This window comes from Sorex fumeus, unplaced genomic scaffold (assembly GCF_029834395.1).
Source record: "Sorex fumeus unplaced genomic scaffold, SorFum_2.1 ptg000067l, whole genome shotgun sequence".
NCBI classification, from domain to species: Eukaryota; Metazoa; Chordata; class Mammalia; order Eulipotyphla; family Soricidae; genus Sorex; species Sorex fumeus.
Window position 1 is genome coordinate 2492791 of NW_026606124.1, and position 60948 is coordinate 2553738.

Consider the following 60948-nt stretch of genomic DNA (forward strand, 5'->3'; position numbering starts at 1 on the left):
TGCTGTGTTATCGCTCCAGCCCCAAGTGTAACTGTCTTGACATTGAAATTCTTCCTTCAGTGTGTTTATAAAATAAAATCTAGCAATGACTTGAAATATTTTTTGATCTGCGAAAGGGTGAAATTGAATGGCAAAAGGGCAAATTTGTAAAATCTGTACATGTAAAGCAGCCCTTTACCACTGAGCTACATCCTAGGCCCTTTCAATTTCCTGTTGGGGTGGCCAGAGAGACAGCACTGAGGTTAAGGCACGTCTGCTGCACTTGACCAACCATGATTCAAAGTCCCTGAGCACTATTAGGTGTGATCGGTGAGTACAGAGCAAGAAGTAACCTCTGAGAATCATAGAGTGTAGCCCCAAACACTACCACCCCCCCCACAAATAAAAGAAAATTCCTGTTTTGGGGCCAGAGAAATAGCTCAGAAGACTAATGTCATGCTTTACATGTGGGAGGCCCAGATGGCCCCTGAGAACCACAGGGCCCCTGAGCACTGAGCCAGGAGTAGCCTCTAGGCGTGCGGGAAACGTAAGAACTGGACATCCTCCATTGCATCCTATTACCTCCTTCTCCTGCCTCCTTCCCCCTCCCTCTGCCCTGCTTGCCCCCCCCCCAACCTTTCCTTGCTGTTGTTGTTACTGTGGTGGGGGAGGGGAAGGAGGGAGAAGGAGGCAGGACCCACTCACACCCGGCCATGGTGCTCTCTGAGGATTGCACGCTTGGTTTTATTTTATTTTTGGTTTGGGGCTGCACCCGGTGGTGCTTGTGACTTACTCCTGATTCTGCACTCCTGGAAGGGCTCAGAAACCATATGCCGGGGATGAAACCCAGGTCAGCCATGTGCCAGGCAAACGCCCTCCCCGCCGTCCTATGTTCCAGCCTCGGTTGCACACTTTAGTTGTGCTACACACTGGCTCTCCAGGGCTCTCCATCTCCTGCCTGTGACGCTGGCGCATCTTTGATGTTTGCCTCCTTTCATTGTGGTGCTCCACACATGTGGCTGAGGTGTGGCAGGAAGCCACTCGAGGCACCAGGGATCCCCGGTAGAAGATCGTCAGAAGAGCACTTCCCGGATGTGGCAGCCCTGGGCGGGTGTTGAACTCACGACCCTTAAGGCAGGCATTCTCAGGCATGAGCTCTGGCCAGAGTCCAACCACAGCCTCTTTGACCTTTTGATTTTTAGCACCTTTTTCTGCTTCTTTGTGTTCTCTAGTTTTTCTCCACCCTGCCCATGTTAGAATCGTGACTTGAATTCCCTTCCTTCAAAAGTGCCAGGTTTTCTTCCGATGTGCATTTAAGTGACCAGAGGGTCCCCTAGAGGTGTACTGACGTGGTCAAAGGGTTTGTTAGGGGATGTTATTCCACTTTGGCCCTTGCTCTCGAGCGTAACCTTTACTCCCAGGATACAGTTCTTCTGATAGCAAAGCTCTGAGCTATTGGCTTAGTTCTTCCCCTTTTTTCTGGGATCTGAATTCCAGAAACTCCCAGGATTACTCTGAAGTCAGCCTCGCCCTCCTGCTTCTCAGCGGCTGCTCGGCGGCTCGCTGCTAATCCCTCAATCTTGCTCCAAACATTGTGCAAGGCACTGAAATCATGAAAACTCAAACTGTAATAACCAAACTTAAAAGCTGCCTGTTAAGATGGCAGGCTGGGGCTGGGCTTGGGCTGGGGCTGGGGGTAGGATTGGAAACCTGGGGACATTGGTAGAGAGAAGTTGACCCTGGTGGCAGGATTAGCGATGGAACATTGAGGTCAAAAACCCAACTATAAATAACTCTGTAACTCATGGTACCTTAATGAAATAAAAATTTGGAAGAGGGGGGAATCAAATTAAGTTAAATTTTAAAAATCCATGCATAAGGTTCGGAGTTGACCTAGGAACCCAGGGAAATTTTCACAAAGACTTTTGTGTCCTGCACTTCGATTCCAATGGCAGAGGTCAATTTTCTTGACCCAGTCAGACTGTTCTTCCTCCTTGATTCTGTCCCATGCCCCTAAGTTTGGAATCTGGCCTTGGTGAGAGTCCCAAACCGAGCCAAACGTGGCCTCCCCTGGGTGCACAGCCCGTCAGAGATCACTGCCCTGCCTTGGTCTCCGTCCATGCCTGCAAGCAACGGGATCTATTTTGCTCCGAGTTTCGCGTTGTTGACGTGGAGGTTTCCGTCCAGTGCTTCTGAACCGGCCAGTGCGGAAGTTGCTCCTCTGGGAAGCTGAGAGGTTGGGACTCTGGGGAGAGGGTGCCTGCCGCCAGATCTGAACTCTGGGGTCATTCCCACAATGCCGAGAGATGAAAAGACAGAAGCAGTATGTTTGTGGCGGCCAGGGCTATTATAGCAGGGAGGGAGAGCTTGCCTTGCACACAGCTGACCCAGGTTCAATCCCTGGCACCCCTTATGGTCCCCTGAGCATCACCAGGAGTAGTTGCTGAGTGCTGAGCGAGTAAGTCCCGAGCATCACTGGGCGAGGCCCCAAAACAAAAAGAAAAAGAAGTAATGTGAAGAGGAGGAAAGACTGAACAGAAGGGCCTGAAAGGGGCAGCTCTGAGCCAATGAGACAGAATGGCAGGCAGGGTGCTTGCCTTGCCAGCCTGGGTTTGATCCCTGTCTCCACATATGGTTCCCCAAGCCTGCCAGGGACAATCCCCAATCACTGAGCCAGGAATGAACCCTGAGCACCACCAGGTGTAACCTCACTTTCCCCCCCTATAAAGAAAGGGGCAACTCTTGGAGAGGTCAGGACGTGCCCATAGGATCTGTCCCCCCTGCCCCGCAACCTGCTGGCACAGCGCCCGACACCCAGAGCCACGCTTCTGCTCGCCATGGTCCATGCAGTCAAGCAGAGGCAGGGCCTGGGCTGCCAAGTTTCCAGCTTTCTTGGATCCAGGGACCTCTATGGCTGGGAGAGGAGTGAGGATATGCTGGGATTGGCTCCCTCCCCAGGCATGTCTGTCGCCCATCTCTCCACCAAGTTCACACTGAGACTCAGTCCTTCTTCTCTGGGGCAGGGGCAGAGGAAATGGATCCTCAGTAAAAACTTCCCTGGGGATTTTTTTTTTTTTCAGGGAGGCGTGTTGGTGCTAAGCCAGGACATCAGGAAGAGCCTCTGGACGCTGCCCCGCGAGCAGGAAGCAGAATCAAGGCCCCACTTTCACACTAAGTGGGCAAGCTACAATTTGTGAGTCCGATGACCTGGAGAAGTACAGCATGCTCTCACACAGCCGCCTGGTCATACATTATTTTGGCAGAACAAGGCAGCAGTTTCCCCCTCTCTTACACATCCTTAATCTGGACTGACCTTCAAGTATCAGTGTGAGCCTTCTCTTTGCCCTATGTGTAAGCAACCACAAGAATGTGCGGGACGTAATCTGTAGGGCCTACGTGTCCAGCTCCATGTCTCCCTCTGACGTTTTTAATGATTACAACATAGCTTTGACAACATAGTTTTGACAAGACAATGTATACCCTGATGTTCTTTTGACGGATGCTTATCCTATAACTGTTTGTACTCTCACTAGTGATTCTTACTCTGTGATGAAGTCATTAGGATATAACTGATAAAAAGTAGAATAAAAGGAGGCCTCTGGCAGCCGCTCTTCGCCTCAAGCCAGATCAACGCCTTGGGTCTCCATGCTCTCTACGTTCCTCTCGTATGTCGTCTCTGCGCCTCCAACCGAAAGAATATTCATGCAACAGAGGGGAGGTTAGGGAGGGATTGGCCATAAACTCAGGTTCTGGGCTCAGAGATCAGTCCTGGTGGAGATTGGGCAAGTGTACCCAGTGCTGGGGATCAAACCTGGGTCTGCTGTGTGAAAGACTGTACCATCCGTCATCCTTGTTGTTGGTGGGTGCAGGGGGCAGTGGCACACCCAGCAATGCTCTGGGCCTGCCTACTCCTGACTCTACACTGCACTCAGAAATTTCTTTGGCAGTGCTCGGGGGACCCTATTGGATGCTGGGGAACGAACCTGTGGTCAGTCGTGTGCAAGGTAAGTGCCCTTCCTGATGCAATATCGCCCTGCTCCTGTCATTCCTTTTATTTTCCAAAGAATTTCTGTTGCTGGGATGGCCAGGAGTGAGACCCTTCCGTTGTAGTACTTGCGCACATTTTTGGTTGTGGCAGTCACCCAGTGTCACACACGTTAGACTCATAGTCCCCACTCACTTGGTTGTGGCACCAGGGATCCCAGCAGCAAAACCTCCACAGTGCTCTTCTGTGACATGAAATGGGGGAATTAGGGGGGTGACAGGGATTGCCTAGCTACTACACTGGCAGGCAGAGCCCTTTTGCTGAGCTCTCCTGGGACCTCCACTTTAATTTTTTTGTTTTGTTTTGTTTTTTGGGTCATGCCCGGCAATACTCAGGAGTTACTCCTGGCTCTGCACTCAGGACTTACTCCTGGCAGTGATCGGAGAACCATATGGGATGCTGGGAATTGAACCCAGTTCAGCTGCATGCAAGGCAGACACCCTAGCTGCTTGTACTATCGCTCCAGCCCCCATTTTAATTTTTAACTTTTTTCCTTCCTTCCTTTCTTCTCTCTCTCTCTCTCTCTCTCTCTCTCTCTCTTCCTTTATTTTGCAGTTCTATTTTATTTATTTATTCATTTACTTTGCTTTTTGGGTCACACCCAGCGACGCTCAGCAGTTACTCCTGGCTCTGCACTCAGGAATCGCTCCTGGCAGTGCTCTGGGGACGATAGAGGATGGTGGGGATCGAACCCGGGTCAGCCGCATGCAAGCCAAACACCCTCCCTACCCGTTGTAATATCACTCTGGCCCTGCAGTTCTATTTCAAATGATTTATGTATTTCTTATTTTCTTTTTCACTTTGTTGTTCAGAAACTGAGTCCTACATCTCACACATGGCAAGGCAGGTGCTATACCACGAAGCCACCTCCTCAACCTTTGACTTTTATTTTTTCACAGAGATCTTCCAAAAACCAAAGTGAAATTTCACTGTTTTAGGGTACCACGGAGTTTATTCTATCTTATAAATACTGTATGAAAATGGTAAGTCTAAAATACATGGAGATAGGGGCCAATGACCTTATATTTCCCTAATCTTAAGGTGTTTTGACTTTTCATCTTCCCAGGATCTATTTTATCGTTACTAAAAATAATCAAGCATGATTTCAATTTGGGGGGAAAGTTGTTTTTAGTTTTTGGGCCACGCCCAGTGATACTCTGGACTTGCTTCTGGCTCTGCACTGAAGAGTTGGGGTTGGAGTGATAGTACAGTGGGTAGGGCGTTTGCCTTGCACATAGCCAACCCTGGTTCCATCCCCAGCACCTCATATTGTTCCCCTAGCACACCAGGAGTGATCCCTAAACACAGAGCCAGTAGTAAGCCCTGAGCTCCACTAGGTGTGGCCCAAAACACCAAAACCAAAAAAAGGAATTACTGCTGGCGAGACTCAAGGGACCATGTGGGGTGTCGGGGATTGAACCTAGGTTGCCATCCTGCTATACTATCTCTCCAACCCATCAACCCTGCTTTTTAAAAAGAGACAAAAATAATCAGGAGGATGATGGAATTGCCCGGAATGGTGACTCAGCTGTGACAGGAATCACATTCCTTAAATGCCTTATTGCGTCATCCAAAGCATTAGATCACCTTTCACAGAGATAAAAAGAAGCCAGGAGGCCTGGAGAGAGAGCCCAGTGGTGTGGTACTGGCCTTGCACATGGCCAACCTGGGTTCAACCCCCAGTCTCCATATGATCTCCCAAGCCCAGCAGGTGTGATCCCTGAGTATGGAGCCAGAAGTAATCCCTGAGCACAGTGGATGCATCCAAAAACAGAAGGAAGGCTGGGGGGGAGAGATAGAACACGGGTTGAGGCTCTTGCCTTATGTACAGCCCACCGTGGCTTGATGAGTGATACCAGGGCACAGAGCCAGAATAAGCCCCTGGGCATCACTGGATATGGCCAAATTACCCTCCCGACCCCCCCCCCCCACACACACACACAGATATACATTATCTTTGTGCATTGTCAGCCTTCCTTAAATGCAGATGAGAATTCACTTTCCTGCAAAGAAGAAAAGAAACCCAACAGAGGGTTGGGCCAATACAGCCAGGAGGGCATTTGCCTTGCATGAGGCCGACCTGGGTTTGGTCCTTGGCATCCCCTATGGTCCCCTGAGCACTACTACCAGGAGTAATTCCTGAGTGTAGAACAAGGAGTAACCCTTGAGCATTGTGGGTGGAACCCAAAAAGTAAAAAAAAAAAAATAATAAAAAGTTTAGAAAGAAAGAATGAAAGAGAGAGAGAGAAAGAAAGAATGAGAGAGAAAGAGGAAGGAAGAAAGAAAGAAGAGAGAGAACTAGAATGAAAGAGAGAAAAAGAAAGAAAGAGAGAAAGAAGAGGGAAAGAAAGAAAGAAACCCAACATAGGCCTCTGCCCGGGGCCGGGGAGCCAGGTGACAGAGGTGCTGGGAAGGCAGCACTCAGGGCCAGCACAAGCCAGGAGACAGACCACATGGGAGAGCTGAGGCCATGATCCCTAGATGGAGATTTCCTGGAGGAGCTTTCTCGGACCTAAGAAGAGACAACCAAGAAACAATTAAGTAAACAAAACGACCTGGGAGGATTGGTTCTTTGCCCAGGTCACAGCTCTGCGATGGTGTCTGGGAGCCACCAGAGGTGCTGGTCTGGCCAGCGGGGGACAAGCCTGCCCTGGAGCTGAGATACCATTTGCACTTTCCTTGTGAGCCGTCCTGCACGACCCCCTCCTTTCAACCCTCCTTCGGGCCTTGAGACTCTTGAAGCTGTGTTTTTTCTCGGGTGATGGCCTAAAGCCCTGAGCTCCCCTGCATGAGTTCCCCACCCATGGGCCTCCCAGATCTCCCCGAGCAAGAGCCCATGGTGGTTTCCCACAAGCAGCCACCAGGAACAGCCAAACCACTCACCAGTCCTCCTCCCCGCCCCGCCTCCTGAGCTCTAGCCCCAGTCGGCCTCAGCATCCACTGGAAGAGAACTGGGCAGGCGTCACACTGCGGCTGCATGTGGTGAGGGCGGAAGAGAACCCTCGTGCAACACAGAGGAGTGTGAAGCCAAGTGTTTCCGGAGCTTTCTCAAGGGCCATCCTTCCTTCCTTCCTTCCTTCCTTTCTTCCTTCCTTCCTTCCTTTCTTCCTTCCTTCTTTCCTTCCTTCCACCTGTCAACATCTCCACCAACCCACCCATCCATCAATACCTCCATCCATTCATCCATCCACCCATCCACCCATGTATCCATCAATCCCTCCATCCATCCTCTCATCTATCCATCAATCCTTCTACCCATCTACCCATCCATCCATCCATCCATCCATCCATCCATCCATCCATCTATCCATCCATCCATCCTTCCACCCTTTATCCAACATACATTCTTTTTTTTTTGCTTTTTGGGTCACACCCGGCGATGCTCAGGGGTTACTCCTGGCTTTGCACTCAGGAATCACTCCTGGCGGTGCTCAGGGGACCATACGGGATGCTGGGAATCGAACCCAGGCAAACACCCTACCCACTGTGCTATTGCTCCAGCCCCCCAACATACATTCTTCAGTAGACTGGGGAGATAGCCGATGCAACAGGCAGAGCTGATGCTTTGCGAGCAGGATGTCCAGGTTTGATCCTGACACTACATGGTTCCCCAGGCACATGTTCCTGGATAGGAACAACTCGTGATTCCCATGGCACTCCTCCACCAGGGGGCCATTTGGGGTGCCAGAGAAGAGCCCGGGTCAGCTGCGTGCAAGGCAAGCACCCCGTCTGCTGTCCTATCACTATGACCCTTGGCTCCATCTGAAAGGGGAAACTGCCAGGGGCGAGAGCGTCTCAAAAGGGACTCCTCATTGCAGTCGTGGGTACTCCCCATGAGCCTGAAATTTTATTTCCCAAAATAATACAGCTCAACTATGCTAAAGGGTTATGGAAAAATAACTCACTCTCCCTGTTCTCCAAACAGCCCCTCAACTCATTTGATCATTTCTCCTAGCATTCATCTCTTTTGTGGGGAGGAAGTGGCACAACCCTCAGTGCTCAGGGCATACTCCTGGTTCTGTACTCAAAGACCATTCCTGGTGGGGCTCAGAACCATATAGGGTGCCAAGAACTGCCCCTGAGAATGCCCTGCCGCAGCGGTGGGGTGGGGTGGAGGGGACTGGGCGGGGGTGGTGGGAGGGATGCTGGGACCATTGGTGGTGGAAAATGGGCACTGGTGGAGGGATGGGTACTCGATCGTTGTATGACAGAAACTCAAGCACGAAAGTTTGTAAGTCTGTAACTGTACCTCACGGTGATTCACTAATAAAAAATTTTAAAAAAAGAAAAAGTACCACCTCTGGGTCTGCGGCATGCAGGGCAACTACCCTACCTGTTGTGCTACGTCTCAGGCCCTGCTGTTTATCTGCTCAATAAATCGCTCATTGCCTCACCTCTGGCATTCAGTTTCTGTACTGTTTCTCGGTCTCCCCTTCCGGTAGCTATGGTTCCCTGTGGTTCTCTCCTCTTCCTGCAGAATCTGACACCACATTCGTGGCCAAACACACAGTCACAGTGGAACCTGATTATCTACAATCTCACCAGAGACGCCTTTCCTCTGACGTTTCTTTTGGCCTTATTTATTAAGGCCACATTCAGTGGTGCGTGGGGGAGCTACTCCCAGCTTTGTGCTCAGAGGTGGTGCCTGGAGGTGCTTGGGGGACCACAGGTGCCAGGGACAGAACCTGGTCCTCTTGCATGCAAAGCATGGGCTCAGCCTGTCCGGCTAGCACTCCAGCCCCTCCGACTCATTTTTTTCTATTTGTGTCTTTGCTTTGACCCATAGCTCCCACATCCTGCCTGTAAAATTATTCTCAATATGCATTTTCACTATCAGTTCCAGTTCCTTTTTTTTTGGGGGGGGGGCACATCTAATGACGCTCAGGGTTTACTTCTGACTCCACACTCGGGAATTACTTCTGGCTGGCTTGGAAGTCAATATGGGATGATCAGGAACTTGGGTCAGTCGCATGCAAGGCAAACACTCTCCCCGATCTACTATTTCCAGCTCCATAGTCCTAGTTTCTTTAAAGGAGCTTTTTTCCCCCCTGGTAAACTCCCTCCTAGAGCCCACGCGTTCTCCTGCCTTCATCTGAGCTGACAGTTGCCTAGCTAAGCTGCCTAGTGTGATCTGGGGACTTCCCTTTGTCAACATCCCAAAACTCCTGGTGTTTTTGTTTTGTTTTGTTTTGTTTTTATTTTTATTGAATCACCACGAGATACAGCTGTTCCTGGTCGGGTTACAGTCATAGTATTCCAACACCCATCCCTTCACCAGTGTACATTTCCCACCACCGATGTCCCAAGTTTCTCTCCCACTACCCTCCCCTACCCTGTTTCTATGGCAGGCACTTTTCTTCTCTCTGTCTCTCTCTCTTTTCTCTTCTGTCTCTGTCTCTCCCCCCTCCCCTTTGGACATTACGGTTTTCAATACAGATAGGAGAGGTTATTCTATTTGTCCCTTTAGCACCTTTCAGCATGCGGTTCTTATCCAGAGGGATCATTTCCAACTATCATTGCCACAGTGGTCCCTTCTCTATCCCAACTGCTTTCTTGCCCATCACCTGAGGCAGGCTTCCCACCGTGGACCATCCTCTGGGCCCTTGTTTCTACTGTCTTTGGGTATTAATCTCCTATTATTCATTTCATTTCATCATCCTGTTATTCGTCGATTGCCTCGAGCAGGCCCCAGTAACGTCTCTTTCATCCTAGCCCTGAGATTATATTCAAGGCTCTTTAGGAGAATGAGGCCCATCATTGTTACTGGTATTTGGCATATTGGGTACGCCACGGGGAGTTTGCCAGACTCTGCCCTGTGGGCAGGCTACATTCGATAGCCTGCAAGTTTGTCCAAAGTAGGAATGAGACAATAAGATGTCATAAAAAAGATGTCCTGATAAGATGTCGCAGTTCCGGGATCTGGATTTTATAGTCTCTGAGTCTTGGCCGCTGATGGGATTGCACGGCGCCAGGGGGCCAGGTGGTGGGTGTGACCCCCGCCTACTGGAATTTGGAGGATCTGGGTGGAGGATGCCCGGCCCCAATCCGAGTAGACTTGGAGATCTCGGCCCCGGAACCCGCGTGGCTTTGTCCCTCTGCCAGTACCTTCAGGTGTGCGGAGAGTGGTCTCAGCATGGTGGTGGCTGGTCCTGGAGGTCTTCGGCTGCCGGAGCCCTGGTCGGGGCGGGGAGGAAAGCTCAACCCGCTCCCCTCCAAGGGGCCCCGGGAAGGAACACCCAGGCGCGGGGGCAGAAGACTGCACTGTTCTCGTCCGGGATCTGGCGCGTACCCGCATGCCTCCTATTATATTGCCCCCAAATATCTCTCCTTCTCTTTTCTTTCTCTATCTCTCATGGCTGGGGCTCCTCTGTGGTGGGATACACCCTCCAGCAGCAATTGAAGGATGCTGCATGGGACCTAAGAATGTGAAGATCTCGTGTATATTACTGGTTTGGACCCACGCCCAGCAGCACTCAAAGGTTATTCCTGGCTCTGCACTCAGGGGCCACCCTTGGTGGTGCTCAGGGGACCGTGTGGACGCCAGGGATAAAACCTGGGTGAACTGCATGCAAGGCAAGTGCCCTACCCACTGTACTATCTCACCAGGCCCTAACCTTGCCTACTTTTACAGGTCCTAATCTCCCACTGGAGAGTGGTAGTTCGGCAGAGATGGAATTCCCAGTAGAATATAATTTTCCCTGTGGCATCTTCAAGGCTTTGCCCTGGGAATTCCTAACTTCTCAGGTTGCTATTGAGAGGTCTGATGCTGATCTGATTCTGGATCGTATTATGAAATATGATTTCTCTCACTGGAATCTTTTCTCCAATTAAGAGAGAGAGAGAGAGAGAGGAATGGGGGGTCTGGAGTGATGATAGTACAGTGGGTAGGGTGTTTGCCTACACTTGGCTGACCTGGGTTTGATTCCCAGTATCACATATGGTGCCTCAAACTCACCAGAAGTGATTCCTGAGTGTAGAGCCAGGAGTAACCCCTGAGCACCAGAGGATATGGCCCAAAAACAAAGAGAGAGAGAGGAGGGGCGGTGGACAGGGAGATAGCAGAGGGGGTCTTGCTTGGGGATCACTCCTGCCATAGCTGGGAGACTCTATGGGGTATCAGGGATCAAACCCCGGTTGGCTGCACACACAGCAAGTGCCTTTCCTGTTGTACTATCTCTCCGCTCTCTCAATATGACTTTTATTCAAATAAAAACATTGGAAGGGGAGAGATGGTATAAGGGGTTAAGACTCTTGCCTTGTATGCAGACAACCAGAGTTTGATCCCTGGCACACCATATAGTCCCTCGAGCACTGCCAGGAGTGATCACTGAGCACAGAGCCAGAAGGAAGCCCTGAGCTTCACCGGACATAGCCCAAAATCAAAAACTGAAATGAAATATGATAAAAAAGGCACATTCTTCGTCACCTGCACCACCAGTGACCTGTGACATGTAATCTCTCTGGCTGACGTTTCTCGAAATACTGCTATCTTACCTCACAGAAAGGGAGAGGAGAGAGAGAGAGAGAGAGAGAGAGAGAGAGAGAGAGAGAGAGAGAGAGAGAGAAAGGAGGGAAGCAAGAGAAAAAAAATCAGCCTGGGACCTAGACAGTGGCTCAGTGGCAAGTTTTGTTCTGATTTTTGGAGGGAACCAAACCCAGTGCAGCTCAGGACTCACCCCTGCACTCAGGGATCACTCCTGGTGGTGCTCAGGGAAAGATATGAAGTACCGGGGATTAAACCCAGGTTGTTGTGTGCAGGCAAGCGCCCTTCCACTTACTATTGCTCTGGCCCCTTAGTAGGTTTTCTTGAACTGTTTCTTGGTCATTTTTCAGATGCTCTTTAGGACTCTTTCCTGAGAATTTTAGCGGGTTTTTTTCTGTTGTTGTTGCTGCTGCTGTTGTTGTTGTTGTTAGTTTTAGTTCAGAGTCATCAGCTATGAAGGGTGCACTGTGTGTTCCATCAGTGCTAACCCCTAAGCCCAGACTGTCCACACAGCTGGGCAGGTGCTCTGAGCATCACGGAACCACAGAACCCAGGGTATTTCTCCTCTCTGGGCTAATTTTTGCCTGTGGGGTGCTCCTCAGAGATTCTGGATGCACTCCTGCGCCAAGGCTTCTGCTTTCATACATCCTCCAGCATGTGGGCTCTTCCTTCCCTGCAGAGGCCAAGCTTCAGGAGCCCTGAAAGGATCAAGACAGCCCCGGGATAGTTCAAGTGGAGAAACCTTCACCTCCTTTGATCTACATGTGATGCCGCTATTAATATAGCCTCAGCACCTAGGGGATTGATATGCAGGATGTGGTCTCATTGAGCTCCCGGGAGGGTCAGTTCCACGATCTCTCTTCCTACTTCCCAACAAGTCAACTTCCCTCCAAAAGCGATGCTCTGACCTCAGCTTCACTACTTCAGAACGTTCCGACATTCTAGGTGACAGAGGTTCTTCTCAGCCAGCACCTGGCCACCTGCCCCAGAGAGCAGGAAATGAGCTCTGAGGCTGGAGCAACAGTGGAGGGGGAGGGTGTTTGACCCCTTGCAGGCTGTTGACCCCCGTGTGATCCCTTATAGGGCCCCCCAATCCCTGCCAGGAGTGATCCCTGAATGCAGAGCCAAGAATAAGCCCTGGGCACCGCCGGGTGTGACTCAAATCACACACACACACACACACACACACACACACACACACACACACACGAGCTTCACTCTCACCCCTATGAGCCCCTGTAATATTTTTTTTTCCTTTTTGGGTCACACCCAGCGATGCTCAGGGGTCACTCCTGACTCTGCACTTAGGAATTACTCCTGGTAGTGCTCAGGGGACTAAATGAGATGCCGGGGATAGAACCCGGGTAGGCCACGTGCAAGGCAAACACCCTCCCCAACTGTGCTATCACTCCACCCCTATGACTCCTGTAGGCTCAGGGGGTACCCCAGCCTGCCCTTCCTGTGAGTTCCCCTGGGCTTCTGCCAGCCCAGAGGCCACTAAGTCCATCTATCACTGGATCCCCTGCAGGCTGCCCCGACTGGGCCCATGTCCAGAGGCCCCTCTGGCCTCCCCCGGGCAACAGAGGCCTGGCAGGTAAGGCTGGGCCGCCTGGCAGAAACAGCAGCAGAGCCCACTGGCCCACATCTGCCTCAGCAGCACCAAGCCTCTGCCCTGCTCCTGCCCCCACCCTCGGACTGCCTCGTCCTCAGCAGTGCTGCTGACTGGGGCCTTCCTGCTGTCCGCCCAGGAAGTCGCCGGGAGCTGCAGTGCAGGCTGACCGCCAGGTGAGGGCCAGCCCCTGGGCTCTGGGCCAACTGCCAGTGTCCTCGCATCCACGCCACCCTGGAACCCCAGCTGCTGAGAGTCAAAGGGACCCGCGCAGCTACTCAAGTAAGACTAAGAGGGCCTGAGTTCGGGGGGCGGGGAGGGTGCTCACACGGGCAGAAACAATGTGTTTTTCCTCTGCTCCCATATTTTTTTTAGGTTCTTGGTCTCTTTTCCCTCTGTCAGGGGAACAAGCCTTAAACAAACTTCCCCTTTGTAATTTGCCTTGGGCGATTGCTAGGCAGAACTGTTTATTTATCACTAATCAAATTTATCAGTCTTTGATTTTATATCTCCCAGGCTGTGTATATCTTTTGTATCTCCCAGAAAATAGCAACAGCCCAAGCCCCCGCCCAACCCTTCTTTATAATTCTGTATATGGGATGTCATCAGATTCTGGGAAGAATAAGGCACCTCCTGCCCTCAGAAGAGTCCAATTTTAGAAGGACACAAAGTCAGCCATTACAATTTCACACAAACAGAAATAAGAGGGGCGGGAGAGACTTACAGCAAGCCTTCCTTACACATGACCGACATGAGTTTGATCCCCAGCATCCCATATGGTCCCCCGAACTCCACCAGGAGTAATTCCTGAGTGCAGAGTCAGGAGAAACCCATAAGCATTGCTGGGTGTGACCCAAACACTTTGAGAGAGAGAGAGAGAGAGAGAGAGAGAGAGATCCGAGACCACCTGAGAAACTTCTCAGAGACATTCAGACCCTCAGTGATGACAACTTCGAGGGCTTGCCACCATCATACTTATCACGAGGGGCCTGGGATGAGCAGGTGAGCCCCCTTCCTGCGCCAATCTGCTCAGGGGACAGCAGGACGGGCTCTCCAGCTCACGGCCACTCCTCCAGACCCCACACAAAAGGGCCACAGGCAAAAGGTGAGGGCACAGGATGGGGTTGCAGAAAGGAGTCCAAGAGGAGAGGGGCATCAGGCTGAAGTGGGGTTTGCTAGAGAGAGGGCACTCCCCGCGGGTCTCACAAGCCCCTAGAGAGGCTAAAGAGGATGGAGCTGCCTCTTCATGCCTGTTTATACTGAAGTGAAGGAGGCCTGGAACGGGGATTGGCCGGCTAGCACCAAGCTTAGGTAGGCTGTCTTTCGTTGTGGATTCCAGGAGTTCCAGAGAAATCCCCACAGCAGCGGGTCTTATGAACTGCAAATAATTTCTTTTTGTTTGTTTGTTTGTTTTTGGCATTTTGGGTCACACTAAGTGATGCTCAGGACTTACTCCTGGCTCTGCACTCAGGAATTACTCCTGCAGTGCTCAGGGGCCCATATGGGGTGCCAGGGATTGAACCTGGGTTGGCCAAATGCAAGGCAAACACTCTACCCATTGGACTATTGCACAAGCCGACATATGCAGGTTTCAAAGTGTCCTTCTGCCCTGGGTGAACCCAAAAACAGGGCGGCAGGCTGGCCATGAGGAGCAGCCATCCTAGAGAGGCCCACAGAGGCCAGGCACTGGGCCATGTGTCTTGCAATTCCCAGAGGTCTGCGGGGTGCCCGGGAGAGAAGGCACCCGGAGGAGAGGGAAGTTGGAAACTATTTGCATGGACTTTAGGATCATCTCTGGATTTAGTTACACAGGCTATTCCCAGCCAGACACCAGTAGTTCTAGTTTCTTCAGTGCTTTGAACAAACTCCATCCCCAAAGGGTCACAGAACTAAGCCCAGGGCACAGATGAAGGCCCTCAGGGGCTTCAGGACACTCGGTCCCAGCACGCAGGCTTCCTGGCCACCCCCCTCCACCGTCCCGGCTGGCACGAGCCCTGTCCACGAAAGCCACTACACCACAGCTACCACAGAGGGGGCCAGGAGGGTTTCTGTCTGTTTGCTTCAGCTTTTTTGTTTTTTGGGTAACACCCAGTGATGCTCAGGAGTTCCTCCTGGCCCTGCACTCAGGAATTACTCCTGGTGGTGCTCAGGGGACCATATGGGATGCTGGGGATCAAACCTGGGTACCCTGCCTGTTGTACTATCACTCCAGTGTCCCCCTGAGGATTTCTGGGCTGCACTGGAGTCTCCCAGGAGTCCACTGCCCATTCATGTGTGCTGTGGAGAGGACACGGACACCCAGGCCAGGGGACTGTCACTACAGCGCGGGCTGGGTGACATTTCCCCCTAAACGAGAGTCTGGGCTAGCACCCATGTGGGGAGCCCACTGAGAAGGCAGCTTTGGGGGTTGGAGAGCACCTGCACCGGTCACTGCATTTAATCTTCCCAATGACACCGGGGAGAGGGGGGCAGTGAGACCTGCCAGGAGGCCAGGGAGTCCCGGCCCTGAGCCGACGGGGCCATTTAGGACAGACACAGTCTCCCCAGCGGCTAGCTTCTTTAATCCCCAGCACCCCAACATTCCACAGCCTGTGGGGATTCTGGGGTCCCATCCACTCCTTACTCTGGGTGGCTTCTGGGCACCCCCGCCCCTGCCCCCGAGAAGTGGAAGCTCCACATTCCCAATCAGGGGCCAGCCATGGTGGAGTCTCCAGCTGCAGCTATTTCTAGAAATCTGTCCAGGCACATCGTAGAATCCAAGTTCCAGGTCCCCCGGCCCCTGCCAGGAGGAGGGGAAGAGGCTCCAGGAAGCCGGGGTCTCCTGGCGGAAAGGAGGATCCGGGCAGGGCAGTCCCCGGGAGGCCCCAGATGAAGCCCAGGCCTGGTCTGACGCAGCCGGAGTGGATGTGACTGACTTCTTCCCCGATTTGGCCTGAAAGCAGGGGGCCACCGAGGGACATGAGGGACACGAGGGACAGAATCCCCAGGTCAGCTTTGAGGGAAGCTGCAGCACGTGCCGAGGGTCTCTCTCACTTTATCCACGATGGTGTCCACTTCTGCCATGGCCCCCAGACCTAGAGAACAACGCTGGGCTGTGTCCACGCCGGGGTCACACCACCAGCCCCCCAATGTTCTGCCCAGGCCAGAGCCCTCCCAGCCTCCCAAGACACCCCAGGAGCCCAGAAACTGCAGTGATGCTGTTCACACCACATCGCAGAGACAGCCGGGCACTCAGGTCCACTTTCATCTGGGCAGCTTTGGCCCTGCACCCAGGAGGGAGGAATCGGTCCTGTTCCCCAGGGGAGAGAGTGAGCACAGGGATCAGATCTGTCCCAGGTCACGGCAGCGGGCACTGAACCCGGACCCCACCCCAGCGAGTCCCTTCCCGGTGCCTGATGCCCACCTTGGTCTCCGCACACCAGCTTCTTGGACACGCAGGGGATCTCCGTGTAGCCGAAGGCCTTGAGCTGGCTCACCTGCTGTGCCGTGATGGGGTGCTCCCACATGGCGGTGTTCATGGCCGGGCAGAAGAGCAGGGGCTTGCTGCGGTCCCACGCCCGGATGACGCACGTCTGCCAAGAAGCACCAGGCATGGGGGGTTCCACTCTCGCTGGGCCTGCCACCTCCCACCTCCGGGCTGCATGCCGGGCACAGAGGACCACCAGGGGGCTCCTCCCCGCCAGCCCCCAGCTCAGGGCCCACCCCCTGACAGGCTCCAAAGCGCTCAGTGGCCCAGGCCCTCTACAGACTCCCCCCAGGCTGACAGTCTCCTCCAGCTGCCCTCCTGGAGGGCAGAAGCTACGGGGGCAGTGGGCAGGAGGCAGCCCACCGAGCTGAGGAGCAGCCTCGTACCGGCCTGCCCTGACACTGGCTGGATGCTGAGGTCGCTGAAGTGCACCAGTAAATACCTGCCCCACTGGGGCCGGAGCAACAGCACCGCTTGCCTTGCATGCGACCAACTCAGCTCAGTCCCCAGCACCACATACGGTCCCCTGAGCACTCCCAGGAGTGATTCCTGAGTGTGAAGCCAGGAGTAAACCCTGAGCGCCGCCAGGTGTGGCCCCCCCCAAAACAAACTACATGCTTTCCCCTTCGCAAAGCCGTCACTGGGGCTCTGGGAAGGAGCCACTCCTGGGAAACTGCTTGCAGGACCCAAGGTCACACTCCCACAGTGACGTGGGGAGGCCCTGGAGGAGGGGTGGCACCCTGAAGCAAGGGTCAAGGACTGAGGCCACCACCCCCTGGGTTCTGGCCCTGCCCACAGCACACTGGCCAGCTGGGGTGGATCAGCTGCTTCCTAGCCCGCAGCGCTCTCTGCCCAAGGGCTTCCGAAGCTTAGAAAGCAAAGGCTCCGGGAAGCCATGCCCCCGTGCTCTGCCTGGCGTGGGCACCACTCCCTATAGGCCTCTGGGGAGACAGTGGGCACAGGAAGGCTGAGTGTGGCCAGCAGGCCCGAGCCCAGGCTTGCCGGTGGCTGGCCCAGCCTGGGAAGGAGGGACATGACCTTGGGCCTGTCGCATCTTCCCAGACCCTGGTTCAGTTTCCAGCTGGTCCTCCCAGCAGGGCTCTGAACGGGCAGTTTGTCTCACTTCCTCTTGGCCCAGGGCCACCTGCGGCTTCTGCAGAAGCAGGAGTTCGCCTAGAAGGGCCTTGGACTCTGCGTGGGGTGCTGGGCTGGAGGCTAAGCTGGGTTCTCGCTACGTGCCCCCCAACCAAGGCACAATGGCCAGGCCAGAAGCCCAAGACACCCATGCAAATGTCTCTCCAGCTCTTCCCCTCCAAGTGAGGACATGGGGCCCCCTGGGTCTACCACGATGCCCTCCAACCTTCTGACAGCAAGAGGCCACCATGGCCGGTCACTTTGTGGGCCAATGCGGGTCCCAGATTGGCCCCTGCAGGAGACCCAGAGAAGTCACCTCATGGCTCGGGCCTGCTAGGCCGTTGGGACCCCGAGGAGAGCCCCGCCTCATCTGATCTCACGGCCCCTGGGCTGGGGAAGGGAAAGAGATGATGCAGGGCGCAGAGCAGGGCTTGAAGGGGACCTTTCACGAGAGGTTGGAGCTGTGGGTAGGGCTGGCGGGATCAGGCCCTTCGCCAGATCTGAGCTTCCCTGAAACATCTGTGTCTGCACCTGAAGAAAAACCTCTTTGAGGCAAAGACCTGGGGGGTCTTCCTGGGGCTTTGCCAGGGCTTAGCGGGTCAGGAGGTAGGAACCCCAAAGACCTCAAGACTTGGAAGGACAAGGGAGGTGGAGTTCTAGGGAGGCGGGCTGGCCTTCAAGAGCCGTGGGGGTGGTGTAACTCCTGGAGGATGCTTGTCCCAGAGGTGGTTGCTGGCCAGTCCAGTGAAGATGGGGGCTTGGTGGGACGCAAAGCTGACCCAATGGCCACCAGGGCCAAGCCTCACTTGCTCCCTGCCCTGTTGCACTAATCAGCCTATGGGAAATCAGTGACCACCCCCGACCCCCACCCCCTGCCCGGCCTGGCTCTGGGCCACAGTCTGCTGCTTGGTCTTTCTTCTCTTGGTCCTTGAGCTCTTTGAATGATGCCCAAATCATGAACAGCTTCTCTGAGAAGAACTTCCAGTGTCCTCACCAAGCATGTAAGGGGACCCATCTCCTGCTTGGCCCCCCAAATCCTGACCCTGGTCTAGGAAGAGAGCTCAGAGGGCAGGGCACACACTTTGCCCTGAGTCTTGGCTTACAGGGTCCTCCCGGAACTGCTGGGAGTGTGCCCTGAGGGTGGGGCCCCCTAAATTTTGCTTGTTTTAGGACCACACCCAGCAGTGCTCAGGGGTGACCCTGATGGTATCACCCTTGGGGAACCATACATGGTGCTGGGGATTTGAGCCAGGATTAGTTGCGTGCAAGGCAAGCACCTTGACTTCTGTACTCTCTCTGGGCCTAAAAACAAACAAACGAATATTCACCCCACTTTATCCGCTGCTTCTTCATAGTAGTGGAGCTCCTGGTTATTTGGGAAAATAAAACTGCTAATTGCCTTACCCCCATGACAAGCATTTACTGTGTGTCCACAATGAGCCTGGAGCTGTGCGGGGTGGCAGCTCCGTTCTCAAAGGGCTGACTGCACCCCCCAGCACCAAATGTGCCAGTCTGGGGCACCCAAGGCCTTGCCGTGCAGACAGCGAGCTCCCTGTGTCTATGCCACCAGACCTGCTCGTGGGAGATGCAGGCGTGGACAGAAGGGCAGGGGAGGAGCGTGTGTAAGTCGTTCCAGAACATTCGGAGAAGCGCAGCAGCCTGGGGGAACGGGGGCCCACCGTGTCCGCCCCCCCCACCACCACCACAATCCCCATCACATGTCACTGGGCTCCTCCTGCCCCACCCGCCACTGTCCACCCTGCCCAGCTGAGAAGCTTCTCGGCGGCTCAGCGCCTTCCCTCCTAGACAGGAAAACCACAGTGGGGCCTGTGGCGAGGGTGACGGCAGAGATAGGCGTGCGTGAGAGCGCCTCGAGGAAGTGAACGCGCTTATCAGGCAGGCCTGCGGACGAGCAGATGGCGAGAGGGGGACGGCGGGGAGCCCAGGAAGGCGCCCGCAGGTCACTGGGTCCCCGGGCTTCGGCCCCTCTGCTGGGGCTCTGGGCGGAGGCGGGGGGGCAAGGCAGGGAGGGGAGAGGAGAACGGGGCTGCGGACCATGATCTGAGCAAGGTGGAGCCTGAAACCCTCAGATCCTGGGCGCCTGGAGATCCGCCGAGCCGGAGGGAGGCCGGGGACAGGGAGGGACAATGGGAGTCACTCACGAGGAGGTTGTCACAGATGCCACTGGCCACCTTGCCCAGCGTGTTGGCGTCCAGGGGTGCCACCAGCAGGAGGTCCGCCCACCGCCGCAGCTCGATGTGCAGGACGGGGTCGGTCCGGCACTTCCACATCTGGCAGCGGGGAGGGAACAGGGTCACTGGAGCCCACGGCAGGCCCCCCGGCCGCTCCAGGGGAGCACTGACGGGGGAGCCAACAGCCTGGGAGAACCAGGCCCGAGGGAACAAACGCTCCTTGTCTCTCCCGCCATCCCCTTTCTGGGCGGTTTGCAAGAGAACTGCCATCTGGCAGGGAGCTCTGGCCCGTCTGCTGGAGCGGATGCTGGGGCTGTCCCGGCCAGGGGACGGACGGGTGGGGAAGACGGGCCAGCCAGAAATGTTCTGGGCCGAGAGTGTTTGAAAACGCCTGGCAGCGCAGCTGGGGGAGGCCCACACTCGCCCGCGCTGAGGTGGCGGCGGGGGAGCATGAGGCCCCCACAGCCCGGGGGCGGGCGTGGGAAGGCGGTGAGCCACGGCCCTGACCCCGGAGCCCCGTGCATGGGCTGGTGGGAACAGCTCCTCCGCTCTCGTCAGCCAGATAAGGGCCGGGAAGCTCCAGCCCCAGCAGGGGGCCAGCCGGCAGGAGAACAGGCCTCCCACGGGCCAGAGCCACACAGATGTTTTCCTCATCGCCAGCCCAGACCCCACCACCGCCAGCAGGCTCGAGGCTGGCCTGGCTGCTCTTGTCACTGGGGCCCAGAGTCAGCAGCCGCCTCGGTCCTGTGTGGGGATGGGGGGACACGTGATGGAGCTCTTGGGTACATTGCCCCCTGCCACTGACCTCCCACTCGTCAGCATCACTGTAGAGGGTGACCGGGACATCCTGGGGGCTGTAGAAATGTCTGGCTCTCTCGGTTGTCACCACCGCTACTTCCAGCTGTCACCAAGAATCAAGGGGAGGGAGGGACAGAACGTGTCAGCAGAGCCCAGGCCCAGAGGCCCCGGGAGGGCCGGCGGGGCTGGGGAGGACTCCCTAGAGCCCCACATTTGCATCGCAACTTCCTCCGCTGTCACCCGGAGGTCAGGCCCACCAGGTGTGGTCGGCACTTCCGAGCCCAGGGCCTGGAGGGGTGAGTCACCAACCGCCCAGGGAATATAAAGCTGCAGGTTCCTGCCCCTGTACAGGGAGGCAGAAGGAGGCCAAGAAGGGAGGCCGAGAGGGCCAGGACGAACCTGTGGACAGAGGGTCACCCTGCGACCCCATGGCCGCGGAACGCTGGCCGGGGCACAGCCTGGGCCTGCAGGATGCCGCACGCACACGGTGCCCGGTGACAAAGCAGGCGTGCCTTTGCGTCCTTCTAGGAACGAGGACCCGAGGGCCCCACATGCAGACAGGCACTAGGAAACCAAGCCCGCGTGACCTACCACAGGGCTTCCCAGGGCAGAGGCGGCAGCTCAGGGAAGGAGGAGAGCAAAGGGGAGGAAGAGGACGGAAGAAGGGAGAGGGAGGGAGGGAGGGAGGGAGGGCGGGAGGGCGGGAGGAGGCGGACAGTCTGACCTTCCCGCCATTCTTAGGAGACTGCGGTAATCCTACAGACACAAGACAGGCGGGGTGGGACATGCTGAAGGGGACAAAGGGCGTGGGAAAGAACGCAGGAAGCTCTGGTGGGCCGGGAGCAGAGAGCTGGGAGGGGCGGGAGGGGGGGGTTGAGAAGCTGAGGTCCGGCACAGCCGCTCCACGGGGCAGCTCCCGGCCACTCCACTCTCCCTGTCCCTTGAACTTGCACCAAACCTTTGGACTCTGTGAACTCAATTCCCCCTGGCATTGGACAGCCTGCTAGGACAGTCCTGGACTGGCTATGACTGGTTCCAAACAAGATGGTTCAGAAGCTGGTTGCTGCCTCTCCAGAACCTGCCCCTAGCAATGCCATAGGGACCTGGAGGCACGGCGCAGTGACGAGGGCAGGAGTGGGGGACCCCAGCGAGGGGGCTCGGGGACAGCACCGGTCTCACAGGCATGACATCTGGTACAGTGGCTGGGTGCTGAGCTCAACAAAGTGTGAGAGTGAGTGAGTAAGCGTGTGTGTGTGTGTGTGTGTGTGTGTGTGTGTGTGTGAGAGAGAGAGAGAGAGAGAGAGAGAGAGAGATGGAGGGGGGGACTAAAACATGAGACCCCCAACCTGAGCGTTAACAGACAAGAATAGCAGATGGAAGAAGCGGTGACTGAAGCAACATTTTTTTTTTAAGAAGTCAGGTGCAGAGGCCAGAGAGATAGTACAATGGGTAGGGCGTTTGCCTCACACACAACTGACCCAGGGTTCACTCCCCAGCATCCTTACAGTCCCCTGAGCACCACTAAGAGTAACTACTGAATGCAGATCCTGAGTATTGCCAAATATGCCCCCCACCCACACACTCCGCCCCCAAAAGGTGCAGGTGCTGGAGTGATAGTACCAGGGGGTAGGGTACTTGCCTCGCATGGCCAACCCAGGTTCAATCCCTGGCATCCCATTTGGTCCCCTAAGCACCACTAGGAGTGATTCCTGAATGCAGAGCCAGGAGTAAGCCCTGAGCACTGCAGGTGTGGCCCCCAAACGAAACAAAAATACAAAAATGAAACTTTCTGGTGGGTTAAATGCTTTTCATGCCCACAAAATCTACTTGACTAAAATTTTAAAAAAGGTAAAGGCCCTCCCGTTGATCGTCGATTTGCTCGAGCGGGCCCAGTAACGTCTCCATTGGAGACTTTGTTGTTACTGTGTCTGGCATATCGAATACTCTCGGTAGCTTGCCGGGCTCAAGTCAAGTAATTTTTTTTTTTTTTTTTTTTGCTTTTTGGGTCACACCCGGCGATGCTCAGGGGTTACTCCTGGCTCATGCACTCAGGAATTACTCCTGGCGGTGCTCGGGGGACCATATGGGATGCTGGGAATCGAACCTGTGATGGCCATGTTGGCTGCGTGCCAGGGAAACGCCCTACCGCTGTGCTATCGCTCCAGTCCCAAGTCAAGTAATATTTTAAGGTATAAACAACAACAAAGAGGAGAGGGTATTTAAAAACAAACAAACAAACAAAAAACAGGCAAGTGACAACAGTTAGGAGCAGTCTGCAAGTCTTTCCCAAACAGAACCAATTAGAAGAACGAGCACCAACAGGCTGAACCCTCCAAAAGAAGCTACTGGTAGCCCTGGAGAGACCAGAGGCCAGGCAGGGGCTTCCAGAGCAGGGGTGCCCCCATCACAGCAAGGCTCCCGCCCCTGCCAGAATACTGACCTCCTGCCACACTGGGGCAGCTGACACAGCAGAGGCACATACCCTGCTAGCCACCGGCACCCCACCTTTCCTTTCTTCTTTTTCTTTTTGGACCACACCCGGTAGTGCTGAGCACTTACTCCTGGCTTGGCTCAGGGATCACCCCTGGCAGGGCTCAGGGGACCACAAGGGATAATGGGAACCGAACCCAGGTCGGCCATGTGCAAGGGAAGCGCCCTCCCTGCTGTGCCAGGCCCAGGAGGGGCAGCCACTGGGAGCGTCCAGACTCTAAACCTGGGCCCCTGCTCCGCTCTGACAGCCAGTTTTACTCTGGGCCGCTGAGGCCCACAGACGAGCCAGGGATTATCAGATATTAGAGGAAAGCCCTCTGGCAAGTCAAAGAGATTAACCACATAAACAAACACAAAATAGAAACACCAGGGGAAGCACTTGAAAATACAAAAATCTGCGATTAATTAGCAGCCTGGGAAAGATGAGGGTTGCTCACAAGGACCGGGGACATGTGCTTTTTTTAATAAACGAACATTCAGGGAACAAAGAGCTCTTGGAAATTAAAATTATAAACAGTAAAATACAAAAGGCTGAAGTTAGGCTTACTTTTAAATTTTTTAAAAAATTACTGTTATTTTTTTTTTAATTTTTATTAGTGAAACACCATGAGGTACACTTGTAGACTTACAAATTTTTGTGCTTGGATTTCAATTAGACAATGATCAAATACCCATCCCGGGCTGGAGTGGGCTGGAGCGATAGCACAGCGAGTAGGGCGTTTGCCTTGCACACAGCCAATGTGGCCGACCCGAGTTCGAGTCCTCCGCCCCTCTCGGAGAGCCCGGCAAGCTACCGAGAGGATCTCGCCCGCAAGGCAGAGCCTGGCAAGCTCCCCGTGACGTATTCGATATGCCAAACACAGTTAACAAGTGTCACAATGGAGACGTTACTGGGCCCGCTCGAGAAAATCGATGAACAACGGGAGGACAGTGACAGTGACACTGACAGGGGCTGGAGTGATAGCACTCACTCAGGTAGGGCGTTTGCCCTGCCCAACTGGAGTTCGGTTCCCAGCATCCCATATGGTCCCCTGAGCACAGCCAGGAGTAATTCTTGAGTGCACGAACCAGGAGTAACCCCTGTGCATTGCTGGGTGTAACCCAAAAAGAAAAAAAAATATTGTTATTAGAGGCCAGAGCCATAGTACAAGTCAGTAGGGCATGTGCCTTGCATAAGGCTGACCTGGGTTCAATTCCTGGTATCCCATATGGTCCCCTGAGCAGTGTCAGGAATGATTCCTGAGGCAGAGTCAGGAGTAAACGCTGAGCACCGCCAGGGGTGCTCCCCCAAAATCATTGTTATTATTACTATTTTGGTTTTGGGTCACATGCTCAGGATTTACTCCTGGCTCTGTGCTCAGAGATCACTCCTGGCAGGCTCAGGGGACCGTACTGGGGACTGGAGAGATTAAGTCCAGCATGGAGGGTACTTGCCGTGCAAGCTAAATTTAGAAGGAAACTTCTAGAAAGATAAGGAGATTGTAGTGGAAAGGTGAGAAAGTGGAGAAAGCGCAGCTCGGGGAGATGTAAATCCAAGGCTAAGTTCCAGAGACAGAAAACAAAAAGGCTGCGGGGTGGGGAGACAGTCCCAAATGTTGGGTCCCCGCTAGCCTGGTCGGCCGAAGAGCTGCAGGAGTGGCCCCTGAGCGCTGCCCGGAGTTCCCCACCCACCTGTCCGCCCACCCCAAAACCCAGAGGCAAGAGAGCCAGGGCTGTGGGGCTCATACTTTGCTCCAGCCCAGAGCACCTGTTCTAGGTGCTCGGACACCCTCAGCCCCAGCCCTCCTCGGTCACCACACATCCTGCTACCTACCTACCTACAGTAGGACGAGACGCTTGCCTTGCAAACCAATGCTGACCTCGGTGCCCCAGGACAGACCAATAGGCGCAACTAACTCAACTTGGACTCAGGTCCCTCCTCTGTGTTCAAACTCGGAAGAGAAGACGGACACAAGACAGGCCTCCAGAGTCCTCCTCATTTCTGTGTCCTCCCTGCCGCCCTGCTGGGATGCTCTGTCCACACCAGCCCGGGTTTCCCTGGGCCATCTTCCCCCACCTCAAGCACTGTTTTCCTGGTTCCGTCGACAGTGGGTTTCCCAGACACCTCCCTCCCCACCAGCTTCCCTCACTGCCTTCCTCTCCCCACAGGACACCCCTGTCTCCTCTCAAACCCAATCACCGCACCGTTTGCCATGTGGCCCTGCCCCAGCTCAGGGGCCAGGGGAGACGGCTCCCAGCACCGAGCGGGTCTGGATGAAATTTGGCGAACGGCCTCCAAAGAGACTGACCCCCACTCCCAACTTCCAACTTCCAGCCTTCAGCAACTCAGCACCGCTCCTGATTGCAGTAGGGCCCTCTTTCGGGGCTCTCTTCCTCTCTGTGCTCCCCTTCATTCCCTCTGCACCCCCGTCCCTGTCTCAGATTCCTATTCCTCATGGCCCAAGTGCCAAGCACGGGCCCAGTTCAGCCTCCCACCCCAGCACCAGAAAGGGACTCCCTGGGGGGACGGAGCCATACATCGTACAGCAGGTAGAGATTCTTGCCTTGCACGCAGCTCACCTGGGTTCGATCCCTGGCACCCCATAAGGCTCCCTGAGCAACACCTCCAGGAGTCATCCCTGAGCACAGAGCCAGCAGTAAGCCCTGAGCACCGCCAGGTATTGGCCCAACCACCATCCTCCCCGAAGGAGAGCTTCCTGGAGCCTATGTCCCAGTACAGTGGAGCGTGAGGGGCCATGCTGCCCCCTGCCTCTGCCCTGATCCCATGAAGCAGCCACTGCCAGTCGCCCTGAGCCCAGTGGGGGGTGTGGGGGGGTCGCTAATCCAGTTTTTCTGGTTTTAGAGGGATGTTACTTTACCTGATTCATCAGTTCTTTGGACTTTGTTCTGACATTTTCATTCCTCTATCGAAAGGTCTCCAGAGCCCCAGGGGTGGAACATGGGATGTGACAGACTGGTAGATAGATGGATAGACAGACAAATAGATCTATGTCTACATACATGTGTGTGTGTATCTATATAGATCATGTTTGAGTTACTGTTGTTTATTTCTTAAACAACATCTGGCAACATCTGGCAACGCCTAGGAGTTACTCCTAGCTCTGTGCTCAGGAATTACTCCTGGCGGTGCTCAGAGGACCATAGGGGCTGCTGGGACTTGAACCCAGGTCTCAAGGTCAGCTACCTGCAAGACAAGCACTCTCCCCACCGTCCTATCTCTCTGACCCCTCCCCAAATCTTCTGAACCAGAACCTGGCACCCCACTATCCAAAAGGTACCTGAGCTCTGCTTCTGGACACTGTTCCCGATTTTGTCCTGAAAGAAACTAGGGGTGGTGTTGGGTAGGGCCATACCTGGTGTCGATCAGGGGCTATTCCTGGCTCTGACAGTGACCCCTAGCAGTGCTCAGGGCTCATGCTGGGGCCAGCCATGAGCAAGGCCAGCACTCTCTCTGTCCTGAAATGCACACAGGCAATAAAGCATTTCCTTCACCAGACACCAGAGTTTGCCATGGGCTCAGCCCCAGGTGCTAACCAAGGCCTGTGAACATTTCTGCCTCCCCCAGATCAAAGGTTTCCTGGCGGGGAGGCTGTGGTTGAAAGCCACTGTCAGGGGCTGGAGCCATAGCACAGCGTGTAGGGAGTCTGTCTTGCCCGTGGCCGACCCAGGTTCGACTCCCAGCATCCCATATGGTTCCCTGAGCACCTCCAGGAGTAATGCCTGAGTGCATGAGCCAGGGGTAACCCCTGTGCATTGCCACGTGTGACCCAAAAAGAAAAAAGAAAAGGCCATTGACAGTTGAGTCCAGGTCAGTTTTGGCAAACAGGCAGGAAATTTCTGCAGAGCTGTGGGTGGGATGGGGGGGGGGGGGGGGGGGTTGTAAACCACTACCGTCAAAATTGCCAACTGGTCCCCAGGAAAGCAGGATCTGCCTGGCACCTCCCTCCTTCCCTGGCCCTGGGCAGCCCTCAGGGTCCTGACAGGACTTAGGGAGGGCTGGGGGTGGGGGGAGCAGGTCACAGCTCAGCACTCAGGCACTCAGGGACCCCCGGCTCCCTGTCACCAGCTGAGTGTCTGTCCTTCCTGGGCACACGGCTAGACTTCCACGACCAGGGCTGGGGGGGAGGAGGGCTGTCTGGGAGGCGGTGGTCAGAGTACCCACCCCCACTTACTTACAGGGGACAAGGAAACCAGGCCAGGAAGAAGGGACTTGTGGGCCGGCTCCCCCGTACTTAATGCAACAGCTTTCTGGGAGCTGCGCTGGTGGTGGGTCCCAGGCTGACTGCAGCCCTCTCTGTTGGTCACCCTGGAGCCTCCCCACCCCCCAGGGTTTGGGGGAGCCTTAAACAGGAAGAGCTGAGCAGGAAGGGTGAGCCCCATGGCATAAGGGGGCCCCCAACGCCAACCCAGACTCCTGCATGGGCCGTTCCTGCGCGATGGGAGGGGTGCGGGCTCCTCCCCACGCCCATCTCACCAGGCTCCCTGCTCCTCGTGCCACGTGGCTGGCCGAGGGTGGGCAGCAAGGGGAAGGACAGGGTGAAGGACCCAGGAGCCCTGAGTGCCAGAAGCTGCGCCCAGGACGCAGCAGGGCCCACCCCGGGGTCCCGGGCACCCGGCTGCCCGCCTTCCAGCCTCCCCCCACCCGGCGCAGGGGGAGAGCCAAGCCCTGGCCCGTAGCAGCCTGTGGGCGCTGCCCAGGCCACCCCCAGGCCACCCGGCCGGCCGCGGGGCCTGGGGGAAGGGGCACTGCTTCCAGCCGGCCGAGGCTGCCCATCTGTTTCCTGGGATAGGGCGCTCCGCCCCCACCCGCCCGGCCGGAAATCCACTTGCTCTGGGGCTAAGGGAAAGGCCCCTCCCCGGGGCAGTGCCCCTCACCGCCTGCCCGTGCCAGTGGCCACACCCGCCCAGCGGGCAGGCGGGGCAGGCCCCAGCGCTGCCGGCCTCGGAGGGGCCTTGCGGCTCCCCTCCCCTCCCCTCGCCTCCCCCTGCGGTCCTGGCGGGCATCCCTGGCGGCCAGCCTCAGGGGCGGTGGAGCGAGGCGGGACTTTGTGGCCCAGAAGTTTTGGGGAAGTGAAAGGAAGCCCAGGAGCGGCCCAGGCCATCTGCGAGTGAGCACTGCCACCTGCTGGACATCCAGCCCCATCGGGCAGTCCCACTGCACCCTCACAGACCTGTGCCCAGCACCCTGTAGTTCTGCAACCTCCCCACTAAGTGACCAGACTGCGCTCGCTCAGGGGCCACTGAACCACTTTTGGTGGGGCATAGGGGGGCCACACTCATCTGTGCTCAAGGTTCCTCCTGGCTCTGCACTCAGGAATCACTCCTGCCGGTGCTCTGGGGGCCATATGGGATGCCGGGATCCAACCCTGGGCAGCTGTGTGCAAGGCAAATGCCCTCCCCACTGCACTTTCTTTTTCTTTTTTTTTTTTTTTTTGGTTTTTGGGTCACACCCGGCGATGCACAGGGGTTACTCCTGGCTCTGCACTCAAGAATTACCCCTGGCAGTGCTCAGGGAACCATATGGGATGCTGGGGATCGAACCCAGGTCAGCCGTGTGCAAGGCAAACACTCTTCCCACTTGTGCTATCGCTCCAGCTCCCCCTGTGCACTTTCACTCTGGCCCTGAACCACTTTTTCTACTAGGCCCATTTCTAGACCTTGTCCTCAGAGGGCAAGACTCCTTACAACCACTAAACCAAAGCAGAAGGAAAGGGAAGTAAAGCCACTGGGCCAGAAGCAGCCAGGAAGGCCCAGCTGGGAAGTGCCTGTGTAGGAGACAGCGGGTAGAGGGGCCGGGTGAAGCCTGGCCAGCCCCCAGAACAGAGAGGGGGGACAGAGGATCAACAAGAGACTTGGGGTACCCCACCAAAGGCCGCTTTTACCCTGCTGAAAGTCTTGACGGGGGCTTTCAAAAGAATGTGCTCTGGAACTCTAATCTATAACACCAGTCCAAATCGAGGGGGCGAGCCAGGAAGCTAGCTTGCCCACCTCCCCCCTGCCACCCCCATCGCTGCAGCAGGCACCTCTGAACACCAGGAGGAGCGAAGTGTGAACCCAGAGCAGAGGGTACCCGCGAGTCCCTGGGGTTCCGGTGCTTGAAGAAGGCTCAGAACTGCAACATGCAGATGACTAGGGCAGGGCAGGGGTCAAGAACATGCCACCTTCCCAGGTTGGTGGCTCGTGGACGGGAACCCACTGATACCGGCCACCACACATCTGTGGACAAAGAGCTGTCAGCAACCCCCCGCTGAGCAAAAGAAAACCAGGGCTGGAGCGACAGTACGGCAGGTAAGCAACTGACTTGCATGCAGAGACCCAGGTTTGATCCCTGGCACCTCCTAAGGTGCCCCCAGTCTTGCCAAGAGGATCCCCGAGTGCAGAGTGAGGAATAAGTCCTGAGCACCATTCGGCGTGGCCCAAAAACCAAAGAAAGAGAGGAAGGAAGGAAGGAAGGAAGGAAGGAAGGAAGGAAGGAAGGAAGGGAGGGAAGAAAGGAAGGAAGGAAGGAAGGATGGAAGGAAGGAAGGAAGGAAGGAGGGAGAAAAAGAAACCCCCCACACACCGCACTGCCCCCACTGTGGGTTCTGAGACTGTGGTGGCAAATTGGTCACCAGGATACTCACGTCGGGAATGGCCAAAAGCTGTGACACCAGGAGAGGCAACTTCAGGGCTGCCACGCTCCCGGTGACGCCCACGAGGACATGGATCTTCCTCTCCACTGAGGCTGTGCCCTCTGGACATGAGGCTCTGGGTTCCATAGGACTGTGAGGCCTTTGCGTTCAGGCAGCCTGTCAGGACGGGACTCCATAAAGCTCTGCCAGGGGGCCGGAGAGGCAGCTCAGTGGGCTGAGCTCAGGCTGTAGCCGCAGAGGCCCAGGTTCCATCCCCCAGGCACTGCATGGTCCCCCAGCACTGCTGGGAGCAACCCCAAGCACAGAGCCAGGAGCCCCCACGCACCACCGGGCATCACCTCCCCGCAACAGAAAATAAATAAAAACAAAAGCCAAAAGCCCTTTCGGAACAAGCAGCACTTCTTCATTCCAAAACTCAACAAAAATGTGCTGCGCCCCTTGTTAGACGCTAGCTCAGAGGCCATGATTCCTGAACTGGGAGCATGCAGCTTCTGAAGAGGTCAGACAGGGCCAGAGAAATAGGACAGCGGGAAGGAAGGCCTTACCTTGCACACGGCTGACCCGGGCTTGATCCCTGCATTGCAGATAGGTCCCTAAGCACTGCCAGGAGTGATCCCTGAGCACTGTCCGGTGTGGTCCAAAAACACCCTCACTTGGGCTTAGAGCAGTAATATAGCAGCTAGGGTGCTTGCCTGGATGCAGTTAATGCGGGTCTGAGCCTATGCACACAGGCTGTGCGTCGTGTTTGGATCCACGGCCTGACTTCTACCTGGTGGGCCCAGGACTCCAAAAGGCCTCGGCCCTGCTCAGCAGCAGTTAAACAAGGCAAGTTCCTTTAGTGCAAGACCCAATTTCTGCATGGGGACCCCAGCCAGAGCCATGCTTGCCTGGAGCAGAACCAAGTCCACACCAGGCCAGAAGAATGCAGCCAGCCACGGGGTCTAGAGAGGCAACCCAGCAGCTTCTTCTCCAAACTGACGCTAAGGCTGGTTAGTTCCCATAGCACAGGAGCTGATGGTTGGGGCACTCAAATCACCTGTAAACTCTACCTGTTCCACACCAGCAGATGGGTTCTGGGGCAGGAAGGTTCCTGCCACACCGGAAGCTGAACTGCATCTCTACATCCAGTTGATATCATCTCTTTAGAGCAGGTTATTGGACAGTGGAGAAGGCGCTGGCCTCACATACAGCTGACCCAGATTCAACCCCTGGCACCACTTAGGGTCCCCCGAGCACAGAGCCCAGAGTAAGGCCCAAGCCCCACCAGAGTGGCTTGAAAACAAGCAAAAAGGAACAGGTTACGAAGGAACAGGAACCTCACAGTCAGTTAAAGCCGGGGCAGTGACTACATCTAACAGCTTCCTCAAAGCAGCAGGTGGAAAAATTCAAAACTTGCACTCAGCCTGCTGAGCAAGCTTAGCTAAGGACCACAAGCTTAGCTAAGGACCAGCCTCAGTGCCTGTCTAGACAAGCAGGGCGGGGCAAGTGCATGTACATCCCGTAACCCACATGAAGGCCAATCCGTTCCAGCTGGACTCCCAGGGAAGGCAACAGTGGGCAAGAGTTGAGTCTGTTTGCACCCCCCCAAAAAAAATCAAATCTCAAACCAGCAAGTCATTTGTTTTCTTTTTTTTGTTTTGTTTTTTTTGTTGTTGTTGGGTAAGTGTTGCTCAAGGGGTTACTTCTGGGGCTCTCAGGAATTACTCTTGGTAGTGCGTGGGGGACCATATGGGATGCCAGGGATCGAACCCGGGTCATCCACATGCAAGGCAAACCCCCAATGCATTATGCTATTGCTCCGGCCCCAGGTCATTTTTTTTTCTCTTCAACTCTTATGAATCCATTGATTTGCACACCTAGGTAGACAGCACCTCATCTCCACGAGCCGTGCTCACCTCCCTCCGAGGGTATCTCAGCAGTGGGAAGGATGGCAGGCAGAAAGGCATGGGCTAAAGGCTGTGATTACTGGACCTCCAGCTTCCAGAGTGCCAGTCACCCCGGTAAGCCGCAACCGAAAACACAATACGTCAGAAAGCCAGACAGAGTTGAGATCTCTGGCTCGGGCAGGCTGTTGTGATGGTTCAGTCTCCATCTTCGATGAGTCTAATTAGGGCAGAATTTATGGTTTCAAAAATACCATAGGGGGGAAGGGAGAGGCAGGGCTGAAAAGGGCCAGCAGGATATGACCCAACCCGACACAAGAATGAGGAAGGGCCAGAGGACAGTACTGGGGTTAAAGGTGCTTGCTCAGCACGAAGTTGGCCCTAGTTTGATTCCCAGCACTGATTACGGTCATCAGAGTCGCACCAGGAGTGACACCCATGCAGAGAGCCAGGAGTAAGTCCTGAGCACCACCAGGTGTGACCCCCAAACAAAAACAGAATGATGAGGCTCTGGGGCATAGGCAAAACAAAATAAAACATGGAGGTAAGGGTGAGCATATATCAGGATCTATTCAGGGCTCAAATCCTTCGGTTTGAAGTCAAAATCCTTCACTCCTGGGGCCAGAGCAATAGTACAGCAGGGACAGCTTGCATGAGGCCAACCTGGTTTCAATCTCCGGCATCCCATGTGGTTCCCCAAACCCACCAGGAGTGACCCCTGAGCAGAGTCAGGAGTAAGCCCTGAGCACCGCTGAGTGTGGCCCCAAAATAAATAAAATGAAACCTCTCGCGTCCTTATCCCTGTCCTTATCCCAATATCCTGCTCTACTCTCTGCTCTAGTAATGATGAACAATCGTAGCTCTGTACCACTCCGCCCCTAAACACAGTGACACAAAGAAAAACACTGGCCTCCTTCCCTGGGGAAATGCACTCACTTCCAAAGAGTGCAGACGGGCCTGTGGTTCTGCAAAGACTGCTCTGTTCTCCGGCCAAAAGCAGGCGTGCTAGCCTGCAGCCCCTGAAGGCCAGCTTAGAACCCCGTTAGGTCCCTCTCTTCGAGGCCACACACCGTGGGGACATACTCTAAATGACAGACATCTAGATGACGTGCCATCACACACAGTGCTAGCAAGGCTGTTAGGCACGGGTGTGGAGGGGGTCCAGGGGAGAAGAAGTAGTTCATAGGGCCTTGGCAGCTGGGGAAGACTCCCCACTAGGGTCCCTAACCACCCTCCACCTGACCACAGTTCCTTGAGTGACAACTCCCAGCAAAAAACATCATTCATACCCTGGATGGCTATCGTGGAAGCAAATTCATGGGACAGTTTGGGGTGTGTGTTTTGGTTTCCAGGCCACGCCTGGCTCTGCTTAGGGATCACTCCTGCAACTCATGTCAGCTGCATGCAAGTCAAGGGTCCCTACCCGCAATACGCTCTTCGTTTTGGGGTTTTTTTTTTTCCCCTTAAACTTTATTTTAACGTAAGGAAAACGCAGAGCCGCCTTATGTTATTGTTGTTTTTCGGGGGGGGGGGTGTCTCAGTGAGCAGTGCTCAGGGATGACTCCGAGCGGGGTCGCCGCGTGCAAAGTAACCCCCGGACCCCGCGCTCTCCCCCCAGCCCGAGCCGCCTGCCACCCCCCCACCCCCCACCCCCAGGCCCGGCGGCCGGGGCAGCCCCGGGCGCAGCATCGGCGCCACCGAGGGGTCGACTCGGACGCGGCCCGCTCCCACCGGCCCCAGAGCCCCTCGCGTGGCCCCAGACCCCGACTCGAGCAAGGGCCCCCGGGTCGAGCAGACCCCGGCCGGGCCCGCCGCGGAGCCCACTCTGAACGCTCACCCGCGCCAGGCGCGTCTCGGGCAGCCCCCAAGTCCCGCGAGAGCGCCCCGCCGCTCCCGCCGATTCTATTGGCGCACAGGATCACGTGGGCCGGGTCGGCCCGGTGCCTTCGCACGGCCTTCTGGGAGTTGTAGTCCAGCCCACGCGCCCGGCCGCTGTCCTCGCTGTCGAAGGGGAACCCAGTTCCTCGGGGTCTCTGCTGCTCTTTCTCCTGAGCCTGGCCTCCTGATCAGAATTTATTTTTTCTTTTTTTTTTTTTTGCGGGGGCGGGTCTCACACCCAGCGACGTTCTTAGGTTGTTCTCGAACTCCTGGATCTGCACTCAGGGGACCATAGGCGATGCTGGAGACGAGCCCAGCCGCGTGCAAGGCAAACACACTTCCCTCTGTACGATCGCTCCGGCCCCAGATCAGAATTTATCTCCACCACTATTTTCACCACCATCCCCGCTCCTCCTCCCCTCCACGCCCATCCGTCCCACCTGCACACACAGTTCATCGGTTGGGGCATTTACAATGGAACATTTACAGAGATGTAACGTTAATCTCACCATTCTACAAAGAAGTGATCGTTGATGTCAAGAGAGGGGTGCGGCAGGGTGATACCATTTCACCGAAACTCTTCAGTGCCACCCTCGAGAACATCATGCGACGACTGGAATGGGAAGGAATGGGAGTGAAGATAGATGGTCGGCAACTACACCACCTCCGCTTTGCTGATGACATTGTTTTAGTAACACCAAACATCAGCCAAGCGGCACAAATGCTGGCCGACTTTGACCGTGAGTGTGGAAAGGTAGGACTACAGCTGAATCTCACGAAGACAATGTTTATGAGAAACAGCCTCGTTCCTGACGCCCCATTCGCTGTCAACAGAATGACCATCTCCGAATGCAACAGCTATGTGTACCTAGGTCGAGAGGTCAACATGACAAATGACCTGGCACCCGAGCTGCACAGGAGGAAGAGAGCGGCTTGGAACGCCTTCAAGAACGTCGAAGAAATAGCTAAGAGGACGAAGAACCTCCGGCTCCGGGCACATCTCTTTGATTCCACTGTTCTTCCTGCATTAACATATGCCTCAGAGACCTGGGCCCTACGCAAACAAGATGAGAACGCCATTCAGGTCTCCCAAAGAAGAATAGAAAGAGCTATGCTTGGAATATCACGTTTCACTCAAATGAGAGAACGAATCCGGAGTTCTGACATCCGTCGACGATCAAGGATCAGGGACGCTGTCTCATTTGCCAAGGTGTCGAAAATCAGATGGGCTGGTCACATAATGAGATTTAAAGACGACCGCTGGACTAGAGCTGTTACCGACTGGATTCCATGGGATGTCAAAAGACCGCGTGGCCGCCCACCTACCAGATGGTCAGACTTCTTCGTCAAGATCATGAACGATCAGTTTGAGGCCCTTCATGTTCCCAGAGCGAACAGATGCCATTGGGCTACACTAGCACGCGACAGGGACAAATGGAGACGTTACTGGCGCCCGCTCGAGCAAATCGACGACTAACGGGAAGTTAAGTGATTAAGTGATTAACGTTAATGGGAGTTTTGTTTGTTTTTTAGATTTCAGGCCAGCCACACTCAACAGTGCTCAGAACTTATTACTGGCTCTGCTTTCAGGGACCACGCCTGGCAGAGTTCAGGGGGTCAGACGGGGATGCCAGGGACAGAACCAGTCAGCAGCGTGCTAGATAAGTGCCCTGCCTGCTGTACTGTCACTCCAGTCCCTAATTTTAATTTTTGCTTGTGTGTACAAGTACACACACGTGTACTTAGAGCTTATTCCTGTGGTTCTGCGCTCAGGGAATCACTCCGGGCAGAGCTTGGGAGGGACCAAATGCAGAGCCAAGGAAAAGAACCTGGATGAGCATGTTCAAGGCAAGGCAAGCGCCTTATCCACTAACCATCTCTCCAGCCCCAGCTCTTCGGTGTTGCAAGTGCGCCTCTGCTCGTAGGGCAAGCGGGGACAGAATGTTACAGAATGAGGTCCTCTTTGAGGAAGCAAAAGGGCTGGACAAGTAGGGCAAAGAAGCCGGTCCAGGAGCCGCTGCAGAATCATCAGAGGCCCGGACAACAGCAGAACAGCTCTCCATGCAGAAGACAGCACCAGCCATGCGAGAGACAGGATGGTGGGGCCCCCTGGCTGCCTTCTTCAAGCTGCTGGTGCCCCCAGGACCACCCTGATCCTCCAGACTGCTCACTGAACTGCAGGTCTCCATCTGGGAGAGCTGAGTGGGCTCCACCTACCCAGCCAGCCTTCCACTTCTGCCCCTGTAACCACTGCCTGCCTGTGCAAGGCCGCCCCAGTGGAAACACACAGAACCATGGCACCCCCCCTCCACACACACACACATACCCCACAGCCCAGGAATATCCACAACACCAAAGGAGACACAGGATAATGTTCCCCTTTATTATGGTTCACTGAGTTACCACAGACAGACACACCGGCTCGGGCAGGTCCACTGCCAGCTGGAGGACAGTCAGCATCTCAGAGACGAGGAGAGACAGCAGGTACCAGACCAGCTCCCTGGCTGGCCACAGACCTGAAGATTCCCAGAACCTGCGCCTTTCCCCACCCCGTCTCCCAAGGCAGACGGTCAGGCAGAGACGCCTGTGTGCCCAGCGTCCACTTCTCATGCTGGCTCCCTTCCAGGAAAGTGCATAGTTGCCTGGAGATGCAGCATCCCAGGGCCTGGACGGGCTGGGCCGCACGCAGTATCAGGCCTTCCCATGGGCCGAGTCAGGGCGCTGCCGGGACAGGGAGCCGAGGGGGCGCGCGACCCAGCAGGTCTTGGATCCTGGGCTGGCAGTCGGACCACGGGCCTCTTAAAGCTATGGGAGACTAAGGGAGCCAGAGGCTGGGGTGGGATATGGGAGAAGGCCGGGGAGAAAGCGCCTAGACTGAGAGTCTCCAGGTCGTAGGGCCTCTACCGGCAACACCATCACAACATTTGGACCGGAACAGCCCCATTGGCCTGACATCACTGTCCTGGGAGTTAATGCTGGGTGGGGTGGGGTGTGCTGCCAAGATGAGGAAGGGCCAGGAACCAAGTCCGGCGGGAGGAGGGAAGCAAGTTAGCTTGAATGGGAAAGAGCAGAAGCTGGGTGTCCCCGCCCCACCAGCCCTCCTGTGTGGAGTCAGTGGACCAGAGAAGACTGCTGTAGTGCTCAGAGCCGCCCTGATGGGGTGGGGAAGGCACGGTCCCCTCCTGCAGGGTCCCGCCTCCCTCCGATCTCCCTTCCAGGCCCAGCCCTCCAAGCGCATCCCTTCTAATGGACCCAAATGGCATCCTACAGCTCCCAGGAAGCCAAGAGCCACTCAGAGATGCTAGCGCCAACCCAGAGGGCTGGGGCCTGCCAGACCTCAGCCCGGGACCTGCAGTGAGTCACACGGCTCTGCTCCAGTGCCACCTGAAAAACGCCACCCAGCAGCATCGGGGTGTCGGGTCACGGCAGCTGGAGGCACGCAGAGGGATGCAAGGGAGAGAGCAGGGGAAGAGCAGGGGAAGCAGAGTAGGGAGAGGAGGCTGCCCTCAGAGGCCAAGCTCAGCGAGCCAAGGAGCAAACACAGCATCCCCCTTCCCTAAGAGTCAGTACCCAGTGAGCGTGGCACCACCCGCACCCGCCTCTCTGCCTCCACTTCCTGTTTTCCAGGCTGGCTGAGCATCTGACTGCTACCTTGACCTGGGAAAAGACTGTCTCAGGAGGACAGATGGCTGAGACTACTCGGCCTTGGGGGAAACTAAGAAGTCACAGGGAGGGGGTGTTGGTGGAGAGAAAGCACGCGCGCTCACGCCTAGGCAAGAGAAGAGGTCCCAGGGACTGACAGGGAGGAGAGAGGGGGGTGGGGGCGGGCAGGAGACCCAGTTCAGCAGGACAAGGTGCGATCAATCCCATGCCTATGGCCCGTGCCCCCCTGCCCACCATACCATCTCTTCCCAGGAAGACCACCCAGGGAAAGATGTGTAGCTCATAACCCAGACTAGGGGGCCAGGCTCTCTGCTCCAGTCCCTGCCCCAGGAGGGGCCCCTGGGCCAAGCTCCACGCTGGCAGCCCGGAGGAGGGGAAGGGCTGGTTTAGTTCTAAACGGACATCTAGCACCACAGCAGAGACCATCACGGCACGCGAGTTCACAAGAGGACACACACACAGCTACCCCCGCCCTGGCCTGCTCCCCGAGAAGCTCACTGCTCCCGGGGTGCAGAGAGTGGACCCCAGGGGGTGGGCCACGGGGAGAGACGTATACATATATATGTACATATATATATAGAACTCTGATTCTTTGTACAAAGTGGGGGGAGGAGAGGAAGGAAAGGGGAACCCTGCTTGGTCACAAGAGAGGATGTGGCCGGAGCCCCCCACTGGCTCTCGGCACCCGGCCGGGCCTCCAGGCGGGCGCGGGCAGCTCACATCTCGTTGGAGTAGGTGTAGTTGGGGGTGGCGGAGTACTGCGTCTGTGGCTGGCTCATGGCGCCCTGGGCCGCACCCATGGCCGCGTTCTGGGCCGCCTGCTGCACGTGCGGGTTCTTCCATGCCCCTGTGGTCCACTCCTCCTGCGCCTTGCTGAAACTCCCCCCACTGCCCCGGTAGAACTTATGGACCTGCAGGAGGAGGAACAAGAGAAGGAGCGCCTCAGATGGAGGAAGGGGCCCACCCAGCGGTGAGCCTCTGTCCACTCACGCCTTCGGAGCCAAGCTCCCCCCCCAAGCAACTCCATACGCCCCCCCCCCCGGAAAAAAACCCCAATCCTCCTGTGCCCAGGGAGGGGCTCTTGCGGATCACCCCCCCTTCTCCCGGCAGCCCCCTCACTCTGGCCGCGAACACGTACCATGCTGAGGGCAATGAAGGAGAAGACGGCCACGACCGTGAACATGACGGTGGGGATGAGCATCACCACGGCCGAGCCGACGTTCGTGCCGAAGAAGGAGATGGTGGCGATCCAGCCGCTGGAAGAAGACGCAGCTTTGGGCCACCCTGCGTGGGTGGAGGGGGTCCCCAGCAGCCGCCTGACTCTTAGCAGGGAGAGCCATCCCTCACCGGATACAAAGGGGCCATGTTCTATGGCACCCAAAGTGCACGTGGCAAACCCTGGTACTGGGTGCAGGAAATGCCCCTCAGGTATCCGGTCCCTTCCCCTGGGCTCTCCCAGGATCCTGTACGTGCCCCAGCCCCTGCTTTTTTGTTTTGTTTTACTCTGTGTTTTGGGGGGCCACACCCAGCTGTGCTCAAGGCTTCCTCCTGCTCTACACTCAGGCATCACTCCTGGTGGGCTCGGGGGTCCCTATGGGATGCCAGGGGTGGAAGCCAGGTCTGCTGAGTATAAGGCAGGTGCTTTACCCGCTGTACTACTGCACCAATCCCGATTTTCAATCTTTTTTCCCCTGCACAGGCCGGAGGTCGAAAACCAGCTGGCTGCAAGGTCCTGCCTCCTCTTTCTCATTCAATAACTCAAGGTGCCTCCCCCGGGCCAGGACAGCGGTGAGCAAAGGACAGAGCCGGGAGCCAGCCTGCCCACCCTGGGTGAGTCCCAGACGCTGCAGACACTTACCAGACACCCCAGCCGGGGATGCCCACAGCCTGGATGATGCTAATGACCATCTGAGCCATGAAGGTGAAGAAGAACGCCATGAAACTGAAGGAGCTGTCGGTCCTGTGGCGGGAGAGACAGTTCCTATCATCCACTGGGCAGAGGGCCAGACTTCCCTGCCTTTGCCCCGTGCCCCCTGGGGGAAGGAGCATACAAGGACAAGTATGTCAAGGTCTTCATTAGGAGCCCCCAAAAGGCCAGTGCCCACCCGTAACCGCTGCCAGGCTCCACGTGTTAAACACTCCGTATGTGTGCAGCATTACAAGGCACAGACCGCCCCCGTGCGTGAAGAACAGACACCCCCTTCCCCCCACGAAAGCAGACGGCTGCACTTGGCTCGAATAAACACCCCATAGTCCAGGGATGGTCCCAGAACTCAGAGACAGAAAGGCCACCGCACTAGAGTGGACAGCCAGTCAGCAACAAGCTTTATTGCCCTACTAGCACACAGGACGGTCTGGTTGGCACAGGCACCTATGAAGGCCCATCGTGGGCAGTCCTCTGGACCTGGACAGACAGCCTTCTCGAAACAGGGACAAGAACCCCCTTGGCACAAAAAAAAATTGAAGTTCCCATCCAACCCAGGGGCAGCATGGCAGCGCCAGTGACGCGGGGATGGGCGGTCCCTTTGGCACAGCACTGAAGATCTCATGGGCACACAGTGTCGCGTGCTGGGTCCACGTGCTCCTACAGAGACGTCCACACGGACCAAATCAGAAGCCCCGTGGGCGCCGCCGAGACAGGCGGCTACTTTGGCACAAGGTAACGTGCAGCTGACTAGGGAGAGAAAAACAAGCTCTGTGTTACCTCTGCCTTCTCCTGCCGTCTGGGGCGTAAACGGGGGGAAGTGAACTTGGGGGGGGGGGAGAAAAGATAAAGAGAAGAGACGGGGGGAGACGGGCAGAGAGACAAGACACGGGGCTGGGGTCCGTGGCAGTCACTTACTTGAAGGCCTTGTAAATGGGCCGAAACCAGCAGACGTAGGAGCAGGGTGTGAAGAGGATGAGCCAGAGAAAGGCGAGGCCAAAGTTGGTGGCTCCCCCGCCTCCGATCAGCCACGCGAGGCAGCCCACCAGGTTCACGGCCAGCGTGACGCTGTTCACTGCAGCCCCAGGAACCCACACACACAGCGGACGCGCGCGTGCGCACACGCACACACACACACACACACACAGCAGCACATGGAGACACAAGAGCACAAACAGCCACCATCCAACATGCAGCCAGCACAGATGAGCCGACGCCCACCGAGATTCACAGCCATGATCCACAGGGGCCAACACACACACACAGACACACAGGGACACACAGACACACACACAAACGCACACACACAGAGAAGTAAAGACGGTAAGAAAGAAAGCTGGGAGGGAGCTCAGCCCCACCCCACCCCACTCCTAGTTCTGAGCATCTAAGAAACCCTCAGCTGGGTCCCGGAGGCCCCATACAGCAAGCAGCGTTGAAGGGCCCTAAAGCTCCAGATGGCAGAAATGCTTTCTTCTTATAAAATGGCCTGAGTTGGGGTCGAAGCGACAGAAAGCAGGGAGGGGATCTGCTTTGCCTCTGGCTGACCCAGGTTCAATCCCCAGCATCCCATATGGTCCCTCGAGCCTGCCAGGAGTGATTCCGCAGTGCAGAGACAGGACTAACCCCTAAGCACCACTGGGTGTGGCTCAAAAATCCAGTGAACCGATAAAAAGAAAAATGACCCACGGGCCGGGGAGAGACTCGGGGAGCTGGAGCACTGCATTCCATGAGGGAGACCTGGGCTCAACCCCAGCACTACATGCCCTCCCCTCACCCCTCTAGAGACCCCCCACATCTCCAGGAGGATGACCTCAGCTCCAGGCCCTCCAGACCCATAGCAACCACCAAATCCAAGCATCGAAACCCAGCTTTTGGGGGCCGGAGAGACAGTACAGCGGGTAGGGCATTTGTCTTGTATGTGGCAACCTGCGTTTGATTCCTGGCATCCCATCCCATATGGTCCCCCGAGCACCACCAGGAGTAATTCCCGAGTGCAGAGCCAGGAGTAACCCTGAGCATTGCAGGGTGTGACCACCCCCCCCCCCCCGCAAAAAAAAAAAAAAGAAAGAAAAGAAAAACCCATCTTTCCTTTCCTCCTGCAAGGCAGGGCCACGAAAAGGAGAAAGTAAAAGATCCTGAGGCACCGTCTCTTCAAGACAAAGCCCCATCCACCTTGCACATCAACGGAGCCGGCAGCAGTGCCTGGGACCTCCCCCATCAGTGACTCCAGCTCTTAGACAACGAGCCTGCCACCTCCTCCAAGAAGCCCTCCTGCTGTCGTTTTATCCCCCTGCCAAGCCTCGGATCTCCTACAGACCTGCACGGCCCAAGAACAACTCAACCAGACTAGAAGCTCCCCAGAGCTGGACCAGGCTATACCCCGCCCCCACCCCCTACAGTCCAAGCTAAACCTCAGAATCACAGGATCACTGAATCACAGGAGAGACCTCAAAGACACTTGCTCTGCTGCGGGCACCAACACACACGCAGCGGTTTCTGTCCAGAGTATCAGGCTGAGTTCAAGGCGCAGTGGAACGCAAGGAAGGCAGGTTCCCCCCAGCCGCAAGCAGCCCGGCCTCACGGATCCTTCCTCTGGGCGAATCTAGAGCATCTCAAGTCCGTGCAAGTTCCTGGGAGTCCCATGGTGGACAGGTGCCCGGAGGGCTTAGCGGGTATTTACAGCTCTTAAATCCGCTCCTGGCGAAATCTTCTCGCGGGCAGTTCCCAGAGCCCAGGGTGGGAGTGAGTACTGCTGAGTCTGACCTCTTCACCCTGTGACCTGAGTCGCCCCATCTTGGGGTCCCATCTTGGGAGGGGTCTGTCTTCCTGGGTGTTCCAGCTGAACGGTCTCCACCCCGTTCACTGGCCCCCATCTCCTAGAACCAAGGTGTTCTTATTGATGGTGACTGTCCTGTGGGGCCACCCTGGCGATGCTCAGGGTTGACTCCTGGCCCTGTGCTCAGGGAATCACTCCTGACCAGGATCAGAGGACCACATTCTCGCCCCATCTTGGGGTCCCATCTTGGGAGGGGTCTGTCTTCCTGGGTGTTCCAGCTGAACGGTCTCCACCCCGTTCACTGGCCCCCATCTCCTAGAACCAAGGTGTTCTTATTGATGGTGACTGTCCTGTGGGGCCACCCTGGCGATGCTCAGGGTTGACTCCTGGCCCTGTGCTCAGGGAATCACTCCTGACCAGGATCAGAGGACCACATTCGGTGCCAGGCACGGAATCCGTGTTGGCTACATGCAAGGCCAGTGCCTTCCCCGCTGTCCTACCTCCCGCCGGTCCCCAGTGTTGGGGCTGATTTCAGCCCACTCCGCAGCCCCCCTGACGTAGTACCCGGTGTTGCTGCCTGAGACCTTCCTGGGAATTAGAACCACATCCCGATCCACCCTATGCGGCCCCCAGCTGTGCTCTCCACCCACCTGCCTTGCTCTGGCTTGGGTCCATGACTCACTTCACCCACAGTCTTCCTCCCTCCCTCCCTGGTGCATCTTCAGACCCACTCAGGAGCACAGTGACATCACTCCCATCTGAACAGGAGCCGGATGTCGCCGGGAAAGACACACAGAGGGTGCCAGGTGCATCCATGGCAGCCCCTCCCCAGGCCCTGCACACAGCCTGGACATCTCAGGGGGCAGGTCTCCTTTGGGGGGAGAAGGGGTCACCATGTGTTTGCATTCTGATCCCATGTTCCACACTCTCGCCTCTTCCTCTACATCGCAGCGGCTACAAAACACGGAAGCTGCAGCCACTTCCTTATTCGCTCCCTGTCATCTGCAGACCCCCCAGGCCTACCCCGTCCCTTCCTGTTCTGTGTAATCTGCGAAAAGTCCCTTCCCGACCCAAAGGCCACAGCAGTCCTCAAAGCAAAGTCTGCCTGTGTAATATGATTTGTAGGAAGATATCTGATCCTTCAAATGATCAAAATAGGGGCTGGAATGATAGCACAGCCAGTCAGGCACTTGCTGTGTGTGTGGCTGACCCAGGTTCAATCCCCGCGCCCACCTGAGGACCCCTGAGCCCCACCGGGGGTGAACCCTGAGCTCAAAGCCAGGAGAGGGACTGGAGTGATAGTACAGCAGGTAGGGTGTTTGCCTTGCACTTGGCCGACCTGGATTCGATTCCCAGCATCCCCTATGGTCCCCCGAGCACCATCAGTAGTAATTCCTGAGTGCATGAGCTAGGAGTGACCCCTGTGCATCGCCAAATGTGACCCCCCCCCAAAAAAAAAGCCAGGAGGAAGCTCAGAGCACCACTGGGTATGGCCCCAAAAATAAAATAAATAAGTGACTCGGTGATGGGGTGGGAAGCGGGTCTCCCCTGTGGCTCTGACACTCTCTGTGTGCAGACGGGAGTGAGTGGAATTCTCGAACACCCTGCAGGTGCGGGGACCCCCTGACAGTTTATCTGCAGCCCCCTGCTGCCGGGTCTGCCTTCTGCATCCCTTCCGGGCCGTGCAAAGCAGCTAAGGGCAGGCCTGGCTCTGGGCAAGGTGAACCCCTACTGTGATCACACATGACGGGGTCTAGGCCGCCGGGGAGAAAGACCTAACACACAGCCTGCCGTCCTGCACATGCCTCAGAATCCTCTGGCTAGCCGCGGGCACAGCCAAGCCCCTTTCCCACCCAACTGCCAGAGACCATCAGAAACGGACGCCTTTCAAACACTGCCCTCATGACCCAAGAGCATGAGAATGCCTCCCCCCCTCAAGGGCAGGGACTTCACTGCTCTGTGGGCACCAATGTCCTCCTCATCCCGATGGAAGGACCAGCCTGGCTTGGCCCGGGTCGCTCCCCACCCCTGGCTGAATGTGCTTCTTTCTGAGCCGCTTTTCAGAGAAAGCCAGAAAAATGAGGCTCTGAAGGAAGGGTTCCACCGAGCCATGCCCAGCAGTTCCCTGGAGAACTCCCCCCGCGGGGAGGGAGCAGAGAGGCTGACGCTGCTGACAGACCCGGCCAGATGCACGGAGTGGGAAACCAGGGGAGGGAAGCCAGCAGCAGAGGCGTAGGCGGGCGACAGAGGGAAACTGAGGCCCAGCAAGGGGGCTGGGCCATGAGAGGAGCCTGCGGGGAGCCGGGATGAAGCGGGGTGGGGGGTACTGCATGCAGTAATGGGGCCTAAGCAGAGCAGGCCTTCGGACCCACCCCCAGCGCCACCCCCGTCTCTGCTCCCCCTCGGCACTCACGCATCCAGAGGTAGTAGAGACGCTTGGTCATGCTGAGGTGCTGTGGAGGGATGTCAGCCTCGAAGTCTTGGTAGAAACATGGCTTCAGAGGGATGAACTTGGGCAACGGGGGGAAGTTGTTCACTTTCTCTGTGGGGGAGGCACACACAGCACATATCACTTTCAAGTCTCTCCTGAACACCCAAAGGAGCCCTCCTCCCCCGGCTGGAGCTGCACCCCCAGCCAGACCCGGCTCCCAGGGGCCTGGAGGGAGGTTCCCGAAGGAACCAGAGGTCCTAGACAGAACCTCTGGGAAAAAATAAAATAAATGCGGGGCTGGAGTGATAGCACAGTGCGTAGGGTGTTTGCCTTGCACACAGCCAATCCAGGTTCGATTCCCAGCATCCCATATGGTCCCCCAAGCACCGCCAGGAGTAATTCCTGAGTGCAAGAGCCAAAAGTGACCCCTGAGCATCATTGGGTGTGACCCAAAAAGCTGTGACTGTCACTGTCCTCCCGTTGCTCATCGATTTGCTCGAGTGGGCCCAGCAACGTCTCCATTGTGAGACCTGTTGTTACTGTGTTCGGCATATGGAATACGTCATGGGGAGCTTGCCAGGCTTTGCCATGCGGGCGAGATATTCTTGGTAGCTTGCTGGGCTCTCTGAGAGGGGCAGAGGAATTGGACACGGGTCAGTTGGGTTGGCCGTGTGGAAGGCAAATGCCCTACTGCTGTGCTATCGCTCCAGCCCAACCCAAAAAGCAAAAATAAATAAATAAATAAATAAATGCAATAAATAAAATTATATTAAAAATAAACGCCTCCCTGGGGTGAGCCCCCTCCTCAGCTGGAGCCAGTTCCGGGGTTGGGATGAGCAGCAGCGCTGGCTTCCAGCCTCTGCTCCAACTCACAAGCTCACCAGTCTTTCCCAGACCCTTCTCCAGATTTCCATCTACCCAGTCCCTAACCCCATAGTGCATGCTGGGCTAATGGTCCCTAGAGGTCCCACCAGCTCTGGTATTCTGGACATGAATGAGCCTGCAGAAACCAAACAGCTCAGAATCCAGAATTATAGCTCCCGGGATGTGGGGCCAGAGACAGTCCAGGAGTGACGTGCTGGTCTTGCATGACGAGGACCCCAGTTTGATGGCTGGTACCAGATGGTCCTAAAGCACAGGGCTATGAGTAGCCCCCGATCACCCTGAGGTGTAGATCAACAGCCCGCCCCCCAAAATATATATACATATATCTCAGAATATTAGGGAGTTGGGGGCTGGAGAGATAGGAGAGCAGGGAGGGTCTTTGCCTTGCACATGGCTGACCTGGGTTCAATCCCATATAGTCCTCTTATGCCCTCCAAGAGTGATTCTCGAGTTCAGAGTCAGGAGTAACCCCTGAGCATCGCCAGGCATGCTTCCCCCACCCCCCCCCAAAAAAAAATATATATATACATATTTTAAATCTCAGACAATTAGGGACCTGGGGCTGTAGAGACAGGACAGCGGGTAGGGCAGCTCCCTAATGTTCTAAGAGGGCTTTAGCACCACACAGGGTCCCCCAAGGCCTGCCAGGAGTGATCCCTGAGTACAAGGCCAGGTGTAAGCCCAGTGTGGCACAAACAACCACAACAAGGCGAACATATTAGGAAGCAATCATGCCAATGGAGGCAGTGACAGAGCCAGGTGCTACTCACCCACCAGGATGTGGGGAAGCTGGGTGCCCAGTCCCGAGGCTCAGAGGCCTGGCAACCAGGCTCATTGTGTTTGTAGGGGGGACAACCACCTGGTGCTCTGTGGCGCCTGCAGGATGCAGCGCAGGCCTGGACCTGGAGCTCCATGGGTAAAGTAGGTGCTCGGGCCCAAGGATCCTCTCTTGGGCCCAGCCAGTGTGACCCAGAGGCTGGGGACAGACAGGGAAAACCCGGGAACCAACAGTCAGAGGCACCTGACCTCCAACACTAAGGGGTGAACAGGGACGAGGACCCCCACTCTGCACTCGCTTTCACCCCCTCCACACACAGCCCACCTTCACCTTACCCGCCATGGTGGCACCAGCTGGCCCGGGGGGGCTCACACCTCTTTGTCCTCAACTGGAAGGAAAGAGAAGCCAAAGACGGGTAAGAATCGCGGCCCAGCCAACCACCCCGTTCTCACCCCCAGTGTGGCCGGCAGCAACCGGCAAGACAGGGCTCCCACCACCAGAGCAGGAAGAGCTCCGGGAGGGGACACCCCCCTGACACAGCCCCCGGTCACCAGGCCTGCCCACTGGCTGTGACAGGGCACAGAATCTACCATATCTCTGTGTACCTTATTTTTTGTTTTTGTTTTTTTTGCTCTGCACTCAGGGATCACTCCTGGCAGGGCTCGGGGGACCAGATGGGCTGCCTGGGATCGAACCCAGCTCAGCTGCCTGTGAAGCAAGCACCCTGCCCACTGTACTCTCTCTCGGATCCCTCATCACGCTGTTTTTTTCCCAACAACACCAACAATTTTTTGAAAGTTTCACCGCTATGGTCACACTCCACCTTTCCGTCTTTCCTTTAAAAAAAATTGGGGCCACAGCTAGAGGTGCTCAGGGCTTACTCTTGGCTCTACAGCTCAGAAAGTATTACTTGTGGGGCTCAGGGGACCATATGGGATGCCAGGAATCGAACCCAATATGGCTGTGTGCCAGGGAAGCACCCTACCTGATTTACTATCTCCAGCTCCTAAATGGGCTGATTTTGTTTTGTTTTGGGCTTTGGGGGTCACACCTGGAGATGCTCTCAGGGGTTGTTCCTGACTCTGCACTCAATTACTCCTGCCACCGCTCAGGGGACCATATGGAATGGTGGGGATTGAAACCAGGTCGGCCGTGTGCAAGGCAAATGCCTTACCTGCTGTACTACTGCTCTGGCCCCAAACAGGCTGATTTTTGGAAAAGGACAAGCACAGGGGGCTGGAGCAATAGCACAGCGTGTATGGCATTTTGCCTTGCACGCAGCAGACCCGGGTTCGATTCCCAGCATCCCATATTGTCCCCCGAGCACCGCCAAGAGTAACTCCTGAGTGCATGAGCCAGGAGTAACCCCTGTGCATCGCTGGGTGTGACCCAAAATGCAAAAAAGAAAAGAAAAGAAAAGAAAAGAAGAGGACATGCACAGTATGACTGGAGCTGAGACACCTACAAAATGACAGGGTTCGTCTGAATCCTGAGACTTGTCTGGATGCTTCTTACATAATTTTGTACAAATATGTCCTCCAACACTTCAAAACTTACCCCAAAGCAAAGCAAACTCTAAAACTGAGAAACAACAACCAACTCTAAGCAAGCTGAGAACCCACAGAGGGAAGAATGGGGAACCTGATCAATGGACTCTGCTCTCTTAGGATGAATCTCCAGGGCAGAACAGCTGGCAAGGACGGGTATGTGCTCACAGGTGCACTACAGTGCGGGTACTGGCACGGGATGTGAACACGCAGGTGTGCTGCCAGAGCGGACAGGGGTGTGTTCATAGGGCTGGACCCAACTTCTCAATGTTAAGAAAGTGAAGATGGGGGGGTGGAGAGATAGTACAGCAGGGAGGGCACTTGCCTTGCAGGCAGCTGACCCAGGTTCAATCTCTGGGTACCATCCCATATGGTACCCAGAGCACCACCAGGAGTGGTTCCTGAGTGAGAGCCAGGAGTAACCCCTGAGCCCAGCTGGGTGTGGCCCAAAAAGAAAGGAAAGAAAAAGAGAAGGGAAGGGAAGGGAAGGGAAGGGAAGGGAAGGGAAGGGAAGGGAAGGGAAGGGAAGGGAAGAAGGGAAGGAAGGAGGGAGGGAGGGAAGGAAGGAGGGAGAAAGAAGAAAAGAGAGGCTGGAGAGAAAGTATAGCAGGTAAGACTCTGGCCTTGCACACAGTCAACCTGGGTTCAATCCCCAACATCCCATATGGTCTGCTGAGCACCACCAGGGGTAATTCCTGAGTGGAGTAAACCCTGAGAGTCACTGGGTATGGCCACCCCAAAAAAAAGTGGGGGAAGAGAGAAGAAGAAGAAGAAGAAGAAGAAGAAGAAGAAGAAGAAGAAGAAGAAGAAGAAGAAGAAGAAAAAGAAGAAGAAGAAGGAAGAGGAGGAGGAGGAGGAGGAGGAAGAGGAGGAGGAAGAGGAGGAGGAAGAGGAGGAGGAAGAAGAGGTGGAGGAGGGAGAGAGAGAGAGAGAGAGAGAGAGAGAGAGAGAGAGAGAGAGAGAGAGAAAGAGAGAGGAGATATAGGCCAGAGAAGATCGTACCATTGTACCAGGGTTAAGGTGCTTACTGTGAATGCAGTCAAACCAGTTCGATCCCTGACACCATGTGGTCCCCTGAGCCTCGAGCACAGACAGGAGCAGCCCCTAGAACCACCAGGTATGACTCAAACCACACACGCACAAAAAATAAATAAGAGCCCGAGTGATAGTGCCGGGGGGAGGGAGCGTGCCTTGCACACAGCCCACTGGGTTCAATCCTCGGCATCCCATATGGTCCCCAAGCACTGCCAGGTGTGGCCCAAAAATCTTTAAAAAAATGTAAAATAAAAGCTGAAGAAAAATATGATCAGGAGAAAAACATGACCTCTTTTCTTTCGTTCCCCCACCATGCCAGGGATCAAGCCCAGAACCTCACAGATGCAAGGCAGGGCTGTCCCACGGAGTGACAGCCCCTGCAAGGAGGAAAATATGACATCAGCAACGGATTAAAACACATTGCATGGGAAAAAATTAAAAATTAAAATACGCCGCAGGGAAAGAAGGCCTGAGGCCATGGTGAATCACCAAGAAAGGGAGGAGGGAAAGGAAACGGCCTACAGATGTCAAGGGAATGAGCAAGTTTTCTAAATCACCGTTTGGCTACCCCTGGGCAAGAACTGACATAAAAGGAACATCAGCACTGTGAAACCACAGGGTGGGAGGTGGCTGGTGAGAAGCAGAGTCACAGTCTGAGAATGTCCCTGCAGGTCCCTCAGCAATCCTGAGGGGAAAGGCACAGCTCGAGTGAGAGGGCTCTGCCTCTCTCTCTGTTTTTTTTTCTTTTTTTTTTTGACTTTTTGGTTCACACCAGGCGATGCTCAGGGGTTACTCCTGGCTCAGCACTCAGGATTTACTCCTGAAGGTGCTCAAGGACCATATGGGATGCTGGGGATCGAACCCGGGTCGGCTGCGTGCAAGATAAATGCCCTACCTGCCGTGCTAGTATTCCAGTCCCTAGGGCCCATCTCTAATGCCAGGGACCAAACAGCATGGCTGAGGATGGGGGGAAATAACGTCCTAGGTGACACACATACAGAGGGACAACAATCAGCTCAAGGCCATTGGAATAGAAGCAGGAATAGAATCAATCGAATCAATCCAGACTATGGGAAATTTCCCAAGGCAGATGGTAATATCACAACACAGTAGGGGCTGGAGCAGTAAAATAGTGAGACTTGGGTCTAATTCCCGGCCCCACATGTGGTCCCCTGTACACCACACCAGGGGTGATCCCTGAGTAGAGGGTCAGGAGTGAGTCCTGAGCACCACCAGGCATGGCCCAAACACCAAAAAACTAAAATTTCAGGGCTGGAGGGATGGCTCAGTGGACCAGAGCATACGCTCTCATGCGGAAGGCTCAGGTTTGATCCCCAGCATTACATATGGTCTTCAGAGCACTGCCAGTGTGACCTGAGCACTGAGCCTGGAGCAGCCCCTGAGCACTGCCATGTGAGCCTCACCACCCCCCCAAAAAAATCCTTCATAGTAAATATGTAACAGATAGCTTCCCTTGGGGCCGGAGTCATAGTACAATGGGTAGGGCATTTGCCTGCACGCAGCCAACCAAGGTTCAATCCCCGGCATCCCATACTGTCCCCTGAGAACCGCCAGGAGTAATCCCTGAGCACCACTGGTGTGACCCAAAAAGCTCCGCCCCAAACAAAACAGATAAGCTTGCCTTCCTTCCTTCCTTCCTTCCTTCCTTCCTTCCTTCCTTCCTCCTTCCTTCCTTCCTTCCTCCTTCCTTCCTCCCTCCCTCCCTTCCTTCCCTCCCCCTCCCTTCCTCCCTTCTTCCTTTCTTCCACTCTTTATTTTTCTTTGGTGAAGCAAACAGTTTTTAACTATTTAATTTTACAAACTTGTTCATGATGATTTGTTACACTCAATATTCCAACACCAATCCTACCCCCATTGCACTTCCCACCACCATTATTTCCAATTTTCCTAACCACCACTCAAGCCTGTCCCAATCGCAGAACCTAAATAATTTATTTTATATTGCTTGTTATGAATAATTTGCTAAAAATGATCAAAAAAGCTTTTCTTAGAAGAAAGTGTGTGAAGATTGTCGTATCTCACCACAGAGCCATTAAACCCCTGTATAAGAGATTACTAACATGTGGGGTAGATTAAGCCTTGTATGTTAATATTTTCTTATCACATTGGCAAGCAAATGGTTTAATTAGAAAGCATTGATCTAGAGCAACAGAACAGAGGGTAGAGTGCTAGCCTAGCACAAGGCCAACCCAGGTTCAATCCCTGGCATTCCATGGTTCCCAGAGCACAGGCCAGGAGTGATTCCTGAGTACAGAGTCGGGAGTAAGCCCTGAGCACTGCTGGGTGTGAGCCCCCCCCCAAAAAATTTTTTTTCAGAACAAAAAATGGAGATATTCATATGTATTTGCATATGGTGACACAGAAACAAGGGTTGCAAGCTGTGAAGAAAAAAAAGACGTGTGGCCCCTTCTAGAGACAGAAGGGTTGGAAAGAACAGAATTTTCACTCAGTAGCTATGTCATGTAATCTAAGACATCACCAATTTTGTTTTGGTTTTTTTGGGGGGGCGGTCACACTAGGCGGTGTTCAGGACTTACTCCTGGCTCTGTGCTCAGGGATCACTTCTGGTAGGGCTCGGGGGCCTTATGGGGTGTGGAGGGGGATCGATCCCAGGTCAGCAGAGAGCAAAGCAAAGGCCCTATTCGCAGTACTATCGCTCTCGCCCCAAGACATCAACAATTTTAAAACAGATCATTATTTTATTTACCAAAGAAAGAAGAAAATTCCATCTCATAATTCCTCCAACATTTTAAAGACACACTGAAATGTTTTGAGGAATCCAAAATATTCATCTTAAAATTAATTAAACGTAGAACTTTTTTTGAATTTTGAATCATGGCAATGTTTCAAATGTACTAAAAATATGTTTAAAATGTTAAAACCTGCTTGTCAAAAATTAAAAATAAAAGGAGGCTGGAGAGGAGGCCAGAGAGACATTATAGTGGGGAGGGCGTTTGCCTTTCACACAGCCAACCCGGGTACGATCCCCGGCATCCCATATAGACCTCTGAGCATCACCGGGAGTTAACTCCTGAGTGCAAGAGCCAGAAGTAACCCCCTCAGTATTACCAGGTATGACCCAAAAACTAGGGAGAAAAATGAAGAAAAAGGCGAGAGCACCAACTGAGCACACGCTTTGCATGCTGGAGGGCAAGGGTCTATCCCTGCCACCACGCGTCCCCTGGGCATGCTGGAGGCCTGGGGTCCATCCCCACCACCACAAGGTCCCCTGGCACCACCACCAGAAGTGACTCCCAGGCACGAGGCGAGCTGCAGCCCCACCTGTGCCAACACCTTGCGTGGCCCATAAAGCAACAAACAAGAAGGAAAAGTCAAGAAGGAAAATGAAGGCGCAACTAATGTGACAGGAAGAAAACCAGGAGCGTGGCCAAGTATGACAGATGCCACGAAAGGGTAGGCAGGGAATACACCGGGCGGAAACAGGCTCTCTGCACAGAGCGGCAAGTCATGTGGGACCCAGGAGGAACTGAGCTCATGGAGGGGTAGGGCTGGCCGGGCCGTGCCCAGAGCTGGCCGATCAGACAAGCAGCACAGCTGCAGACGGCCACCGACGGAGGTGGGGCCCAGGGTCAGAGGGGGCGGCTGGGCTGCGGCGGGGCTGTGGAGTCTTCGCTCTCGAAGGAAACAGGCTGCCAATGGCAGGGACGCAGGGTCAGGGAGAGGGGTCAAAGGGGCCATGCTACGTGTGCGAGGCCCAGGCTTCAGCCCTGGCACGGCACCCAGAGCACTGTGCTGGGAGTAGTTCCTGAACACAGCCAGGTGTGGCCCAAAAACAAAAAGCAAAAGCCAGTCCGGGGTGAAAGCTTCCATGGGAAGAAAAGCAAATGCCAGGGGCCCTGGGGACGCGGTGTGCCCCGCCAGGCAGTGGGGCCGCCCCGTGGAGGATGGACATGCTGCAGAACTGAAGCTCCAGTATCTGCTTCGATTTTCTCTGCCAGCCAGGAGACAGGCTGGACTTGGGAGGGAGGAGGCAGAAAACGCAGGGAGGTCAGCTGGCAAGGCCAGCACAGCCTGAGAAATGGTCTGGGAGCACAAGAGGAAAGGCAGTGAAAACATAAGCGGCACCTCCCAGGAGGTCCTGATGAAGCCAGGAGGACATCCCGGAGGGAGAAACATCTGCGCTAGCGCCCTCACCCCCAACCCAGTCAAAGGCTACAACAAACGGTTCACAGAGGGAGCAGATGTGAAGGTCAGAAACGGCCAGCAGCGTCCACTAAAGGACCAGAGGGAGAACAAGGATGGGCCAGATTGATGCTACAGCAGGTAGGGCGCTTGCCTTGCACACAGCCACAACCAGGTTGGATTCCCAGCATCCTGCACGTTCCCCTGAGCACCACCAGAAGTGATTTCTGAGCACAGAGCCAGGAGTAACTCCTGAACATCGCTGAGTGTGGTCCCAAAACATAAACAAATAAAACATAAAACATATAAAACATAAAAACAAAACATACAAACAAACAAACAAGATACAGACAAAGCTGTGAGTGAAAAGAAGAAAAGGCAAAACAGGACCTAAAGGTGGAAGACACAGTCCTCCGGGCAATGAAGGGCAAGGGTGAAATTTAGGGCTTTATCCTCAGAGCCTTGAAGTCATTGAGAAGCCCTATTTTTTTTTCCTTTTTGGGTCACATCCAGCAATGCACAGGGTATACTCCTGGCTCATGCACTTACCCAGGAATTACTCCTGATGTTGCTCGGGGGACCATATGGGATGTTGGGAGTTGAACCCGGGTTGGCCGCATGCAAGGCAAATGCCCTACCCACTGTGCTATAACTCAGGCCCCTGAAAAACCCTATTCTTACTGAAAACATAACCGTGGGGCCAGGGAGCTGGCTCAATGGGCTGAGTGTATTCAGGAACCCGGGTTTAATTCCCCACTCCACGCCATGTGGTCCCTAGACCACTGCCCCAAGTGGCTCAACCAGGCGTGGCCCCAAAACAATACAATAAAACAATACAAAAGAACACAAAATGGGGCCTGAGGCCATAGTACAGCAGATAGGGTATGTGTCTTGCACGTGGCTGGCCAAGGCTTGATCCCCAGCATCCCATATAGTCCCCCAAGCACCACTAGGAGTAATTCCTGAGTGCAGAGCCAGGAGTAACCCCTGAGCTTCATCGGGTGTGGTCCCCCCCCAAAAAAAGAAAAAAGAGAACACAAAACAAAAATATAATCTCGAGGTTCGTGTGTGTGTGTGTGTGTGTGTGTGTGTGTGTGTGTGTGTGTCGGGGCAGGGTGGGGGAAATCAAAGCATCGTATTAGGGGTTTTTAAGAGAGACACTGTCCTTAGCCAGTAGGGTCGCCATAGTAGTACAACCACAGAAATGGTTTCTGTGTTTGTTTCTGTATCAGGGACCACACCTGGCAATGCTCAGGGCTTACTCCTGGCTCTGCACTCAGGGACTATCCCTGGGAAGCTCTGGGAAGCAAATGGGGTCCCGGGAATCATACCCAGCCCTAACAACCATCCCTGCTATGCTATCTCCCCAGCTCCTGTTTGCTTGAACAAAGTCTATACAAGCACATGTGACAAACATGGAGACTCTATCCAGCTGTCCTATAAGCTGTTTTTTTCCACTCAGCAGCAAAGGGTTCACTGAACATGTTTCATGTCAATAATCCAGGTTATCACAATCTGTTTAGTGAACCGGGGCAGTGAGGTGCGGTACCTGCAGCTCTGACCTTGGGAGGTCACAGCTGCCAGGGGTGGGGGAGGAGGGCCAGAGACCACGCAAGGAGGGAGAAAAGGAAAACACAGGCCTGGTATAAAGAGTCTTTCGAAATACTTGGTGGAAAAATTTTTTACTGTTGGTTTTTGGGCCACACCTGGCTATGCCCAGGACAGGCTCCTGGCTCTGCACTCAGGGGTCACTCCTGGTAGAGTTCTGGAGACCACACAGGGTGCCAGGGATCAAATCGGGCCACTCGCAGGAAAGACCCTTCCCCGCTACACTGTATCTATCTTTGGCCCTTGGCAGAAATTTTAACACACACATGCAACAGTAAAACCCCAAAGGATTAATACATTGTATCTCTTGGTAGTGCAATAAAAAAAGTATGTGGGGTTTGTTTGTTTGTTTTTCTTTGTTTGTTTGTAGAGATGCTCAAAGTTAACTGCTGGCTCCCTGCTCACGGGAGTCCTCCCGCATAGAAAGCACATGAAGGAACCTTTTGAGTCATCACCCTGGCCTTCGGTATTTAGTTTTTGTTTTGTTTTTTTGAGCCCACTCGTCTTACACATGGCTCTGTGCTTAGGGATCACTCATGGCGGGGCGTGGAGTACCAGGGATTGAACCTAGGTCAGCCTGGTTGGCTGTGTGCAAGGCAAGAACCCTACCCACTGTACTATGACTCTCGCTTTTTTTAAAAAATAAAATGTTACATACAAACCTTCTGGACAAAACCAGACAAAGTGGGCGAGAGTGAAGCACAGCTGGTAGGACGCTTGCCCTGCACACGGACAACCCAGGTTTGATCCCAGACATCCCATATGGTCCCCCGAACCCACCAGGAGTGATTCCTGAGTGCAGAACTAGAGTAAACCCTGATCACTGCTGAATATACTCTGAAAATCAATAGGGGGAAAAATGTTTTTCCTAATGTTTTGAGAAATACCAATTAAAGATAAAAATCTTTAACGGTTACATCTTAGGACCAAACCAATTATACAGAAATACAGAGAATAGGTCACTGGCCTTGCATACAGCCAACCTGGGTTTGATCCTGGTACCACTTATGGTCCCTGAACCCGTCCAAGAGTGATCCCTGAGCACAGAGCCAGGAGTGAGCCCTGAGCACTGCCAGGTGTGACCCCCAAACAAAAACACGAACAAGAAAATCTGACAGCAGCTGAAGAACATGGGACTGGAAAGGATTTTCCAGATCTGAAACTCCCGCGTGTTTCTAATCCAGGAGCATATTTATCAAATGAGAGGAAAGTCTGGAGGAAACCATGGAGGGACTAAAGACAGGGGGCGGGGGGTGGAGGGGAACCAGTGGATGAACTCTGGTCTCTGGGGAACCAAGCGGGGCTGAAGTCCACTGAGAGCGCGCCCAGAACTCAGGGCGTTTCTTTGCTGGCACTGACAAGCAGGAGGCGCTGCTGGGGCCTTCCCTCCGGCCACAGACCACCCCAGGGCCCTGTCCAGAGCTTTGGTCCAGTTTGGAATAAAACTCCCAGAAAGCAGGGAGGTGAAGGAAGAGGCATGGTCACCGGACAGGAGGAGACCCTGGCACTAAAGGAGAGGAGGGGGACCACAGGGAATAGCACAGTGGGGAGGGTGTTTGCTTTGCATGAGGCCAACCCAAGTTGGATGCCCGCCATCTAATATGGTCCCCTGAGCACTGCCAGGAGTGATCCCTGAGCATCCCCAGATGTGACCCAAGACAAAAACATAAAAGAAAGAGGAGCAGAGAAGCAGAAGCAGATTGTGGGGTGCAAGGAGGCCCTTGGAACATCCACATTCTGGAGGTGGAATCCAGAGCTGGTAGCTGGGCTTGGGGGGGGGGGGGGACACGAAGGACAGGTGGCCACTGAGGACTCAGCCACGAACTCTGCATGTTGGAGCCTGGGTTTGATTTCCAGCATAGCCAGGACTGCCCCAAGCACTGTGGGGAGTAGCTTCCACGCTTTTGGGGGGAGCCTACACATCCTCCCAAAAATAGCAGTATGGTCCTTCAGAGCAAGGGTCAGCGAATGACTAAAACCCTGGACCAGACACTGCAGCAGGAAGAGATGCTGGGGCTGGAGCAATAGCACAGCGGATAGGGCGTCTGCCTTGCACGCGGCCGACCCAGGTTCGATTCCCAGCATCCCATATGGTCCCCTGAGCACCGCCAGGGGTAATTCCTGAGTGCAGAGCCAGAAGTGACCCCTGAGCATCGCTGGGTGTGACCCAAAAAGCAAAAAAAAATTAAAAAAAAAAAAGCAGAGAACTGTCCCCAAGCAGGTAAAATGGGTCTGGACTGTGAGGATAAAGCGGGGCATGGGGTTCAGGGGTGCCACATGGCCAGGCAAGATTCAGGGTGTCTGGGAAAGGTCAGGAGGCCAGGTCCTGTACGAAGGGGCTCTGGTACGGGGCCCCCCAAATGGAGTGGGGTGAGGGTGGGGATGACTAGAGCAGAGAAGACTCGAGGAGGAGGTGACCCCAGCTCCGGCCTCGGCAGCAGTGGTCCTGGTGGTCTCCCAAAGGCGTGCCCAGGGTCACGGAGACAAGAGCTACCCAGTGTGAGCAGAGAGAGAGGCAGAGCCCAGGCCAGCATGGGGCAAGGCTGCTCGCTGTCTACAAGCAAGGTCAGCCAAAGCTAAGCCAGTCCGAGGTCCCAGGGATGGAAGGTTCCAGTCTCCTCGGACTTTTGAGGGGGACGGAAGGGGCACATCTGGCTGTGCCTAGGGCTTGCTCCAGACTCTGCACTCAAGAGTCACTCTTGGTGGGGCTCAGGGAACCATAAGGGGTGCCGGGGATCCAACCTGCGTTGGCTGTGTGCAAGGCAAACACCCTCCCCACTGTACTGTCTCTCTGGCCCCAGGCTCTTTGGACCTATTTCAGCATAGGTTGTTTCCTTGTGTACATGTGAGAGAGACAGACAGACACTGAGAGAAAGAGAGACAGAGATAGAGAGAAAGATACAGGAAGATAGAAATAAAAAGAGAAACGGGGGAGAGGAAAGAGATGGAGACAGAGAGAGGAAAAGAACAGTGGCTGACTTCTGAAAACCAAAATTCTTTTTTTGGCTTTATGGGTCACACCAGCGGTGCTCAGGGGTGACTCTTGGCTCTGCATGCAGGAATCATCCCTGGTGGTGCTCAGGGGACCAGACCTGGGTCAGTTGCATGCAAGGTAAACGACCTACCCACTGTACAATTGCTCCAGCCCACAAAACCAAAATTCTTGAACACCAAAATGGGAGAACAACAACTTGCTTTTCTTTCTTTCTTTCTTTTCTTTTTTTTTTTTTTTTTTTTTTTGCTTTTTGGGTCACACCCAGCGGTGCGCAGGGATTATTCCTGGCTCTGCACCTCTGCACTCAGGAATTACTCCTGGAGATGCTCAGGGGACCTTATAGGATGCTGGGAATCGAACATGGGTCAGCCGCGTGCAAGGCAAATGCCCTACCCACGGTGCTATCGCTCCAGCCCCAGCAACTTGCTTTTCAAGTGAAAGTCTTTCATAAGTTGGGGGTTAGTGGAGGAAGCTACAAGGTCTGTCCGTCATCCCCCCACCAATACAGGATGAAGGAAGCACCTCTTTGGCAGCTATAAGGCAGCAAAAGCTTCCTGAACTGAGGAAGCTGTTCTTCCAACAAAACTGAGACGTGGTTGGCTCTCTGAGGAGAGTGTGGTGCTGAACAGAGAGAACTGGCCTGGGCCTGGTTCCAGGACCCTTTGCATACATGCCCATTCTTCTCCCTGGACAGCCCGTGCCAGCCTGCAGAGCCCCCATACTAGGAAAGACACATCCCCCTGACTTCACTTCCTTTTACCCCCATAATCACAGACTATGACTCATCCTCATTAAACAGCCGCTGCAGCACTGGCCGCCCGACGGCATGGCCAGTAGCCCCTGTGCACAGCCTTCAGGGCCATGAACTGGCTACAAACCTGCCCAATTCCTTTTGCTTCTCACCACCAGACACACCTGCTGACACTCACTGCATGTGAGGGCCCCCTTGCCTGCTGTGCCCTGAATGAGAGCTACTCTTTCTCACTTCCCAAGACGTCCCGCCCTGCACCCACTCCCCGCATCAGGCACCCTCGCTCTGCTCCACCTTCTCCAGAGCACCATAAAGCCACCCTCTCCCCTAGACCTGTGTGTTCCCCGGGGCAGGCGAGGAGCCTCCGGTATGCCAGCCAGCCCAAGTCCACGGCTGCTGTCCCCTACTGTTCCCGCGAGAGCCCCAGTCCCTCCAGGAAATCCGAAGCTGCAGCCACCACAGAGGAGAAAATGCAGCCTGGACGGGCCAGAGGGTACAGGAAGAAGGAAGCAGGGCAGAGAGGAAGGGGAGAACTGCGTGGAAGGAAGGTCGCTCTCAAGCTGAACAGGCATCCCTCAAGGGAGGTCAGTACTTAGGCCTATTACTTCATCCCTAGAGAACAGTGCTGGCAAAGAAATGTCCAGGGAGAGGAACCAATTCGTTTGGAGCTGTCCGGCCTGCAGGGTCCAACCACCGGCTGCTGAGCCCCAGTTCAAGCCCCCCTTCCAGGACCCCGTTAACTCTCCATGGCATCCTGGCTAAACCCAAGTCTAGTCCCAGTTTGCTCCTAGGAAGCCTAAAAGTCTCAATTCAATCTTAACAAGACTTGTGGAGGGGCCAGAGAAACAGTCCAGTGGGTAGGGCATTTGCCTTGCAAGTGGCTGACCCAGGCTGGATTTGCAGCATCCCATGTGGACCCAGAACCGGGCCAGAATGATCCCTGGGTGCAGAGCCAGGAATAAGCCTTGAACACCGCTGGGTGTGGCCCATGCCCCCCCCCAATAAAAACACAACAAAAATAGAACAAGACTTGTGTAGCCCCCCAAATATCTCTCCACCAGTCATGCCCCTGCAAAAAAAGTCTCTCCTGACCTGGATAGATGCTGGACACTGTTTATCCTCGCCAGGAGTCCAGAAGAACTGAACCTGAGCACAGCCAGGTGTCCTCTGGTGCCCCCGCCCCCAAATAACAGTCCGTCTGAGTCCTCCTCAATAAGGACAGTACAGGGCCCGGCTCAGGGGAGGGGACGCCTCTGCTTAATTCGCGGCTACCGACCTCTGCCCAGACCACTCCCCTGGCCCGCCCTCTCCGCCTCTCCAGCCACCCGAACCTCACCTCCTCCAGGAAGTCTCCCAGCCTCTCACGTCTGCCTCCAGTGTCCCTAGGAAGGCCGGCCAAGCGCTCTCAGATCTCTCCCCAGCCCCAAGCTGGGGCCTTACCGGTTTGAACCGCCTGAGAGGATGAATTCTCAGTGCGAGTCTCCGCTGGGCTCCCCGAAAGTCCAGCGGGGCAACTCCCGGGGCAGGTACCGGGAGGAGCCCCCCCAGCACCTCATCCCCATCCTCCTGACTGATGCAGCCAGGACCATCCGGCGCCCCCCAAGCGGCGCGGGGGATGGGGGCTCGGGTCTGGGCGCCCCTCCCCCGCCTCCCGGAGACGGCGCAGCCCGGCCAGTCAAAGGTCGGGCGGCCGTGTCCACCTGCAACCGCCTCCCAGGAGCAAGCACCCAGGGGTGGCCCCAGCGACCGACCCCAATCCCGGGCCGCGCGCGCCAGCCTCGGGAGAAGGAGGCCGTTTCCAGGGGATGCCAGGTGGGGCCGGGGGTGGGGGCGGGGGCGCCCGAGGCCCGGGCTCGGGAATCAGGGCTCTGACGTCATCGAGACCCGGGGGCCGGGGCCCGGGCCGGGGCCGGCTGCGGGCTGGGAAGGGCGTTTGCGGGGCGCCCCCGGGAGCGCATCCCCGGCCCGGAGCAGGTAAGGTCACCCCGCCTGCCCAGCGCCCCCGCGCCTGGGCCTGCCCGCCGCCCCCCCGCGACCCCGCCCCGGCCCTGCGCCCAGCCCCCCGCCCACCCTGCAGGACCCCCACTCACCGGCCGCTGGAGCTGGCCGGCCCGGAGGCACCGCGCCGCGCTGCGCTGCACCGGCCGATGCGGCGCCGAGCCCGCGGCCGAGCGCTCCGGGGCTGCGTGCACGCGCGCGCGCCCGGCCCGGCCCGCGCGCTCCCGCCCGCCCCGCGCGCCCGGCCGGGCCTGCAGCAGCCGCTCTCGCGAGACTCCGAGCGGGGGGCCCGCTCGCCCCCGCCGGAGCTGCTGTCCGAGGTGCTAGGTCCCCGGGCCCGGCCCGGCGCGTGGGTCCGGGCGCCCGCGGGACCAGACCTCGGTGGGGGCGTGAAGGAGGAGACCGAGCACTGGGAGTGGAGTCAGTGACCGGCAGCTGGGCCCTCGGCTTCCAGATCTGTCAACTGGGGCGAATGAATGCGGGCCACTGGGGGCTTCCCGGGAGGAAGGAGGAGCCTCGGGGGCTGCCGAGCTAACGACTGATGAAGAAGATCCTTCTGCTCCACCAGTCTCAAGCGACACAGAGCCTCAGAGATATAGCACACGGCCGAGTCTCTTGCCTTGCACGCAGCAGGCCCGGGTGCAATCCCCAGGACCTCTCCAGGTGCAATCTCCAGGACCCCTGAGCACAGAGCCAGGAGTAAACCTGCAGGGTGTGCCCCACAAATAAAAAGTCAAACTTAAAAATGCAACTCAGAGGGGCTGGAGCGACAGCACAGCGGGTAGGGCGTTTGCCTTGCACGCG

The 60948-nt window shown here is 55.6% G+C and overlaps 2 protein-coding genes across 3 annotated transcripts; both read right to left on the minus strand.

Moving 5' to 3' along the window:
• Positions 1-15795: 15795 nt before the first annotated feature.
• Positions 15796-33573, minus strand: PPCDC (phosphopantothenoylcysteine decarboxylase). Of its 2 annotated transcripts, XM_056128778.1 has the most exons (6): positions 33549-33567; positions 29820-30010; positions 20714-20809; positions 19879-20007; positions 16520-16688; positions 15799-16190 (listed from the first exon to the last, which is right to left on the minus strand). In XM_056128778.1, exons 2-6 carry the CDS (start codon positions 29952-29954, stop codon positions 16105-16107), a joined length of 615 nt encoding a protein of 204 aa, XP_055984753.1. In that variant the 5' UTR covers positions 29955-30010; positions 33549-33567; the 3' UTR covers positions 15799-16104. The 2 variants fall into 2 exon arrangements, with proteins under 2 accessions (XP_055984754.1, XP_055984753.1); XM_056128779.1 differs by lacking the exon at positions 20714-20809 and having other exon boundaries at positions 15796-16190; positions 33549-33573.
• A 4240-nt stretch (positions 33574-37813) lies between these two features.
• On the minus strand, positions 37814-60369 carry SCAMP5 (secretory carrier membrane protein 5). The gene is made up of 7 exons (XM_056128816.1): positions 60237-60369; positions 46382-46434; positions 44366-44494; positions 40095-40251; positions 39111-39212; positions 38391-38508; positions 37814-38163 (listed from the first exon to the last, which is right to left on the minus strand). The coding sequence occupies exons 2-7, from the start codon at positions 46386-46388 to the stop codon at positions 37969-37971; spliced, it is 708 nt and encodes a 235-aa protein (XP_055984791.1). The 5' UTR covers positions 46389-46434; positions 60237-60369; the 3' UTR covers positions 37814-37968.
• Positions 60370-60948: the final 579 nt, after the last annotated feature.

Bases quoted from the DNA above. Each gene is read 5' to 3' on its own strand.
- PPCDC (XM_056128778.1), bottom strand. From the start codon at position 29,954: ATGGAACCCAGAGCCTCATGTCCAGAGGGCACAGCCTCAGTGGAGAGG. The intron at 16,689-19,878 runs GTGAGTGACTCC...GCTTCTTGGCAG, and splicing joins GCATCTGTGACAACCTCCTC to ACGTGCGTCATCCGGGCGTG. The intron at 16,191-16,519 runs GTGGGCATCAGG...GTTGTTCTCTAG, and splicing joins GCTGGTGTGCGGAGACCAAG to GTCTGGGGGCCATGGCAGAA.
- SCAMP5 (XM_056128816.1), bottom strand. The intron at 39,213-40,094 runs GTAAGTGACTGC...CTCCCGCCACAG, and splicing joins CCCATTTACAAGGCCTTCAA to GACCGACAGCTCCTTCAGTT. The intron at 38,164-38,390 runs GTACGTGTTCGC...CTCCTCCTGCAG, and splicing joins CCTTCATTGCCCTCAGCATG to GTCCATAAGTTCTACCGGGG.